At 46.3% G+C, this 56641-nt stretch overlaps 2 protein-coding genes and 1 pseudogene across 4 annotated transcripts; 1 reads left to right on the plus strand and 2 right to left on the minus strand.

Moving 5' to 3' along the window:
• Nucleotides 1-5789: 5789 nt before the first annotated feature.
• SCPEP1 (serine carboxypeptidase 1) lies at nucleotides 5790-33115 on the minus strand. Its single transcript, XM_036340482.1, has 13 exons — nucleotides 32978-33115; nucleotides 31245-31393; nucleotides 27609-27698; nucleotides 24342-24497; nucleotides 23914-23988; nucleotides 22430-22502; nucleotides 18055-18092; nucleotides 16976-17104; nucleotides 16508-16601; nucleotides 15279-15392; nucleotides 13069-13206; nucleotides 10726-10889; nucleotides 5790-6374 (listed from the first exon to the last, which is right to left on the minus strand). The coding sequence occupies exons 1-13, from the start codon at nucleotides 33042-33044 to the stop codon at nucleotides 6261-6263; spliced, it is 1401 nt and encodes a 466-aa protein (XP_036196375.1). The 5' UTR covers nucleotides 33045-33115; the 3' UTR covers nucleotides 5790-6260.
• Nucleotides 33116-34110: 995 nt separating this feature from the next.
• On the minus strand, nucleotides 34111-35682 carry LOC118671452 (annotated as a pseudogene).
• On the plus strand, nucleotides 35675-55460 carry COIL (coilin). 3 transcript variants are annotated; one of them, XM_036341438.1, is made up of 7 exons: nucleotides 35675-35935; nucleotides 43145-44240; nucleotides 44368-44454; nucleotides 44897-44944; nucleotides 47039-47108; nucleotides 50825-50919; nucleotides 54510-55460. In XM_036341438.1, the coding sequence occupies exons 1-7, from the start codon at nucleotides 35691-35693 to the stop codon at nucleotides 54594-54596; spliced, it is 1728 nt and encodes a 575-aa protein (XP_036197331.1). In that variant the 5' UTR covers nucleotides 35675-35690; the 3' UTR covers nucleotides 54597-55460. The 3 variants fall into 3 exon arrangements, with proteins under 3 accessions (XP_036197331.1, XP_036197333.1, XP_036197332.1); XM_036341440.1 differs by lacking the exons at nucleotides 47039-47108; nucleotides 54510-55460; XM_036341439.1 differs by lacking the exons at nucleotides 47039-47108; nucleotides 50825-50919; nucleotides 54510-55460 and adding an exon at nucleotides 46027-47027.
• Nucleotides 55461-56641: the final 1181 nt, after the last annotated feature.

Here is a 56641-nt window from a genome sequence, read left to right on the forward strand (position 1 = left end):
TTAAAACCTCCCTTTCAATCCTTTCAACGTCCAGTCTTATTGGTCCTCTTTTCTAAAGATTTCCACCCTGCTGGGATCAGTTCCTTGGCCCTCCCGCTTCCCTCTTCTCATTCTCTTGTTAATTAATCTCATGTTTTATTAGAATCTGTAAAACCCATGAGGGGAAGCTGAGACAGCAATTTCAATATGCTTCTGGGATTATTGCTGATTTTGCAGCATTAAGATTACATTGGGTACCCATGAAAAAGGGGTCACCTTAACCACAGCATTTACCATGACCCAAGTAACAGGCATATTCAGCAGGTGAATATCCCGGTCATCATAAAGCCAGTCCCACACAGCTTATGTACAGAGCATATCAGCTGCTTCATGTGAGGTGTTTACCAGGCACTTACAGGGCGAGTCACACAGTCCCCTTTGCAGAGTAAACAGACCTTACAGTGGCTTTCATCCAGTCCACCAGGCTGGCTGTTTCCTCGGGAATAACATGCATTGTGTCTGGGTCTTATACAGCTATTAAAGAAATAATTCAACTGAATACATTTAAAGATCTGATTGGCTTTATTGAACGATCCATGAATCTCAAGTAGCATCCATGTAGCAAGTAGAGAGAGACGCACTCTAGAGCAGCGGTTCTCAACCTGTGGGTCGCGACCCTCCTCCTCTCACTCCTCTCCCCCTCCTCCTCTCACTTCTCCCCCTCCTCTCTCTTTTCTTCTCTCTTCTCTCTCTCTCTCTCTCCCTCTCTCTCTCTCTGACCCTTCAGTCCGCAGGCCAACACTCTATCCACTGAGCCAAACCAATCTGCGCTCTTCTCTCCTCTTTTTCTCTAGAAGGAAAGGAGAAAGGCAGAGGGTTTGGAATCCGTACCAAAAGGAGGTATAAAGAACTCTACTTGTGACATAGCACAAAAGAGAACACATTGGAAGGAATACACAGCAGATTAGGGGAAGCTGAGGATCTAAAACCTGTAAGGAACTCATACAACTTAGCAAAAGGAAGGCAAACAATCCTAAGAAAAAGTGGGCAAGGGACCTAAATAGACACATCTCCAAAGTGGACATACAGATGGCCAAGAGTCATAGGAAAAAATGCTCTAAGTCACTGTTCATCGGAGACATGCAAATTAAAATGACAGTGAGGTATTGCCTCATATCTGTCAGAATGGCCACCCTCAATAAAGCAACAAATGACAAGTGCTGGCAAGGATGTGGAGATACCTAGGTCTTTTATGCTTCACAGACATTGTATTCAACCCTGAATTGTTGTTAATAAGCTCAGGGTTCACACATTATCTTGCTGTTCTATGAGCATGTTTGACACTGCTGGTGGGAATGCAGACTGGTGCAGCCATTATGGAAAACAGTATGGAGTTTCCTCAAAAAATTAAATATGAAATTGCCATTTGACCCAGTGATCCACTTTTAGGAATATATTCTAAGAAACCCAAAACACCAATCAGAAAGAATGTATGCACCCCTATGTTCATAGAAGCACAATTTATAATAGCTAAGATGTGGAAATAGCCAGAGTGTCCATCAGTAGATGAGTGGATGAAAAAGCTGTGGTACATTTATACCATAGTATACTATGCAGCAGTAAATAAAAGAAACTCTTACCCTTTGAGACAGCATGGAGGAACCTGTAGAGTGTCATGCTACGTGAAATAAGTCAGTCAGAGAAAGACATGTATCACATAATTGCACTCAAAATGTGGAATCTAAGTAAAAAAATAAACTGATGATGAGTGGGTCCAGAGACATGGAAAAAAAAAAAAGAAAAAAAAAAGAACTCTACTTGGACACACAGAGCAGTTCAAGTAAGACCCCAGAGGCTTGAAATAGTGTACAACTTGGGGAATTATGATGTGTTCCAACCATAAAGTGAAAGAAAGGATGGAAGGAGATGAGGTTGGAGAAAGGGCTCCCAGGCTGTCCTCACATGGAAGTCATTACAAGGCCTCTTTCCCACACTCCCTCTTCACTCCCTTTCTCCCTTTCACCAGGTTCACCTATTTGCTTTAAAATAACCCCTCAATTGAAAATTGAAAACAATTCAGGCCTTAGTCAGGATTTTCACCTTTATCCTGAGAACAATAGGAAACCATTTGGCAGACTTAATTAAATGAGTGGTCAGAGCAGGTTTTCTTTTTAAGTTTATTTTCGTTGCTGCATTGAGAATGGTCCGAGAAGGAATGGACAAGAAAGATTTGGACAGAGCAGTCAGGTGGTGATAGGTAAGAGAGATCACGGTGAACTGAAGTGGTGGTAGCAATAAGATAGAAGGAGTATTGGACAGGTGTGGAAAGTATTTCTAAGGTAGAATTGATAGGTCTTGCTGATGGGTTGAACGATCTTTTATCCGCTCTGCATCCACCCCCTTGGTCATTTAATTTTGAAGTGTCCTCTGCCTCTGTCTCTGGACTTGACCCTGTGCCTGGCTTTGGGTAATAGAATGAAGCAGAAGTGCAAGTATGGTGCTTCTAAGTCTACAACTCGAGAGGCCTTGCTTTTTCTTGTGTTCTGTCATCTCCATGAGGACCTTCCTGAGGTAGCCTACTGGCATGGAACAGACACGTGGCAGAGACTTGAAGTGCCCAGTCAGCCCAGTTGAGACTCGATAGGGGAATGCAGGGATCTTATCAGGCAGATTACCTCAGCTTCCTTTAGGGAAAGTTACAGGCTGACCACTAAGATTACTATCCTGAAGAAGGTGGAATCTGCAATTAGGTAATCATTGAGTTTAGGGTCAGTGTCATGGGCTTCAGCACAAGTGACTCCATTTGGGGCCTGTGGTTTTCTCTTTAACAGCCATCTGTGATTGTCCAATAGTGAGTTGTGGGTCCTACATCAACCCAACTATGCCCTTCCACTCTGTAGCACCCAAAACCAAAGACACTGCCCCTACGTTAGTCACTTTCACAATCCATTTTAGTAAAGGGCTCATCCCTTTACTAAGTTAGATGATAAAAGGATGAGGTTAAATTGTTGGTTAATATTTATTAAAATACATTCATATCAAAGTAAGAAAGAAATGCTTGTAATTATTGCAGTCTTCCTTTCTACAACTGGTCTCAAGGTCACACCTAGCATGTATAACTAACATTATCCACTACTTTTTCCGTATTTCTTTTGCCCTCAGCAAGCACCTCAGTGGGTTATAGTTCTTTGCAACGTAGAATGACCCAAACCTTTTGTGAAGTGTCTGGGAAATTAGCAGTTTAAGTTGGAGTGTCATTTTCTATTGACCTTAATCAGCGGATATGGGAGTACTAAAGTGGTGCCCCAAAGGATCTCTTGCATTTGCCCTCCTTACCCCAATTGAGTAGTAGCAACCCAATTTTTCCTTGATAGTCAGGCTCAATCACCCAGCCAGTGCTTTGTTGATTCAATGCCCAGAGGCCAGATGGCAGCTTCAAGTTCCAATTCAAGGCAATCTTTGCTGTCTCCCCTGGTGAAAGCATTTCTCCCTTTGTAACTAAGACCTCTAGACCAGCAGAGGCTGAAGCTGCAGGGATGGGAAGCAAACATTTGACTACTGGATCCCTAGGGTTAATAGGGAGAGAAATTACTTTGTTATCCCTTGATTCCTGGACTCCCAAATCCAGGCTTTAGGAGAAACATGATGCTGATTTAGAGCATGTACCCACGCCCTGGAGGACACTGCCCAGCCCTGCAAGGTGTCACTGCCTAGCTGGCACTGCGACTGAATCTTCAGAAAATCATTCCATCATCTGTCAAGGCAGTTGCTTCATGATTATGGGGAACGCAGTAAGACCAGGGAGCTCCAAGAGCATGAGCCCATGGCTGTATCTCATTGGCTATGCATACCATGATGGTGGATGAGCCATTCTGTAAGGCCACAGATGGTTGTTTTAGCAGAAGCGTTGAGGGCAGGGAAGACAAATCCCTGCCCAGAGCAAGTGCCAATTCCAGTAAGAACTTGCTGCCCCTCCCATAATGAAAGTGGTCCAATGTAATCAACCTAACGCCAGGTAGCTGGCGGAGCCCTTCGGGCAATGGTGCCATATTAGGGGCTCAGTGTTGTCTCTCCTGTTGGCAGATGGGGCACTTGACAGTAGTTTCAGCCAGGTCAGTCTTGGTGAGCACGAGTCCATGTTGCTGAGTCCATGCATAACCCCCATCACTGTCACCCTGGCCACTTTGTACATGAGTCCAGAGGAGCTGCGGGGAAGGAGACTGCCTGATGGCTACAGAGGGGGTCATCTTCCTCTGCCCTTTGGTGAGCGTTCAAATAGAACACAAGTATCTTCAGACTCTGCCATTCAGAAAGGTGTTTTCTTTTTTTTTTTTCTTTTTTTAAATATATTTTATTGATTTTTTACAGAGAGGAAGGGAGAGGGATAGAGAGTCAGAAACATCGATGAGAGAGAAACATCAATCAGCTGCCTCCTGCACATCTCCTACTGGGGATGTGCCCGCAACCCAGGTACATGCCCTTGACCGGAATCGAACCTGGGACCTTTCAGTCCACAAGCCGACGCTCTATCCACTGAGCCAAACCGGTTTCGGCCAGAAAGGTGTTTTCTTATACCCCTTCCTTATACCTTTTGACTTTCCAGTCGTGTTCTTTCCCAGTCCAGCTACCTAGCTGAACCATGATTTGGTGCAGACTCTTTCTTCTGGCCATCTCTCCTCTCAGGCAAATGAACAAACAGGTGCATTGCTCCAAGTTCTGTCCACTGGGAGGATTTCCCCTCACCGCCAGCATTCAAGGCTGTCCCAGAGAGCTTCTTTAGTGCTATAGCTGTCCACTTGCAGATGCTGCATGCTGCTCATGCGGAACTCTCTGTAAACCAAGCCCAAGGCTCTTCTTCCTCAGTTAGCTGATCATAGGGAATTCCTATGAAGCCACGGGTGTGAGTTGAGAGGATGCAATGTAGCAGGAAGAGGGGCCTTGGGCAAGTCTGGGAATTGGTTACAGGATCTTAGGGCAAGAGATTAACCTTCTCAGGAAGGGATGGAAGGGCTGCCTCTTGGGGAAAGGAAGTTTGAGGTCCCTTGCTCCATTGGGATGTGCCCCTAAGACCCATCCTAATGTTCAAATTTGCATTCCTTCCCAACCAATACCCTACCTACTAACAAAAGAGCCCCTTGGAGGTTGGGAACTCCATTTGTGTCGCAAATCAATACCAGAAGGACTCACAAGACTCAGTAACTAGTTATACTCATAGCCAACGTGGTTTCCGGCAAAAGATACCCAGCAGCAGCAGCATGGGTGAGTCCGCGGGATCCAACCCAAGCCTCTCATGCTCTTCTTGTCCAAGGGCACACAGGATGCTCTCTCCCACAGTGAACCATAGGGCAAGTGTCCTGCGCCTCTGCCCCAGGGAGCCTGTTTTAGTCTCAGATCTGAAGGGGCGGCTCAAGGAGGTATAAGTTGCTTCCCCCACGTTCTATAGGAACAACGTGGTTTGGTTTTCAAAATCTCAGCCCCACAACTATAGGAGGCAGTGTTCCTTCCAGGGCATCATAGAAATTATTAGATTCCTTATGCAGACCTCAAGCCACAAATGAAAACTTCAAAGTCCCAAAGGCATTGCCTTAACTTTAAAGAAATGCTGGGATCCTTTGACTAAACAATTATGCTTTTAGGGATTTACCGTAAGAACATAGTAAGGATGTGCATAAAAATGTAACTGTCGGGGTGAATCACCAGAAGCACTCTTTATAATAGCAACAACCTAAAAACTGCTTATAGGAAACAACTGGGCATTTGGTACAGAAATTACGGTACATCCATAGAATGGAATTCTCAGCAGCCATTAAAAATGTTAGAGAATAACATTTATTGACATGAAAAGACATTTATGACATTCTGATTTGTGAACCAAGTAGACAGTAAACTAATGATTCAATTTTTGCGAAAAAATATATGTATATATAGCAAAAAAAATACTTCAAGGATATACACTAGAGTGTGTATCCCAAGGAAGAGAGTATATGGGTGTTCATTTTGTTCTTTGTTTGCCTGAATTCCCCACTCTACTTTTTAAAAATATAAATTGCACAGCTTGCTTTTATAAGAAGCAAAAGTTAACATAGTTTAACACCTTCATTTTGATTAAAACAAATCCATTTAAAAAATCTTAAGGTTTTTTTCAGAAGCAGAAATGACTTCCAAGCTGCCACAGAGGCAGTGAGTTTGTTCTCTGCAGAAGTTGGCAGGAACCTTCACAATCACAGCCCAAGTCAGAGTCGAGGGGACAATGGTGCTCCCACACCTTTGGGGTGCTCGCTTCAGCTCCTGTGCCCCAAGGCCAAGCAGCTCACCTGCAGCCCAGTCCATCCTACTCTTTGCCCAGTCACCAGCTTCATCATCTTCAGAGCTGTGTCCCCTTGGTCAGAAGGCACCTAGAACCAAGCAGTATCAGAGTTAGCGCACCGGTTCTATTTTTGGGGCCGGGTTTTGGGGTGACATCCTGAGACCCAGCTCCTGGAGGAGCGCCTGCTCTGTGACAGCAACCTGGGAGGATGGCTGCACCTGGGTGCACCCCTTAACAAGAGGGTCGTTTCTGTGAAAGGACCACTGTGCCTGACGAAAGCTCTTCTGGGCCCCAGTCTGTTAGGTGGCAGGTGCCCGAAGTCTGTGCGTTTAGGAAAGAACTTTCTCCATGTGAGACTGAGCTGCTGACTGGGAATAGAGTAGAAACATGGCCCCAGAGGGAAGCGAAAAGCAAAACCGATACAAACAAGCAAACGAGACCCTTTGTGTGGGTGGTATACCCGTTTTTATATGATATTCAACTTTGTTTTGTTTTTCCCTTAGAGTTTTTAATAATTCCTGTAAAAAAAAATTCTCCTTCCCGTCCTGGCCAGTATGACTCGGTTGGGCATCATCCCGTGCACTGGAAGGTTGCCAGTTTGATTCCTAGTCAGGGCGCATACCCAGGTTTCTGGCTTGATCCCTGGTAGGGAGCGTGTAGGAGGCAGGTAGGAGGCAGCTGATAGATGTTTCACTCTCATATTGATGTTTCTCTCTCTACCAATCTCCCTCTCTAAAAATCAATTAAAAAAATTTTTTTTTAAATCTCCTTCCCATACACTATCAAAAGGGGGAGGGGGAAGGGAGGGGGTAGAGAATAAATGGCTCCACAATTCTCTATGTCACATCACTGTCCCCGACAATCCTGCCAAGCAAGGCCATACTGGCAGAGCAGGGCTTACCAAAATGACATTTAATTCAACTAAAGGGGAAGTGGTTGGGGGACGACTTAATAACAGTCTCCAAGAGCTATTTTAAGGCTGCCCCCAACTGATCTCTCATTCTTTTTGTTCCAAACCAAGAGGAAATGGGTCTGAGCTCCAGCTCAGAGCAAGCCTGTGGTTAGCTCCCACCCCCCCCCTCCCACCTGCCTCTGTGGGGACCCCTCTCTTAATAGCGTTGTTCTCTAAGACACAATGTGTGCTCAACACTGAAGGTACGCAGGTCCTCAGGGCCATTAACAAAATACCCTCTTAACCCTGCCCAGCTGCCTAAATTCTCGCTTCAGATGGTTTCTTCCTTCTGGTTTCTTAAGGAAGTTGTTGTCTCTTTCCCTCGCTGCTCAGTCGTTTGTTCCAACCTCTCCCTGCTGGCTTTAGAGCCTGCCATTCACTACAAAGGATTACACACATCAGTACACCCAAACCATTCCTTACATGTCAGTCCTTTACCCGAGTTCCCCGCAGCATTAGACATCACTGGCTCCTCTCTGCTTTGAGGATGCCACATGTCCCTGGTCTCCCTCCTACTTTTCTGGCTGCTTCTTTCTCAAGTCTCATTTGTGGCTCCTTCTTTTGCCTCCTATCTCTTTTTCTTTTTAATTTTTTAAAAACTTATTTTTTAATTTGAGAGAGAGAGAGAGACATTGATTTCTTGTCCCACTTATTTATACATTCATTGGTTGATTCTTGCATGTGCCCTGACCGGGGATCGAACCCACAACCTTGATGTATCGGGATGATGCTGTTACCAACTGAGCTGAGCTACCTGGCCAGGGCCTTGCCTCCTATCTCTGAAGTACTGGTGCACCCAGGGCCCTGCCCCTCACCTTTTCCATATTTGATCCCCAAATCTCTGTCTTCAAGGACAAACACTTGACTCCAGATGCACATGTATATGGTTTATATATTCAGTTGCCTTATGGGCACCCCACCTGGCTGTTCTACAGGCAGTTACCAAGTCCTGTCCATTCTCCCTTAAATTCCTCCATGTCTCTCCCTTCTGGGTGACCAGAAAAGCCTCCTAGAGTGGTGAGCTTCCCCAGTCTTGTCGCATGCCCTCTGCTGCTGGGATGATATTTTGTAGACAAACCTAGTAATTTCACGCCTTTGCTTAGAACCCCTCGATGGCATCCCATCGCTTTCAGGTAAGGCCTGAGGTCCTTGCCGGAGTGCGCAGTCTCCCTCCCCTGTCTCATCTCTGCCCAGTGTCCCTCCTGAGGCCTCGGCTGTCTGAAGGCTCCTCTGGACACGCTGCTCTCCTTGCTCCCACATTCTCCTTTGCCTAGCTAACTCCTGCCCATTGTTTAGGGACCAGTCTCCCAGGACCCCCAAGCCTGGGCTGGGCCCCCTTCCCTGGGCCAACCCCCGTCTTAGCATTTCACCCCATGTCATGAGGGTCTCTGCCTGCCGGACCCGCATGCCCGTGAGCTCCATGAGCGCGGAGATGGTGCGCCATCCATGTTCCAGTGCCTGGCACAGTGACACGCCGGTGTTTGTTCAGTGAATAGAGGAAACCAAAGAGAAACTTTAGTTTCTCTGAGAACGTTCAGCATTTTCACTTCTGGGAAGTTCTTGAGAGGAAACTAAAGGTCAGAGAGGTTAAGAATACGTTGTCTGTGCAAACACCATATAATTCACTTATGTGTGGAAAATAAAGAACAAAATAAACAAACAAAACGGAAACAGACTCAGAGACAGAGAGCAGATTGGTAGTTGCCAGAGGGGAGGGGGTCAGGAGACGGGGGGAAGAGGTGAAGGGACTAAGAAGTAAAAATGGGTAGTTACAGAATAGTCATGGGGATGTGAAGTACAGCACAGGGAATGTAGCCAATAATATCGTAATAACTGCATGGAGCCAGGTGAGGTCTGGAAATTTCGGGGTGGGGTGGGGTATAGTTTATGAAGTCTGTGATTGTCTAACCACTATGCTAAACACCTGAAACCAATACAAAATAAAATTGAAAGTAAACTGTAATTGGAAAAAAGAAAAAAGACTACGGCGTCTGTGGTCAATTGTGTAAATAATTACAGTATTGTGAGACCGAGTGTACCAGATACCCCAGTTCCCCTTCCTCCGTATCAGGCTTTCTCAACCTTGACACCACTGACACTGGGCTGCACAGGGGTGTCCTGTGCATGGTGGGATGTTGACCAGGGTCCTGACTTCTACCCACCAGGTACCAGCAGCACCCTCCCCCTAACTGTGCCAACCAAAAATGTCTCCAGTCACTGCCAAAGTCTCTGGGGACAAAACGGACCCCAGGCGAGGGCCAGTAATGTCCTTAAGGAGTAGTTTGTGGGAAGGGGTCTTTGTCCCCCCACCCCACCCCAATCTCTTAACACCTCTTCAGCAATCCAGGTAAACATACTATGTGCTTGCTGTGCCAACACAAGACCAGTCCCCTCGGCCCATTTTCCAGACACTTCTCTATGGAGGTTCTGTCCTGAGCACAATGGAGCCAAGAGGGGAGGGCAGGCCAGAGGGCACCTGAATGTCCCTCTCAACCAACACCTGACAGGAAACCACCATCCTGGGAAGAAGAGAGACTCTGTGTTTACGTGGCCAGACCAAAGCACAGCGTGAGGGAAGCCCCTGGCCTTCTGCCTCCTGGGATTCCTCCCTTTGGCTCCTTGGCCGGGGTGTGCATGCCTGTGCACGTGTGCATGTGTATGTAGTGGATTCGGCCCTCCACCATCTCCTTCAGCCCACAGAAAGCCACTCTACCAACTTACAACCCGAGGGAAGATAGCAGGCTCGGTTTGCAAATGCAGAAGTGTGATAGCCCCCCTGCCCATCTCAGCAGGCAAGGCCTCTTCCAAACTGAGATCCTGGAGCCCCTGGAGCCAAAGCTGCTGGCAGACACTCCCCTACTGTGCACCACGCACTGACTGGCACCCAGCTTTACCACTTCCTGAAAATGTCAAGGAAAGACAATGTCTCCCTTCTTCCTCTAGGACAAGTTGTTCCTTCAGGACATACTGTTAAGAGGAAAGTAGCATAGATTCATTTAAACTAAAGAGTAAGGGACAGCCCAGCCAGCATGGCTCAGTGGTTGAGCATCGACCTATGAACCAGGAGGTCACAGTTCGATTCCTGGTGAGGGTACGCGCCTAGGTTTCTGGCTCAATCCCCAGTAGGGGGCATGCAGAAGGCAACCGATCAGTGATTCTCTCTCATCATTGATGTTTCTCTCTCTCTCTCCCTCTCCCTTCCTCTCTGAAATCAATAAAAATATATATATATTTTTAAAAAGAGTAAGGCACAGAGAGCCCAGTTTAACTCTCTCAGGAAGATCTGCTCTTTTAAATGAAAATTTCTAGGCTTCAATGAATGAAGCGCTTAAGGCAGAATTTTGTTACAGACCTTGAAACACTTTCAAGCCCAAAGTGCTTCGTGTAAGACCAACGCGTGTAGGCAGTGCACCCAGGCATAATCAGCTGCCCATGGCGTCCCTCTCAGAAGGATTTAGATCGGGAACAAAAGCAGCCTCTCTCTCACCATGTGTCCGGCTTTGAGAATCCAGTAGAAAGCCAGGTTCTTGTGGCTCTTGACAAAAGCAGACGTCTCGGAAGATGTAGGGTCATTGTACAGGGGCTTCCACTTCAGCTGATTGAACTTGGACAGCTCCGTCCACTTCAGTTTCCTTACCCAGGCCTCCTGACCTGATGAGAGGGACAGAGAAGGGCCTGGCATTAACTGTGGGGCAGAGTAGAAAGAAATCTAGGTCCTAGTCCCACCCCAGCCTGCATTGTCAACTTCCCAATTCCTGTAATCTCTACCTCCCCCTGTAATCTAGTCCTACCCTATATAAGCAGCTGGCTTATGGGGGGCTGCAGGTCATTTTGTGAATGACCTGCAGCTCTCCCATACTGCCGGAAGTATGGGAATAAACCCTCATATATAATTAAAAACAAACAACCTAGTTCGTGTAACTTGGCTTTTCCCAAAGCATAATAATGTGCATGAAACTCACCCTTGTAAAATGCAAATCAGAACCACAAGGAGCCTGGCTGGCGTGGCTCAGTGGTTGAATGTCCACCTATGGACCAGGAGATCACGGTTGGATTCCCAGTCAGGGCACATGCCCGGACTGCAGGCTCAATCCCCAGTGTGGGGCATGCAGGAGGCAGCCGATTGATGGTTCTGTCTTGTCATTGATCTTTCTCTCTCTCTCCCTCTCCCTTCCTCTCTGAAATCAATAAAAATATATTTTAAAAAAACACACACAATGAAATACCATGTCACAGCTGTTAGAATGGATAGAATCAAAAAGACAAGTAATAACAGGTGTTGGAGAGGTTGTGGAGAAAAAGGAACCCGCATTCATTGCTGGTGGTGATGTAAACTGGTACAGCCACCATGGGGAACCATATGAAAGGCTCTCAAAAAATCAAGAATAGAGCTACCATATCACCCAGCAACCCCTCTTCTGGGCATCTACCTGAAAAGTTTGAAAACATTTATTCATAAAGATATATGCACCCCCATGTGCATTGCAGCATTATTGACGATGGCCAAGACAGGGGAACAACCTAAGCATACTTTAGTAGAGGACTGAATAAAGAAGATGTGGTACAGATATACAACGGAATACTCAGCCATAACAAAAGAGGAAATACTGTCATTTGTGACAACATGGATGGATCTTGAGAATATCGTGCTAATGAAAATAAGTCAGATGGGAAAAGTCAAGAACCATATGATTTCACTCATATACGGGACATAAAACTAAAAGCAACAAACAAACAAAAATTCATAGACACAGACCACAGTATGGTGATTATCAGAAGGAAAGGGGGTGGGGAAAGGTAGAAAAGGGTGAAGAGGGGGATAAATGGTAACAGAAGCAGACTTGACTTTGGGTGGTGAACATACCATGAAATAGACAGAGGGTGTATTATAGAAGTGTACACTTGAAATCTATATAATCCTATTAAGCAATGTCATCCCAATAAATTTAATAAATTGTTTTTAAAAGGGGAAAAAACCCTTCCCCTTGTAAAAATGCAAGTTCTGACTCAGTAGGTCTGGGTGGGGCCTGAGAGTCTGCATTTTTAGCAAGCTCCCGTGATACCCAGGCCTACGGGGAAACCCAGCAGCTGGGGAGCCCGACCAGTTTCCGCCTCTCGCTCTCCCACTGCCGTATGCTCTGGAGGGAGGCCATCTGGGACTGGGAGGTCGCAGCTGTCAGGGGGACTGAGAAGTCTCGGGTTAGACAGAAATGTGGGAAGAATTGCAGAACCTCTTCATGTTGTCCTTAGCGCCCTTGGCTTACAAGTCACAGAAAGATTCAGTCCTGCTGACGCTAAGAAACACACCACACCCAGCAGACCCCACGTCTGGCTGGCCTGCTGGTTCGGAGCACCTGCCCCCGTGTTTCTCCTGGCCCTGCTGACCCCAGAAGTGGGCATGCGCTGACAGCCAGTGCGACAGTGGCTCTGCAAAGACCACTTCCCCCGGGTCCTCGTTTTACAGAGTCCTTAGGGTTCAGTCTTAAATCACCCTGCAAGGTTTTCCCTCAATGAAATAGTCCGTCTGTCCAGTGGTCAGAAAAATGCCTTCTTTTTTATTTTTGTGGTGGGGGTAGGTGTTGTTTTTTTCGTTAACTACACCAAAGGGCCTCAACAGTTGGATGGACCTACACTTCTCTGAGGGATCACAGCCTCAGGTGGCTCCCCCCTCTTCCAAGAATCAAGGTCGGGGGTGGATGGGTAAACGGGAAATGGCCTTCTTCCTAGCACCTCAATGTCACCAGCCCCAAGACGGATGTGCCTGAGGCCAGTTCCCTTCCAGCTCAACCCCAGACACCGCCTCCACGTGCCACTTGGAGTGGGCTCTTACCCATGGTGTCCACGATGAGATCGAGCTGTCCGTTATACACCGTCACGTTGACCCCGGCTTCCAGCAACTCGTCCACCACGCTGATGGCTGGCTTCATGAAGTCCTCCTCCATGTTCAGGAAGACGTTGTTAGCCTGGCCTGCACATGAGGAAGGAGAAAGAGGGAGCAGCTTGGAATCCACCAGAATAAGAGGTACCTTCCAGCCCAGAGCATTCTGGGCCCTGGCACCCAAATGTAAGCCTGGTGTAGCACCCAAAAGACTGAACACACAGATGCTTCACCCACAGGGACCAACCGGCCTGGGTCTCCATGCCCTGAGCTGGTTGTGCAGAAGGCAAGCATAAACAGCACATGCTCTGCTCTCTCAAGTGTGGTGATGACAGTGATGGCATTTTTGTTTGTTTGTTTATTAATCCTCAACTCAAGGATATTTATTCCATTGATTTTCAGAGAGAGTGGGAGGGAGGGGGAAAGACAGAGAGAGAGACACACTGATTGGTTGCCTCCTGCATGGGTCCTGACCAGCGCCGGGGATGCAGCCTGCAATCGAGGTACATGCCCTTGACTGGAATCGACCCTGGGACCCTTCAGTCCATGGACTGACGCTCTAACCACTGAGAAAACCGATTAGGGCCAAGTTCTAAGTTTTGAACAAGTAAGGCTACCCTAGTGATAAACCAGATCAGACCCAGACCAATTTAGAGTTCGCCCTCAGTAAGCCTGTGGAGGCATAGTCCCAGGCAAGAGGAGAAGGTGACCACGTGGAGGGCGAGTCCCCGGCAGGAGGAGCTGGTCAGTACAGACTCCCAGTGGACTCCTGACCACCACCAACTCCACCATCATCATAATACCAAACAATAGCAATAGCGTATGCATTTATTTTTATTTGCTAGTCGCTGTACTTTATAAGCAACATCTCATTTCCTCTTCATCACTACCCTGGGAGGTAAGGTCTCTTAACTTGTACAAAGGTTAAAGAAAATGAGGCTCAGAGAGGCTACAACACATGTCCGAGTCAAAACAGCTGGTCAACAGCAAACTGGGATAGGAAAACAAGCCTGGCTGACTCCAGAGCATGTAGGCTTAACCACAAACTGGAACTCAAGACACTGGGGGTATTGGCCAAGGTCACTCTGTCCTTTCCAAACCTACGTAGACACACCCGGAGCCAAAGAGAGTTTGGCTGAAAAAAAGTAGTCACTAGGCCCGTCCACCCAACCCACCCTTCCACCAGAGAAGCAGGGGCTGGAAAACACCGCCATAAATGAAGATAAAATGAAGGGCTTGGGCTGCACACATGTGCTCACAGGAGCCTGAGCTGGACCTGGCCCTGTGGCTGCTCATGTTTTCTTCTCGGCGCCACGACAGCTCCCCACAGCTGTCCTCATCCCTTGTAGTACTGAAACCACATTCTTTTTATTTGATCACATTAACTTTTTTTCTTCATTTCTAGAAAACTCTGAGGAGAAGATGAGGACACCAGGTCTAGGATGAGCCTTCAGCTCTCTGCAGGTGGGGAGGATGGCCCATGTCCCCAGAGTCTCAGCAGCTGTCACAGTAAGTCTAGGCCGCCCTAGAAAACCTCCAGACCATCACTTTGGGGGATCAACGAAACTCTCCCCAGCATGGAATGTTTCCCCTCCAGGAGCCTGGGTGTTCCACTGGCTCCTGGCCTTTCCACAGGACTAACCGGGTCCTTATCCAAGATTTCCACCTGGCCTGGTCTCTGAGGACCCCAACATTTCCTCACTATGGCCTTCAGGCCAGAAGGCGGTAAACGCTTGGACCACATCCCGCACCAGGAGGAGCCCGGCCAGAGAACTGGTCAAACCTGTCCAAAAGGACCTTTGTCTAGAAGTCACACCTGTAACCAACTGTGGCCTCAGGCATGGCTTTTCTATATCTCAGCCTGCTATTATGGAAAACTTCAAACTGATAGCGTACTCACACCTGGCTTCAACAATCACCTCATAACCAACCACGGCATTAATCTCCCAACCCACCTCTGACTTTGAACCAAATCTGGCATGTCACTTACTGTCTTTTTTTTGCTCCTCTACAAAATGTGGACAATAACACTGTTCTACCTGCAACATACGATCGTCACCACCAACAAAACCCATTCTACCAATTAAGGCCTTTGAATTTGCACCTTTCTTCACCTCCTCCCCAACTCCACAAGTGGCACTTAATTAGGTCGCAAGAGTTACCTCCCCAGGAGCAATCCTTGGGAATAATTTTGAGCTTCGTTCTGATGGGCCCGTTCATGAGCTGGTTTAAGTCGTCCCGATTCAGGTGTCTCACGTGACGTTGGTAAAGCTGAACTGAAACAGACGTACACAGTGAGTCAAAGGAGTGAAAATGAGACCAAGAGGACTTTTCCAAGCTGCTGTGCGAGGAGGGAGGCTTTCGGCGGGGAAATGAAAAGTGTCACCTGGATTCACCCCAGATGGAGGAAGAAAACAGAAACACATTGAAACTGGAGAGGATTTATCAGTGTTGGTTGCATTTCAAGTACTTTGGGGCCGCGGAGAGTAGCCAGCATGGCCAAAAGAAACCAGCGAGCAGTGGCATCTAGAGGACCCCTGCGGCCTTGATCCGCCTCTAAAGGAGGAGGATGCCATATGCGGCACCCACCGTGACGCTGGGGCAGCTGAAAGACAGCTCAACCCAGCCTGCAGGAGGTCTGCCATCGTCATCCAGGGTGCAGAAGCTGGTTTCCAAACTTCAAACATACTACGTGAAAGAAGCCAGATGTTCCACAGATGACCTATTGCATGAAGCCATTTCTACAAGATGCCCTGAAAAGGCAAGTCTAGACGAACAGAGAGTGGAGGAGTGGCTGCCTGGTGCTGAATCAGCGGCACACAGACATGTGGGATCTTTCTGGGAAACGGTCTGGAACTGGATTGTGGTGAGGATTGCACAACTCTGTGAGTGCACTAAAAGCCACAGCATATAGACTCAAAAGGGGTGAATTTTATGGCATGTGAACTATATACTAATGAAGCTTTATAGTCCGGTGACAGATGGTTACTAGACTTACTGTGGTGATCACTTTCTAAGGTGTAAAGATGTTGAATCACTGTGTTGTACACCTGAAACTAATATAACAGTGTAGGCCAACTATCATTTAAAATAAATAAATGAATAAATAAGTAAATGGTTGGGAAGGGATCAACCAAAGAACTTGTATGCATATATGCATAACCCACGGACACAGATAATAGGGTGGTGGAGGCCTGGGGTGAGGGGTGGGGGTTGAGGGCGGGCTAGAAGAGGTCAATAGGGGGAAAAAGGGGACATATATGATACCTTCAAAAATAAAAATTTAAAAAATAAAAATAAAATAAATGAATAAAATAAAGCTTTGAAAAGAAATTGGTTTCATCTCGCACAGAGGATGAGACAGGGTCCAGCAACTTCCAGGTTCACTCACCTAGGTGGCTCTGGGTGAATTCTAGGCTTGACCTCGTGGTGAACATGGGAGCAGTTTTAGTTAGGATGTTATAGAAGTTCACCCCGTCCGTGTTCTGAAATATACAAGTATATTTGGCTGTTTGCTGTTTTTATTTCTCCATTATCAATGTTGCAGAACAGAAAGGCACCTGGCCCTCCACCGTATCCAAGGCCAGATTTCTCTTTGTAAATCTGCCAGAAAGAAATGCAGCTCTCGGCAGGCTCAGTCAGCCCAGCCTGGGGGGGGGTTGGTGGGGTGGGGGGTGAGGGGGGAGCAGCTCATAGGAGCCAAGCAAAGATGCCGCAGGAGAAAAACACGAGACGTGTGTTAGTGTACAGGCAGCAGGAGCTGACTTTTGGAGCGGCTCAGGATAGACCTCCCAATCCTCCCACACCAACCAAGGGCCCTTCAGTCATGGGAAAGAAACCCCCGACCATGTGCCGTTACCTGTTCAACGACCATTTCTGCTTTTCCCCACAGCTGGGTGGCCTCCTTGTAGAGCCCCTTATTCACGGCATCCAGGACTTGCTCTGCCACCTGAGACACCTCTGCCAGGCCTTGGTCATCGAGAAGAGACTGCAAGGCAAAGGAACGGCACAGGGGCCCACTTTGCTTAGAAACACAGACCGGGCTTTGCTACAGTTAGGGCTGGGTAACAGAAAGAGTGGGAAGGAGGAAGGGGAGTTTACATCCGAAAGTGTCCAAGTCACATCTTTTTTTATGGAAAAAATACAACAAAATGTTAACAGAGTCTAGATCAGGGGTGGGCAAACTTTTTGACTCGAGGGCCACAATGGGTTCTTAAACTGGACCGGAGGGCCGGAACAAAAGCATGGATGGAGTGTTTGTGTGAACTAATATAAATTCAAAGTAAACATCATTACATAAAAGGGTACGGTCTTTTTTTTTTTTTTTTTTAGTTTTATTCATTTCAAACGGGCCGGATCCGGCCCACGGGCCGTAGTTTGCCCACGGCTGGTCTAGATGGTGGGTATATGGGTGTTCATAGTGATCTTTTCACTTTCCTGCATATTTGAACATATAAAAAATATGTCTTTATTGATTTCAGAGAGGAAAAGAGAGGGAGAGATAGAAAACATCAATGATGAGAGAGAATCATTGATCCGCTGCCTCCTGCATGCCCCCTACTGGGAATCGAGCCCAAAACCTGAGCTCGTGCCCTTGACTGGAATGGAACCATGGACCCTTCAGTCCGCAGGTCGAGGCTCTATCCACTGAGCCAAACCAGGTAGGGCTGAACCTTTTTATAATAAAGAGCTGAGGGGATTTAAAAAGCTGTGTTTCTTGTCCCTGAAGAAATGGGATAACTGTGCTGATGTTTCTTTAAATTTGTCCCCAAGGCTAGCGATAGCTTAAGGTCTCCAATTTGATATGAACCGGAAGTCCCTAAGGAGCAGTGTCGACAAAGCACTCAGCTAGCTTTGTCCTTCCTGAGGACAGAACCAGAAGAGGTCTGCTGGGCTGCTGACGACGGAGGGTGCAGAGGTGAGGCCCCACCTACTTACCATGCTGTACAGGTAAGGTCCCCAGGAGAGCACCGAATCTAAAGGAAACCACACGTAACAAAGTAAGTCGGTCATGGCTCCATCCTTCCCAAGAAAAACCTAACCAGCCTCCTTTCCAAAGCTGAAGGAGCCAGAAGAAGGGAACCAGTGGCTTTCCATCCCAGGGCCCCTTCGCGCACCAGGGCCCATGCAGGAGAGGAGCTATGTCTCCGTGGCTGGGAGGAGGGTGGAGGGTGTGGGGGCCTGTGTTGACTCGGCGCTAATGGCTCATTCATTTGGCCTGATACTGGGCCCAGTGAGTGAGTCAGCCAGAGATGGCACCCCCACAGGCAGGCTGTTTATGCAGCGGAGGCTCTTATCTGCAGACTTCAAAGCCATTTGACAGCTTAAAATATTTCCCCCCGCCCTCACATTTCTGCTCTGCTTCCTGCTTGCTCCTCCAATTTGGGGACACTAGCTTCTGCCAAGTTGCTAATTAAGGAAGAAGACTAATGATTTCATAATTCCAGTGTCTGTGGCTATACTGCCAATCAATTCATCTCCGTCCCACAAATATATGGAGAGCTGACAAAGGGCCTCAAGCCAGTAAGGAGCTTTATAAGATATAAATATAAGTAAGACTTCAAAGAGAACAGGGGGCCTTGATTTAGACAAGTTCACTATTACCATGATGCTAGGTTAGGCCAGTGCCATTGAAACATGTGCCAGCCAACGAAGTATCAAGGATCACACATTTTAAAGTACATTTAAATATGTCACTCCTTTGCTTGAAAGCCTTCTGTGGTACCTTAAGGCCAAGCATCTCATCTCAAAGTATGTTTCAAATAACCTCAGTTCTACAGAATTTTAATCTAGGTATTAAAAGAAAACATTCTTTGGTGAAATAGCTTTAGGGTTATGCAAAATACAACACATTTCTTTAATGTACGACTTCACGAGCCTTTGATGTGCTTGTGAAACTGAAGGAGGCGGAGCCCGTGTTTAACACTTCCAAAACTTATTTGACCACAGAGTCCTTTGTATAGCACCTCATCGGACTGGTATTCTTGAGTACACACACCCTGAGAAATGCAGGCATACCGGGCCCTCCTGAACCTACCTACCCAATGACCTCTCCAGTCAACCTTTAAGCTAGTGCCCTAGTTTCCTGAAATGCAAAATTGTCTGTAGTTTTCCAATGCATCACACGCCCTGCTTAATCTAGACCAAAATTGACAAATTTTTTCTCTAAAAGTACAAATAGTAAATATTCGTAGCTTTGCAGGTCGCTGTTGCAATTACTCAACTTTGTTGTTGCAGCCTCCAAACAGTATGTAAATAAATGGGCATGACTGTCCCAATAAAAAACTTATCCACCAAAGCAGGGTGGCAAGGCAGACTTGACTTGTAGGTCATAGTCTGCTGACCTCTGGTGCAGACCTGAGATGTCCAAGAGGATTTTCTGCAATGATGGAAATGCTCTGTGTCTGGGTGGTGCAATACAATAGTCACCAGCCACACGTGACTACTGGGCACTGGAAATGTATATAGTGCAACTGAACAATTAAGAATTTTATTGTAGCCCCGCTGGTATGGCGCAGTGGTTGAGCATTGACCTATGAACCAGGAGATCACGGTTTGATTCTCGGTCAGGGCACATGCAGGAGGCAGCCGACCGATCATTCTCTCTCATCACTGATGTTTCTATCTCTCTCTCCCTCTCCCTTCATCTCTGAAATCAATAAAAAAAAGAAAAAGAATTTCATTGTATTTTAATTAATTTAAATTTAAATAGTCACAAATAGTTCTATGGCTCCAATACTGAACTGAGGACATGGAACACATCTGTATGTCTTTCCCAGCACCTGACACAATACCTACTTCCCAGCAGGCCAGTAGTAATTGTTCATGAAATTAACAGGACTTCTCCCTCAAAAGGGCAGTACTTCTGGGATGAAGGGGTGATACTTAAAGTGGTCTGGAAGGAGGGACTAAGATCTGGACAGGAAGAGTCAAAGGGGGGGTCATGGCAAGGTGAAAAGATTTTGGACAAGATGAAAAGCACTTGTAAGGCCATGAGGTTCAACTTATAGGTCTACTGGAGGAAACGTAGTATAATGGTTAAGTGCATGGATTCCAGTGGCTGCTGCCTGGATTTGAGTCCTGGCTTTAGCTGTGTGACTCTAGAAAAATTGCTTAACCTCTCTGAGTTTCATCATCTCTAAAATCAGGATAATAACAGCATGGATCCCATGGAGCTGTTGTAAGGATTAAAGGAAGTTAACACATGCAAAGTGCTTCGTGTTGTGAAACTGATGAGACCCCAGGAGGAAGTGTGGGAGCCAGTGCTGTAATTTTGAGTGAGGCATCTGGCAAGAACCCTGCTAGACTCTTGTGCTTCTGATCAAGGCATCCGCTGCTTCCTGTTGTCCTAGGAGGTCCACCCAGGAAGGACAAACAAGTAGCAGCCCTCCTCTCAATGATGACTCGGATCTCGGTTATGCCATTATTCCCTGGAGATGCCAAGAATGAGGGAAGAAATAACCATTCCAAGTCCTGAATCCATTAGGGACATGGCTCTGTAAACGCATTTACTCCCATGTAACGACCACCTCAGTCAAGAGATGGAGCACAAACAGCCTAGAAAGGTCCCTCATGTCCCTGTCTAGCTTATTCCCCTCCCTCCTCCACGGGCAACTCTCTCCTGATTCCTAACTTTATAATTTGGTTTTGCCTCTGAAAAGTCAGCTTTTGTTAGGTTAGAGCGGTAGTTCTCAACCAGGGGTAATTCTGTCCCCCTGGGGACATTTGATAATGTCTGGAAATATTTTTGATTGTCATACTGGAGTGGAAACACCGGCATCCAAAGGGCAGAGATGGTCCTACACTGCACAGCACCACTCCCCACAAAGAATTCTATGACCCAACTGTCAACAGGGCTGATTCTGAATCCTATGTTAGAGTGAACCCACTCAGGTAACTATTTTAAATATGTTTTTATTGATTTCAGAGAGAGGGAGGGAGAAGGAGAGAGAGAGAGAAACATCAATGATGAGAGAGACTCACTGAGCAGCTGCCTCCTGCATGCCCCCTACTAGGGGAGCGAGCCCACAGCCTGGGCATGTGCCCTGACCGGGAATCAAACCATGACCTGGTTTATTGTTCGACACTCAAACACAGAGCCACACCGGCCAGGCAAGGTGACTATTTTAGATGTCTGAAGTCACACCCCGGAAGTCTGCAACATAAATAACTTTTATCTGTACTCCCAATGAGGATGCTGATGCTCAAGTTACGAAACTATGCACCTGAGTTGCAGCACCTGATGCTAACCTTGTCTCATCAACATGAGCAACAGAGGAGGTGTTCACCGCAATGCTCATGCTCACATCAGGGGACAAGATGACAAGACTTGGGTTTGACTCCTGACCTTGCCATTCTGTGTGTCAGAGAGCAAATCCCATTACCCCTCGGGGCCTTTAGAACAAACATGTCAAACTCAAAGGCTGACACGGGCCAAATAAACAAGGTTTAAGTTTATGTGGGCCACAAAAAACCAAAAGCTTCAATTTTCATAGAAACATAGGTTTATTTTGAAAAGTATAGTATAAAAAAAAAGAACAAGAGCCCTAACCAGTTTGGCTCAGTGGATAGAGCGTCGGCCTGCGGACTGAAGGGTCCCAGGTTCGATTCCTGTCCAGGGCATGTACCTGGGTTGCGGGCATATCCCCAGTACGGGGTGTGCAGGAGGCAGCTGATCGATGTTTCTCTCTCATCGATGTTTCTAACTCTCTATCCCTCTCCCTTCCTCTCTGTAAAAAACCAATAAATATATTTTTTTAAAAAAAGAACAAGAGCAATGATAAAAATTAAAGTTTTCTTCTTGACACTTGGCATCTCTTCTCTGCTACTATCTTTCCTACTTTGGAGGAAATCTTGTTCGCAGTGATTGCTTTCAAAACTGACCCAAGGTGAGTGCCAGTAATTCTGGGTCTGACAGGAGACTCATTTCCTTTCATAACTGTAAATAACTGCTCACACCGTTATATTGGCTGGGCCACAAAAATATTCGTTATGGGCCGCATGTGGCCCGCGGGCCGCGGGTTTGACATGCTTGCTTTAGAATGTCTCCAACTGTAAAATTTGATTCTTTTGTTATAAGAATCAAATAAGAGGATGAAGTTCAGCCCATAGCAGCCCACGGTAGATGCTGTGTAAATGCGTTCTCCCCCCCAAATTTCTTGGATGGCCCGGGGGCACACACATTCTGTGTTCACTTCTCCAAGGACTCAGAAAAATTCCATTGCCTTGTTCTTTTTTCTGGATAACACAGCCCCAAGGTCCAGGGAAGGGTGGGGACAGGAAGTAAGGAAATGTCTACAAATTCCATACTTACCTACAGGGGAGATCCAGGAGTCGCCCAAAGCAACCCCAGAAAAGTTGCACTTGATGGTCCCTTGCTGAATGGCCTGAAAGAGAAGGAGCCAAGAAACATCCTTGCCAAAGGGACTCAACAGGAGGGAGCCCCGTCTTCACACACTGCCTTCCGAGCCCAGAAAACTTCTGCCCACCCTTTCCAGGAGTCCCCAGGTCTCCGAAGACCTGATACCCTCGAGAGAACCAGAGTGACTCCTTCCTGACACCTTTTGCAAAATGAGTGGGAACTGTTGAGTTTCTCTCTACTCACAAGGGTGTGGGCAGGGTGTGTGTGGGGTCTGGCGCATCCCCTATATTTTTAGGAGGGACACTGCCCCAAGGCCCGATTTCTCAGAGGGCTCCTTGGGAACAGTCCTCACTGCCCACGCTGCAGTCACTGAAGGGCTGGGAGGCCTCCTCAGGGGGTCCCCAAGGGTGGGAGGAGGCCTTAGGACTAGGAGCTCATACTCCTCTTCCCTACCCTCCTTTTTTCATTTAACAGTAATACAGTAGCAGGAAATTGGAAACAATCTGCATATCATAGGATAGGCTAAATGAATTATGACTATTTCCATGGTACATGATGCAATTTAAAAAACAACAACAAAGCCCTGGCCGGTGCTCAGTGGTTAGAGCATTGGCCCGAGGACCAGAGGGTCTCGGGTTCAATTCCCAGTCAAAGGCATGTACTTAGGTTGCAGGTTCCCCAGCCCTGGTTGGGGCAAATGCAGGAGGCAACTAATCAATGTTTCTCTCTCACATCAATGTTTCTCTCTCTCTGTCTCTCTCTCCCCCTCCTCCCTCCCTTCCACTCTCTCTAGAAATCAATGGGAAAAATATCCTCGGGTGAGGATAAAAACAAACAAACAAAACAAAAAATGAGGAGTTCTTTATAAACTGATATGAAAACATCTCTAAGCTATATTGTTGAATTAAAAAGAGACATAGTATAGTGTATAGTAAGTACTATAATTTGAATAAAAACAAGAAAAAAAAATCTGTGAATTAGCTTTTATAGGCATGACATACTTCTGGAAAGGTATAGAAGAAACAGAGGTTGCCTTAGAGGCGGGGGACAGAGGCAAGGGAGAGAATTGTTACGTTATCCCTTGTATAGTTTTGGAATTTTGAATTATATGACTGCACAAGCTATTCAGATATCTAAAATAAGAAAACAATGAATAGCCTGACTTTGAACATTGGTCATGAAAGTGAAGGAATTAGGCATTTTTCTGGCTTTTCCAGAAGGAACTTATTTCAAGTTACCTAACTAGTCCCTGATGATGAGGGCAAGTTCCACTTCCTGGAGAAATAGAAGCTAATAGAAGTGAACAGAACAACAGGAGAAAAACATCATTTGGAAACTCCTAGGGAAATTATTGACCTACGTGAGAATTAAAAATGGACATTAAAACAGCCCGTTTCTGGGTGAAACCAAGACGACAAAGTCATCTTCCTCGTTACCTTATGAAGTTCTAGAGCAATGCCAGCAGCCATTTTTCCTCCGTAGGACTCTGAGAAAATGTAGAACGGGATCGTCTGGCAAGAAAAGGAATCGACAAAGAACTAAACATCCTGAATATCTTCTTATTCACACGAATTCATTTCACATTTCTACTGCACGTCATGGCCTGACAAGTCCGCTTTGCGTAGTCTCTCTCCCTCCCCATATCTGGTTCCTACGTTTGCTCAGAATACTGGCCCAGGGTCGCTCCTTCAAGCTCAAAACCGCCTTGAGCGAGGACAGAAACAAAAGCCCACAACCCCACCTGGGGCGTAGAAAGGTTTCCCTGGAATCAGCCGGGCGCTGCGCTCTCGGGGAAGGGGATTCTGGTGGACGCAGTGTCCCTACTGCTAGCCCCTTGCTCAGCTGTTCCTGAGGCTTTGCTCACCTGGAACTCCGGGCGGCAACTGAAGAAGGACTCCAGGAGAACCATCATATCCGATGCCACCATGGCCAGGTCTTTGGCATACATGCCGTCCTTGTCCACATAACTGAACCCAGTGCCCACGGGGTTGTCCACAAACAGGAGACTGGCAGACTGCAGCTGCATGCCACAGAGGAAAAGCAAATGTTCCAGTCAGGCAGGCAGTCACCAATTATCTTTTTTGTTGTTGTTAATCCTCACCCGAGGATATTTTTCCATTGGAAGGGAGGGGGAGAGACAGAAACATGGATGTGAGAGAGACACATGGATTGGTTGCCTCCTGCATGCACCCCAACCAGGGCTGGGGATGGAGTCTGCAACTGAGGTACCTGCCCCTGACCAGAATCAAACCTGGGACCCTTCAGTCTGAGGGATGATGCTCTATCCACTGAGCCAAATTGGCTAGGGCACCGATTATCTTTTGATCATCTTGTATGAGCTCATCAAAAACACGAGCGAGGATATGAGTGTGCTTCTGATGCTGTTGCTAAAAGGGATTTTTAAAAATAAGGGACAGGAACATAGACTACTGTGGCAAAGCAAAGGAGAGGCAAGAAGGAAAGATTAGCATATACCTGGGATCAGAGCATCTAAGCCAGGGGTTCTCAACCTGTGGGTCGCGACCCCTTTGGGGGTCGAACGACCCTTTCACAGGGGTCACTTAAGACCATCAGAAAACACATATAATTACATATTATTTTTGTGATTAATCACTATGCTTTATGTTCAATTTGTAACAATGAAATTGGGGGTCACCACAACATGAGGAACTGTATTAAAGGGTCGCAGCATTAAGAAGGTTGAGAACCACTGATCTAAGCTGTCACTTTTCACACGATACAAACGTTCTAAACGTAATACATTAGTGCAGGGGGAATCGAGCAGTGAGTCTGAGCAGTAGCTGACAATACATCCAAGGTCTGAAGACCACACATCCGTTTTCTTCAAGACAGAGCCAACTTCCACATTGGCCTGGAACTACAAGCAGAGAGCTTATTCTAATGTCCGCTCTAAAGAGGCTTAGAGAGCCCTGGCCGATTTGGCAGAGTGCATAGAGCGTCAGCCTGCAGACTGAAGGGTCCCAGGTTCGATTCCGGTCAAGGGCATGTACCTTGGTTGCGGGTATATCCCCAGTAGGGGGTGTGCAGGAGGCAGCTGATCGATGTTTCTCTTTCATTGATGTTTCTAACTCTGTCCCTCTCCCTTCCTCTCTGCAAAAAATCAATAAAATATATTTAAAAAATAAAATACAATAAAAAATAAAGAGGCTTAGAGATACAGAATTTTACATCCAGAAGGATCCTTAGTGATGACACAGTCCAGCCATGTCCTTTACTCATCAGCTACCCTCTTAGTTCTGGGAGGCTTGGGGAGGACAAGCCAGTGAGGCCCTCTGCTACTGCAAGTGGAAGTGGAATTTTAGCTGGAAGTGAGTACAGGATGTTCCAGGCTGTGGGAACAGCATGTGCAAAGACCCTAAGGCAAGAGTAAGTAAAAGGAAGGCCAGTGTGGAGACAAACAAGAGAGTCAAAGGACTCAGAGGGAATATTAAGGAAGAGGGGATCCTGCATTGAGTCTTAAAGAATAGTAGATGTGAATGGGTGGCCACAGGACTGAAGTCCAAGCCAAGGAAACTGCCCATGCAGGGGCCTGAAGGTAGAGTACATGTGGACAGATGCGGGGAGATGCGGCTGGAGGTAAGCAGAAGCCAGCTTATGCCTCCCAAGTCAGTGTCTATAGCTCAGAACTTTTGCCCCTGAACTATTTTGCCTCTTGCCTCTTAGATGTCTCCATGTGGCTGCCCCTCATACATATTCAACCTTCTATGTGACATTAGAGGATGGGGCTGCTGAAGAACACACAGAAGAGAGAGTAACCAAGGACAGTGTGCTGGGAGATCGCAACACCTAAGAATGGCACCTGCAACAGTGCTGCAAAGGAGTCCAATGAAGACGAATGGCAAGAAGGACCTAGTGGCCTTGGAACTGGGAAGCCAGCACACCCTGGGGGACAACAGCTATCGCGGAGTGAGGGGGACACACTGCCGGGGGTTAGGGCAGTGCTTCCCAACCTTGTCGTGGCCACAGGGGAAATAATACAGGCACCACATCCGAGCGTCAACATGCTGGGCTCCCTAGGACCCACGCTTCCCGCCTCAGCCCCCAGCTCTGAGGGTCAGTCAGCATTGCAGCATCTGGGTGGTAAGCTCTGGGTAAAGAACAGCAAAGACAATTCTTGTAAGAAAGGAGGGTAGCTGGTGGGACTTGTGGGGTCAGGAGAATTTGTATTTTGGCCGGGAAAGACCTCCAGTTTGGAAGACAGACTAGCGAGCACATGAAGAAATAGAAAGATGCTAAGTGAGCTCAGAAAGGGCGAGCCAAACTCGTTGTGCTGAGATGGGCAGGAGGAGAGTCAGAGGGGCAGGAAGGTAAGTACACTCATTGGCCAGGACAGGAAGTAGCTGGTTATGTGTGATGGCCTCTGTTTTCCTGGGGAGGCAGAGAGGCAGGTTGGCTCCCGATGAGGGAGAATGGCTGGAGCAGGAGCCCCGAGGAAGTGGGGAACATGGGCAGCCAGTGGTATCGGGAAAGAAGCCCAGCAGAAGCCCAGAGCAGGGCGTGGCCGGGCCCTGAGCTAAGCCCACAACTGGCAGCAGCCCCACCCTGACAACAGTGTGGCTTTGCCCTCCAGTTTTTGGCAGCCTGGGGGCAGGGGCCGAGGGTAGGAGCTGAGCAGGGAGACAGTGGGACTGACCCAAGGTTGGGTGTGGAGAGATTGCAGAGGAAGAAGGATAAGGGAGCCAGGGGGTGGGGGTGGGGTGCTGACCTGAGAGGGGTTAGGGGAGGAAGTGCAGCCGGGAATGAAGATAAGTGTGTGTGGGGGGGGGGGGGGGCGCGGTCACAGAGACCAGAAAGACATCAAAGGGCAGAGGACAGGGGCCTTGAAGTCAAGAGGCAGGAGTGGAGGAGAGGAGACGGGAAAAAGGATGGGAGCTTGTGGCCAGAGGGTGGGACCCCGAGTCAGATTGCAGAGACAGCCAAAGTGTGGGTAGTGACAGGGTCCAGGTGTCCGCTGGAGTGGCTTCTGTGGGCAAGTGGAGAGAAAGGTCACGAAGGCAAGAGAGATGGAAGGTGAGAGTGGGGGTGGGGGTGGAGGGGCAGTACTGCTAAACTTGTGACCCCGCCCAGCACGAGGTGAGCCCGGGGTGAGGCCAGGCCACGCTCACAGTACCCAGGTAGTTTTTCGTGGTTTGAGATCAGAGTCAAGGGGCCCGATTTCCTCAAAGTTTCCAAATCCAGTGCTGGATCCGCCCGGACCACCCTGTGGGAGAGAAAAGAAACCAACGTTAATCCTGAGGAAATGTTAGTAAAATCGTAATCATTACAATGATGACCACACTCACTATGAACGATTTATGATTTAGCGATGGCTGCGCCAACCCTGCACAAAGGCACAATTTACCTGGCGAACCAGGGACTCCTGCACTAACTGGGCCCCGAGGAACAGCTGACATCTTTCTGAAAGGGGCACACCCTGGGCGTGCAGCAGGCAGCCGGTCAATGATTCTCTCTCATCATTCGTGTTCCCATCTCTCTCCCTCTCCCTTCCTCTCTGAAATCAATAAAAATCTATTTTAAAAGGTACAGACCTGGGCCAAGAGCCCCCACAAGGAACTTTCCTACCTCTGATTCCCCAAACTTGAATCCTGGCCAGCCATGGACTCACTGACTTTCAGGCACCGTATCTGGCTGACCCCTCAAAGATGAGCAATAAGGCCCAGGAAGGGGACATGGAAATTAGGGGCTCTACCAGGACTGGACTCCGGGACTTGTGTCCCTTGAATAAAATAGTCCTGCCCACCCCCACCCTCCCACGCTGTTTTTTTAAAAATATATTTTATTGATTTTTTACAGAGAGGAAGGGAGAGGGATAGAGAGTTAGAAACATCAATGAGAGAGAAACACCGATCAGCTACCTCTTGCACACCCTACTGGGGATGTGCCCACAACCAAGGTACATGCCCTTGACCGGAATCGAACCTGGGACCTTTCAGTCCGCAGGCCGACGCTCCATCCACTGAGCCAAACCGGTCAGGGCTCCCACGCTGCTTTTGATGCTCTTCGTGGCTGCAGGAGATGACCTCCCCGGCCAAGGACAGCGGGAAGCTGGCTGGAGGACACTTCTGCTCTATTTGAGAACATCTGACTACCAAATCTTTGTCTGCAACTTTGGGGTGGGGCGCTGTGGTGGCCAGGGACACTCCAGAGGCTCTGAAATACGGTAAATGTGTCAGTGAGCCAAGTGACATGCGGAACGGAACAGCTCACTGCTCCACTCAGACGACGTGACCTGGATTCTCAAAGACCTGCCCAGAGCAGTCAGCACACATTGCCTCAGCAGGTGGCCAAAATAGATCTTTTCATCTGAATTAGTAATTATTTGTTCTTTAATCATAATCTTTTTCCTCTCCCTTGGGCCTCTGAGGAAATGAAGAGAAGATTAGTTAGCCAGTTGACATCCCTCCAATAGCATCTCAGTTCCCGAGGTCATTCTAACCAAAGGTCATGAGAGGAGTTAGCTTGAAATGCAGGCAAATAGGGTAGGGGTCCAGTGGGAAACAAAGGCAGGTAGAACACAGACAGGGGCAGACACGGCAGTTCAAGCAAGCCCAGTAACAGAAACCAACCATGCTGGAAAATAGAATGAAATGCTTTTGAATACAGAGCGGAAGTCATGGGAAACCAAGGGAGGGCCTGCAATAAACAAGGTATATGTACACCTAGAAACAGAGAAAGTTCAGGTTCGTTGCTGGGCAAGAACAACGAGGAAATCAATCAAGTAGTGACATAACAGACATGAAGCAGGCTTGTAGCACCCATATACTCCTAGAATGACTTGCTTCACTGGCAACCCATTCTTTGGGCCCCCTCCACATTGGGAAGACTGAATCTGCTTGTAACAAATTTTCCACACTTTTATTTAAATCTTCTGGTCCGAGTAGCTCATTCTTCGGCGTAGCAAGACATGACACAGGGAAAACACCTCGGCTCGCCGTTCCGGTTACCAGTCACAAACTGGGCCATGGACCGTGAAGAGAAATCAGGTGCCAGCGAGGGGTCCCTCCGCCAGGAGGGCCTGCCCGGTCTGAAAGGGGACCACTGACACTCCACTTGGGACAGGGAGTTCAGCCCCGAGCCGCCACAACTCCTGATTTCTACATGCTGGCAGGTTAATCACATAAAACAAGGACCCTGCTCTCCAATCAACCACAAGGAAGGTTTGCACCTTCTTCACTCGGGTGTTTTTCAAATCGCACTCAAGAAACCCCAGAAAGTGCCGGAGGGCAGCGCGTGACCAAGGGGAGGTCCAGTGGGTGGGGCTCAGCCCCGGATCCACCCCAGCCTCAGCACTTCTGCTTTTGCTCCCATGTAAGCTTTCACTCGGGGATGGAAAAGCTCTGCTAATTAATGGAAAGTTGTAACAAAATACCCGATTAGACAGCAAAGCCCAGAAAAGGGAAGTGCCTTGCCTGCCATAGCTCTAAGCGGCATGAAGGCATCGGGTACCCAGGTCCCAGGAATGGCAGGCCTGGGCTTGTCCGCTGCTGGGCTCTCCCCAACGACCTGCCACCCGGGGTGGGCAGAAGTTCCGGGCTACACGTATGGGTGCGTCTGCGGCATTTTCATATCTGCACCCTTGGCTGAGCCTCCCCTCCAGCTCATCAAAGGAACTGCTTTGATAATCCTGAGGGAATGGCCCCACCTGGCATTCTATCTTTGTTCTATCTCACCAGAAGGCCCGCATGGACCCGCAGCACTGGGAGGCTGCTTATGATCACTGACATTTTTGCAAGAAGTGACATTTGCATCCTACGCAAGTGAGTACCAGGGTGCCCTCTTTAGTGGTGAGCGACCTGGAGCCTCAGCTGGGCCAGGCCTACAGTTTCCAGAGCCTGAGCGAGACCATGCTCCTCAACGCCTCCCTGGAGATGGGTCTTCCAGGTGAGTGTGGACCATCTCTGGACAGATATTTTAGGAATGCAAGGAAGAATCCTCTGCCTGCCCGCAGCACTGGGAGGCTGCTTATGATCACTGACATTTTTGCAAGAAGTGACATTTGCATCCTACGCAAGTGAGTACCAGGGTGCCCTCTTTAGTGGTGAGCGACCTGGAGCCTCAGCTGGGCCAGGCCTACAGTTTCCAGAGCCTGAGCAAGACCATGCTCCTCAACGCCTCCCTGGAGATGGGTCTTCCAGGTGGGTGTGGACCATCTCTGGACAGATATTTTAGGAATGCAAGGAAGAATCCTCTGCCTGCCCCCAAATGCCTCTTCACCAGTTCCAGGCCTTCCACCCTGCAGGCAAAGCTCAAGATCAGAACGCAGACACATCTAGGGAGAAGGAGAAGGCCCAACGTTTAATACTACGATACAAGAGGCGAAGCGCTTTCAAAAGATGAGTTTTTCTGGGGGTAAGAAGTTAGGGGCTGGGAAAGGATTGGGAAACAGAGATGGGAAGAGCCGGTCAGAGTACCTCAGCCTTTGCTTTGGAATTGTTCAAAAACACTTTCTATCAGTATATAGTCAAATTTGTCTTCCGAAGCTTCTGGTAAAGGTTTCTGCCACTGCCTGGGCTCAAACAAACAAACATGGTAATAGAACCCCTCACTCTCTGATTTACCCTCCTTGGTATACCACTGCCTTGGCCTACGTCAGAAGGATGCTGAATCCCCAAGCCTAGGGGACACCTGGCTGGCTGCTGGACCAGGCCTTGATCACTGGCTGAGCTGTTAGCCTTTAAGAGCAAGCAACATGGTAAGTGGGGGAAACTTGGCCTCAAACCTGGCCAGGCAGCGAAGCCACTTTTACCTGAAGCCACATAACCAGGGGCAGTTCGGTGAAGTTCTTGCAGGGGTTGGTGGCATAATAGAGCCACCAGAACATGTGGGCATCCTTCCGGACAGTCACATAATCCCATACTTCTTTGCCTTCGTCTGGGGGCAGGTCGACGATGGCTCCTGAAACAGAAGCACAATTTGATTTTCCTGAAGGATGTCTAACGTCTGGATAAATTCCAAGTCCAGTAAAGGTGGCCATGCCAGACTAGAGATAGCTTGGTTTATATTTTAGGCAATGTACTCACTCCAATATATTATGAAAATAAGGGGAAAAAACATCAGTTATGAAAAAAACACATCAAGTCCTAGCCAGGTAATTCAGTTGGTTAGATAATTCAGTTGTTGTCACCCAAAAATACATCACTGTTGCAGGTTCAATCCCTGGTCAGGGCACATAACAAGAATCAACCAATGGCCGTAACCGGTTTGGCTCAGTGGATAGAGCATCGGCCTGCAGACTGAGGGGTCCCAGGTTCGATTCCGGTCAAGGGCATGCACCTTGGTTGCGGGCACATCCCCAGTAGGGAATGTGCAGGAGGCAGCTGGTCAATGTTTCTCTCTCATCGATGTTTCTAACTCTCTATCCCTCTCCCTTCCTCACTGTAAAAAATCAATAAAATATATAATAATAATAATAATAAAAGAATCAACCAATGAATGCATATATAAGGAGAAAAAGGCTGACTTAGGGATTACCCTTGGGGACTAGAATTTTCTACCTTTCACTTCTTCCTTTCTTAAATTTCAAGTCTCTGCAGCAAGTAAAAGAACAAAAAACTAGTCTTGAGAAGAGAAAGGAATAGATGAGGAGACAATGCTGTTTGTAACTGATAAAGCTAGAGATTAAGAAAACCAAAAAGTGTCTTGAGGAGAAAAACAGAACTGCTAGATATGGCTATAAGAGTCTGTATACAAATAACACAAGAATGCGGTCTCCTTGAAAATGATAGATAAGGCTCTGGTCCCTTTTGACCTATGCCCTGATACTCCTCTCTACCCTGAGAGTTACCACTGTTAAAATTTGGGGCTCAACATACTTGACATTTCCCAGACACAAACTGAAGGACATATGATCCCCATTTTACAAAAAAGGAAAAACAGTTGTTAAGCAACTTGCCTAAGGTCACAAGGCAAGTTTGTGTGGCCAGTAGAATTCTGTTGATTCAGACCAGGAAATATTTTGCTGGGGGGGATGGGGGAGGAGGAGACTGAAAATCTATTTGCAAGTCACCCTTTAAACACGAATTTGTTTTTGCCAAAAAGGACCCTGATGAGGGGAGACATTATTTTGTCCGTTCTGATCAAGTAAAGGGGGAAAAGGCCTTCTCTCAACGAAACGGCCCATTCGGGGTAGGATTTTTCAGTCTTTTTAAACAGCCAGTGACGGCAGGAGGACGGGGATGGCGTTAAGATTGTGGAAACCTCACTGATCTCCAAATCATACATTTTCCACAACTGTTTCTACCTAGGGAAGAAGGGAGTACCAGACCACTCAGAGCCAAAAAGAAAAAAAAAAGGGGGGCGGGGGGGAGGGCGCTAGAAAAGCACTTTCAATTAGAAAACAAACCGACAGAAAGTCGACAGAGGTTCAAAGGCACAGGGGAAAAGAGATTTGCTTTAAAAAGCACAAACGTACTAGCAGACTCTCATCCCTGGAGAGAAAAGAAGGCACCGGTCACTGATACATCTTTTGCCCGAACCTACCAGTACTCGGGCCCAGAAGCAGCAGCAGTGGCAGGAACAGGACACAGATCCGCGGTGCCAGCTCCATGATGAATACCGCGCTGCAGCATCAGCAATAGGCTGGACCTGGTGCCCCACCACGTGACGGCGGCAGGCGGAGCCTGGACTGGACCGGGGAGGGGCGGGGCTTAGGGGGGCGGGGCCTGGGCGGGTCTGGGGGCGGGGCGGGGCCTGAGCGATGAGGCGACTGGCAGTGTTCGGGGCGCCCTCTGCCGGACGGGACAACCCCTGCCACGGTTCTGGGTGGCATGTTCTGTTGGCCCCTCACATGGTTCTTTGCGGTTTTGAGGGACAGAGCGGAGGGGAAGAGGCGTTTAATGCATTTGGCTTCAGTTGTGCGGCAGGACTGAGACGCTACAGAAAAATACCCATGAAGACCGTCCTTCCCGCCCTGCCCATCTCTTCTTTCCCCAACAAAAGTCCTGGCATTTCAAAAACTGCTGCGTCTGTCCCAAATCAGATGAAGCTTCGACCCGCTGGTCCTTGAAAACTGTGGGATTCCATTTTCAGAGATTTTTAGAAATTATTTTTCTTATGAAGTTACGTATATTATGGACATTTTGGAAAGTTGAGAAAAAAATGTTAGATCCTACATAACCATTGTTGACATCTGGGATTTTTTTTTTTTCTCTAGTCTTTTATGTCACCTTTTAAAAAACAATAATAAAAAGTTATTTATTTTCTCTTGATCATTTGTCATCAGCATTATTCTGTGTTGTTAACATCATCTTCACAACAGTTAATTTATTTATTTTAGAACAAATAAGATTTAGTGCAGTATATTCTGCTAACCCAGAAGCACTGTTGACGTGGCTTTGGGTAGAGAAGCACATGTAAAACTGCTTACATTGAATTTCAAAACAAACAAAACAAAACTTATCTGTTTTGGTTGAGAACAATAGGAGTCCAAAAAGATGTTTGATTCCTGGAGCTTCAAATTGAAGAAAGGGCTGGATGCTGTTCTTCAGCTACTTCATCATCCAAGTTGCTTCCATTTGAAGAACTCAGAAAACACTGCATTCCATATTGTATCCTTTTTGAGAATTCTATGAAACTTAGGTTTGACATCATAACATAAGTGTATATAGAGTAGTCTATAGAGTAGCTAAAACCCGTAAAAGGGAGACCACCGCTACACAAAACCTGTGTCCAGTGCCCAAGGTGAGGGCTTCAAAGGGTATCATTTCCTTTCCCGTTGCTTGGTTCGCTCCAGCAATTACTGTACTTCTCAGGATTCCAGCAGCAATTGGTCCCACGATGCTCATCAACAGGAAGTTTACAGACATGAACCTACCATATTTGTGATGCGCAGGGGTGAAGAGGGCCAGTAATCCAGCGGGGAATATGAAAGAAGAGAGAGGATACCAGTGCCCATGGTACCACCATAGCGCATCTCTGGGGAAGGAGCAGAAAGAAGTTGAGTTGGGGCACAGTGTTCCTTTGCCGATGGAGCTGGAGCTTCAGGCTGAGGATCTGCTGCAGGAACCCAGCTGGCCCCCACTGCTGCTGCCCGCCCCCTGTGTTCTGCCCTGCTTCACAGCAGTCATTTTAAAGAGGGTACTGGGGGTTTCGGAAGGGGAAAAGAGAAAAAGAGTGTTAGAGATGTTTTCATGTGTGTGTCTAATGGTCATGTTTATCTTAGGGTGTACTGAACAAGGGGCTGTATGATGGTCAGGTTACACTTCTAAATACTGGTTCAAAAGTGCACGATGAAAAACACAAAACAGAAAAACAAAGTACATGTGATAAGGCCTCTCCCTGTCCTGTTCCCCTCCCTGTCCTTCCCCTCTGCCCCTCATAAATGGACAGATGTTTTTATCTGAAGCTCTGTGAAGTGGCAGAGTCCTGCCGGTGAAGGGAGAGGGCACTGACTGAGCTTTAGGCCAGAGAAAAGAAATAGGGAACCATCTTAACATGGGTAGTCCTTTACTGGTCCAGGACCTTGGGGAAGGTACTTAATCTTTCTGAACTGTTAATCTTCAAAATGAGAATAATAATAATAATTCATATCTTTGTCATGAAAACTAAAGGAGTTAATATGTAGGAGAATGGAATGGAATCGGATGATGTAAAATTTCTGATTACAGGTTAATAAGAGGGCTTATTTTTATGTTTTAATGTGGATGGTGGTAGGAATTAAACTGCTAAGGTATTTAAATTCCACTTTTTTATATTTTTATTGATTTCAGAGAGGAAGGGAAGAGAGATAGAAACATCAGTGATGAGCGAATAATTGATCAGCTGCCTCCTGTACGCGAGAGTGATTAATTTTTTAATGTTAATATTTACAATAGATTAGGAACGACATCTATGATGAAGTTTGTCAACTAAATGTATTTGGGAGTTTTAAAAAATTCTTTGCGTAGACTAGCTAAGATCTTAGAAGACAACTGCTGAGAATTGCTTTATCAGAGTTTACACGGAACGTGACCTAAATTCACACTCTACATAGTACTCGGTAGGAAAGGATAAGGGGATTTTATTAATTGGTCCTCTTAGCCTCGTCTGAACTGAATTCAATCAACCCCACTCGGCATTGCCATTCACGAAGACTGTAATAGCCACCTGCCACCCATAGGTGGCGCACGGCGAGCGGCTCCAGGGGGCGGGCCGCCCGGGCCCGCCTCCCGGGAGCGCTGTGGCGTGTCTCGGCTTCCGTAGAGCATCGAGCAAGATGGCAGCCTCCGAGACTGTTAGGCTACGGCTTCGGTTTGATTACCCGCCGCCAGCCACCCCGCTCTGCATGGACTTCTGGCTTCTGGTCGACTTGAACAGATGCCGGGTAGTCACGGATCTCATTAGTCTCATCCGCCAGCGCTTCGGCTTCAGTTCCGGGGCCCTCCTCAGCCTCTACTTGGAGGGGGGGCTCTTACCCCACGGCGAGAGCGCGCGCCTGGTCCGAGACAACGATTGCCTCAGGTGCGCGCGCACGGGCGTGGGGGGCGTGGGGGCCGCGGGGCGGGCGGGTCGCCAGGGGCGCGCCTGTGCAGGTCCAGGGGTGCCGCAAGCTTCTGCAGACGTCGCGTGGATGGGGCTGAGGGGTGGGCATGGGGATGGGGATGGGGATGGGGATGGGGAAGGGGATGGGGATGGGGATGGGGATGGGGATGGGGATGGGGAAGGGGATGGGGATGGGGATGGGGAAGGGGATGGGGATGGGGAAGGGGATGGGGATGGGGATGGGGATGGGGATGGGGATGGGAAGGGGATGGGGAAGGGGATGGGGATGGGAAGGGGATGGGGAAGGGGATGGGGATGGGGATGGGGAAGGGGATGGGGATGGGGATGGGGATGGGGAAGGGGATGGGGTGAGACCCTGAAACTGCGCGCTCACGACTCGCAGAGCTTCCGATTCGTCGGGGAGGAGGTTGGGGAATGCGCCTGGTAACGGGCATCCTTCCCGACGCGCCGGATGCGGGTGGTTAGTGCCGCAAGCTGGGGAGAGCCCTGATGGCACGGCCAGGGCCCGAGGTCCTTTCCGCCGGGCTCTCGCTGGCGCCCTTCTGTTCAGCCGGGCACCGCGTTCCGTGCGCCTGGTGCGGACCTGCCGAGGCCGCCATCCCCGGGCGGCTCAGGTGCGGGAGAGCCGAACAGAGGGGGGGACAGCCACGTTCTCTCCTCCCGCGCAGCCTGTCCGGACGCAGTGCCCCTGCGATGGCCCCCCGAGACTCCCGATGGGGGTCGTTCTGGGTGTCGCCGGGCGTTTTGTGGCTCACTTACCTAGGTGTGTGGGACCTTCTGGGGTGTGAATTGGGAAACAGACGTTTTAAGTAGGCCTTTGGAAATTTAAAAAAGAAAAGATACTGAGTATGGAGGAGCCATTGTTGGGCTGTGAGCCGCCCACGTGCGGTTGATTGGTCTCGATAAAACGGTAAGGCATCGTCATTTCAATTCGGATTCCTGCCTTGGACTAATTTGTTCAGGGCTTCTTTAAAAAAATATATGTTTCTATTGATTTTGAGAGAGAGAGGAAGGGAGAAGGAGAGAGAAATAGAAACATCATCGATGGGCTGCCTCCTGCATGCCCCCTACTGGGGAGGAAGCCTGCAGCCTGGGCATGTGCCCTGACCGGGAGTCAAAGGTGACCTCACTGTTCGTGGGTCGCTGCTCAACCACCGAGCCACACCCCCCGGGCTGTTTAGCTCTTTCTAATGACAATTTGAAATAGTCCAAATTAAAAAAAAAGAAAAGTCCATTTTCCTTTTTATTCACTGCGGAATAGATTTCCATTTTCTTTGTCTTCAGGGACTATTTAAATAGTATTAGAATTGAGAGGACTGCATCCTCTCCTATTACGTTTTTTTCTGAGGCCCTGCTCGTTGGCTTGCAGATGTCTCCCTTGTGCTTTCACATTCCCTCTCTGTGTACAGACATGTCTCTTTCCTTAAAAAAAAAAAAAAAAAAAATTGAGAGAGAAGAGTGAGGAAGAGAAAGACAGAGATGGATTGCTGTTCCACTTATTTATGCATTCATTGGCTGAGTCTTGTATGTGCCCTGACCGGGGATCAAACTGCAACCCAGGCACACTGGGATGACACTCTAACCAACTGAGCCACCCGGCCAGGGTCTGCACATCATTCTTTTTAAATGCCACCTGGTGTTCCTTTGTGTGACCATATCAATCTACCAAACCGGCCCTTAGTAATGGACATTTTAGGTTGTTCTCTTAGTTTGGGCTGCTATAATGAAAATACCATAATCTGGGTAGCTTATAAACAGAAATTTATTTCTTACAATTCTAGAGGCCGGAAGTCCAAGGTCAAGGTGCCAACAGATTTGATGTCTGGTGAAGGCTTGCTTTCCGGTTCATAGATGGCACCTTCTCCCAGTGTCCTCATTTGGTAGAAGCGGACAAGGGGGCTCTGTGGGCTCTTTTTTTAAGGGCACTAATCATATTCATGAGGGCTCCACCCTCATACCTTAGCATCTCCCTGAAGCCCCACCTCCTAATGTCATCATAGCAGGGGTTAGGATTTCAATATATGAATTTTGGGGGGACAAACATTCAGACCATAGTAGGTTTCTGTTTTTCACTGTTATATGCTGCTGTGAATATTCTTGTGTGTCTCTGTGTACTTGGGCAATAATTCAGTAGGATACATTCCTGGAAGAGGTCCTCTTTGATCAAATTGGCCTCTGGAAAAGTTGTACAGGTCTATATGTATGCCAATAATACATGAGTTGCTTTTGTTCAATACTGTGTGAAAGGTAAAAGAGCAGAGTGACAAAGAGCTCAGGGCCTGGATTCAGAACCCTGCATTCGAATCTTAGCTCTCCAACTCCTTCACTGTGTGCCCTTGGTCAAGTAGCTCTCTGGCAGTGATAATGCAGGCCACTCAGGCAGCAGCCAGACAGGAAGGAGGCTTCGGGGAACAGCTGGGACCCAAAGAGGGTGCAGGTCTATCCTTTCACCCTCATTGAATTTCACCTCCTTTTGATAGGACATGGCATTAAAAACCCACCAACTCCTGTTCTCAGAGGGCTGAAACTTTCATTGTATTAATAAAAATTAGAGCAAACACTGAGCCCAGCACTGCTCTAGATACATATCTATTATTGAGTACTATAATTATTATCACTATCTCCATTTTTACAGATGAAAAAGGTTGAGGTGATATTTTATTTTTTATTTATTTTTTTATTTTATTTTTTTAAATATATTTTTTATTGACTTTTTACAGAGAGGAAGGGGGAGGGATAGAGAGTTAGAAACATCGATGAGAGAGAAACATCGATCAGCTGCCTCCTGTACGCCCCCTACTGGGGATCGAGCCTGCAACCAAGGTACATGCCCTCGACTGGAATCGAACCCAGGATCTTTCAGTCCATGGCCTGAAGCTCTATCCACTGAGCCAAACCAATCAGGGCTCAACTTCTTTCTTTCTTTCTTTTTTTTTTTTTTTTAAATATATTTTATTGATTTTTTACAGAGAGGAAGGTAGAGGGATAGAGAGTTAGAAACATCGATGAGAGAGAAACATCGATCAGCTGCCTCCTGCACACTCCCCACTGGGGATGTGCCCGCAACCAAGGTACATGCCCTTGACTGGAATCAAACCTGGGACCCTTGAGTCTACAGGCTGATGCTCTATCCACTGAGCCAAGCCGGTTAGGGCGAGGTGATATTTTAAAACAATGTAGCAGAAGGATTTCGACTAGACAATCACTTTGGCCTTGGCAGGGAGTGAGTGGAAGTGTTATATTTCATATATATGTCTTATTTTATTTGTTTAAATATATTTTATTGATTTTTCACAGAGAGGAATGGAGAGGGATAGAGAATTAGAAACATCGATGAGAGAGAAACATCGATCAGCTGCCTCCTACACACTCCCCACTGGGTATGTGCCCTTAACCAAGGTACATGCCCTTGACCGGAATCGAACCTGGGACCCTTGAGTCCACAGGCCGACGCTCTATCCACTGAGCCAAACCAGTTAGGGCCATATATATTTTTTAAATGTTTTTATTTCAGGGAGAGGGATGAGAGGGAGAGAGAGAGAGAGAGAGAGAAACATTGATGATGAGAGAAACATGGATTGGCTGCCTCCTTCAAGTCTCCTACTGGGGACTGAACCTGCAACCTGGACATGTGCATGGGATGACATTCAACCAACTGAGCCCAACAAAGGCTGGGCTATATTTTTTTATGAGAGAATCCTAGAAATGAAATTGCAGATTTAAAGGGAATACCTTGCATTTTGATAATACTACCCAGTTTGCCCTGCAAAGAGCTTGAATGAACAGTGGAGGTTCTGTTTTAAAAATTTCTTGGACTCAAATCTCAAATCTCTTCCATTGCTAACTACACAGGTAATTCACTTCTTTTTGTAAAAGGACAGCTACATTTGTTGTCTGATCCAGGTGGAGAAACGAAGGACATTGCCAGGGAAAGTCTACACCCTAAAGGAATGGTAACAGACCCAGGTGAACCATTTCTTATTCTCTGGATAGCATTACGTCTCGCAGTTTGATTATGTCCCATACTGAAATTACTCTCTTCAGAAATAGCAGGTAGTGAGGCTGCAGCAATCACAGTCATACCTTCATGCCACATGTGCGCAGATCCATTGTCTTTAGAGCAGGTGCGATGATGCCAAGGGCTGCTTTTGAAAGCACCAGAAAGTTGCAAGCTCCTCTGAAAGGCAGGGGTCCTGCATATACTAGATGCAGCCCCTGCTGTGTTCCAGTGATTTTAAGAAATCACCAGCACAAAAAGTCTTACAGCCATTTTCAACATTGATGGAAAATTTGGTTTTAGTTGGTTGTCCTAGAACTGAAACTTGAATCAAAGCAAATTGATCAAGAATAACAAGGAACTGCCCTGCCCAGTTTGGCTCAGTGGATAGAGCGTTGGCCTGCGGACTGAAAGGTCCCAGGTTTGATTCTGGTCAAGGGCATGTACCTTGGTTGCAGGCACATCCCCAGTAGGAGTTGTGCAGGAGGCAGCTGATTGAGGTTTCTCTATCTTCAAGGTTTCTAAATCTCTATCCCTCTTCCTTCCACACTGCAAAAAAATCATTAAGAAAAAAGAACAAAAAAAGAATAGCAAGGAACAATCTGATATTCCAGAAGTTCGCCAGTAGTTTTTAAAGTCACAGGTTGCCAAGCTAGCTTTTGCCACATTGAGGAATACTTCCTTGCTGCTTCATGCTGATGTCCACAGCTGGGAACAGAGGGTAAAGTGTTTTTGTAATTCAAATCCCTGACCTTTCAGAGTTTTATTTCTCTCTTTATTTTATTCCTGATATCAGTAGATTTTATTTTACCTTGACTTGTATGTGTCTATGTATTCGGTTATACTGAAGAAATTAAGGATTTTTTTCAACTACCACATTGAATGATAAATCCACAGGATTACTATATCTTAAAAAATTTAAAGAGCATTTATAATATGTCTTCTTATTCACCCAATGTACTTTATTTTTTTTTATATATAGTTTTTATTTCTTGAAGTATTACAAAGAGTATTACATATGTCTCCTTTTTTCCCCCCCTTGACACTCCCCCGGCCCCTACCCCCTAGTGTCTTGTGTCCATTGGTTATTCTTATATGCATGCATATAAGTCCTTCGGTTGATCTCTTAATCCCCCCCCCAAACCCTCCCCAGGCTTCCCACTGTAGTTTGACAGTCTGTTCAATGTTGCTCTGCCTCTGCATCTACCCCTGTTCATCAGTCTATACTGGTCCCCATTATCTGTCCCAAGCTCACTGGAGCAGTCCCAACCTCACCGGTGCCGTCTCGGCCTCACCGGGGCTATTTCAACCTCACTGGGGCCGTCCCGACCTCACCGGGGCCGTTTCAACCTCACCGGGGCCGTCCCGGCCTCAGCGGGGCCGTCCCAACCTCACCAGGGCTGTCCCTACCTCACCGGGGTCGTTTCAACCTCACCGGGGCCGTTTCAACCTCACTGGGGCCATCCCTACCTCACCGGGGCGTTTCAACCTCGCCGGGGCCGTTTCAACCTCACCGGGGCCGTCCCGACCTCACTGGGGCCGTCTCAACCTCACCGGGGCCGTTTCAACCTCACCGGTCACCAAATGTACTTTATGTTCAAATATGATTGTTACCATCTTTCCCTGGTTACTAAAACAAATAAATAAATAAAATGAAATATATAGCTAGATGTAAATGTATTGAAAGTATGTGTGGTTTTTTTTAAAAAATATATATTTTATTGATTTTTTTACAGAGAGGAAGGGAGAGGGATAGAGTGAGAAACATCAGTGAGAGAGAAACATCGATCAGCTGCTTCCTGCACAACCCCCCTGGGGATGTGCCCGCAACCAAGGTACATGCCCTTGACTGGAATCGAACCTGGGACCTTTCAGTCCGCAGGCCGACGCTTTATCCACTGAGCCAAACCAGTTAGGGCAAAAGTATGTGTGTTTTTAGCAGGCATTTTTGAGTACCCGCTATGTGCTTGACATTGGGGACACTCAGTTTTCCATCATTGGGCACAGATATTAGAATTAGCTGTTTCCAGTTTAATGGAGGAACAGAATTCCTTTCCTATAGTGAAATAATTTTAGATGACATGTGTATTAAGGTTCTCCAGAGAAATAGAAACAATAGGAGATGATACAGACATGGATACATAGATATAGATATGAGATTTAGTATAAGGAATTGGCTTGTGAGATTATGGAGGCTGAGTGGTCCCAAGATCTGAAGTCGGCAAGCTGGAGACCTAGGAAAACTAATGATATCTCGGTCAAGTTCAAAGGCTTGAGAACCAGGAGAGTTAGTGGTTAGTGTAAGTTCTAGTCCTAATTGGAGTCCTAAGGCAGGAGAAGACCCATGTTCCAGCTCAAAGATGCTTAGGCGCAGAGAGCGAATTCTCCCTTGCTCAGCCTCTTATTCTATTCAGGCCTTCAGTGGATTGGGTGAGGCCCACTCATTTTTGGGAAAGGCAATCTGCTTTACTCAGTCTCCTGATTCAAATGTTAATCTCATCCGGAAACATCCTCACAGATACACCCAGAACATTGTTAACCACATATTTGGGCACCCCATGGCCCAGTCAAGTTGACACATACAATTAGTAATCACAAAATGTCATGGAATTTTATGATGACTGTCACTAGCCAAGAGAACAAATTGTTCAGTATTTTCCTAAATTTAAGTAAAATATAAATATATGATTTTTTTTTTTTTTTTTAAAAAGCAGCCCACATTTAAAAACTAAATTGGACATTTGGCATTATCACTGTTTGGGATTGGCAACATAGTAGAGTGGGAAAATTGTGAAGTTAAGACAAACCAAGGTTTGAATCCCATTTCTGTTGCTTATTAGCTTTGGTTCTTGGGCAAGTTACTTGTCAGAACTGTAATTTTGTGATTTGTTTGAAAATCAAAGAAACCTACTTCATGGTGGTGTTTAGAAAAAATGTATATAAAATGTTTGGGACACAGTAAATAGTCAATAAATAAAAGTAGTCGTTTGAAAGTTGATCATAAGTGATGCCATATAAACCATTTTGTCAAAAAGAGTCTTTGTCCTTTAGCGATTTGATGATTTTTCATTAACTGATGGCGGTGACAGTTTGCAGTCATCTCAGTATGTATAACAGCGTCCTGGAGACATAGTTACTCACTAGTTTTCTCTCTCTTGTTCTTTTGATAGAGTTAAATTAGAAGAACGAGAAGTCACTGAGAATCCTGTAGTAGTCAGTAATGGTGATAGTACTCATTTCTTACCTAGAAAAGCAAAGAAGCGGTCATTTAAGTTGGAGGAGGATGAAGAAACTGATTACAGAAATTCAAAGAAGCATTGGAAGAGGCGAGAGAACAACAACGACAACACTTCGGATCCAGAACCAGAAGCTGTCACAGATCAGAGTGGGAGGGGAAAAAACAAGAGGAAACACAAAGCCACACTTGATGTAGTAGATGAGGATGACAAAGAGACCAAAAGAAAATCGCCAAAGAAGAAGGAGAAACGTGCATATAGAAAACAGACGAAGAATCCCAAGTCTTCTAGAGCACAGGCAGTGAAAGAGTGGACTGTCCAGAAGTGTAGTCCTCCCAAAGGTTCTGCTCGGAACAGCCTTGTTAAAGCCAAGAGGAAAGGTGGCGTGAATGTCCCTGCAAAAGATAGTCCCAGTTCCTCCTCAGAGTCTGAGTCTTGTCATGATTCAGCCAGCGAACATTTGAGCAATGTCATCTTGGAGGTCAGAAAGTCCTCAGAGAAAGTGTCAACTGCATTATCAAAGGAAGGGCCCTCTATAAACACAACTGCAAACAAAGTAGCTACAAAAATTGCCTTTAACTCTGCCCCCATTGAGGACAAGACAACCAGAACCTCAGACTCCAGTTCAGACTCCAGTTCAGATTCAGATGACCAAAGCGAGGCGTCAAAGAGTTCCCTGGAGAAGACTGCGGGGCCCTTAAAGCCAGTAGGCCTGTTTGCAGGCAGAGGTCGTCCAGGTCTGGGGCCTTCATCACAGACTCTAAATGCTACTGGATGGAGGAACTCTGACTCAAATGGTGGCAGGCAGACTCCTCCTGGTCCTCCCAACGTGACTCTCCCTACCAGTTTGGGAAGAGGTTGGGGTAGAGGAGAGGACCTTCTTTCTTGGAAGGGAGTTAGGGGTCGGGGCACGCGGGGGAGAGGTCGAGGACGAGGACTTGCTGTTCCCCTTGTTTTAAATAGAGACGCTGAATATGAGAAGCAGCAGCATTTAAATGAAACAGTAACAAACTCATCTACTATTATCCAGGCAAGTAGTCTTTATTGTGAGTTTACCACTTCCCCTTCCCCCACAGAGTGTGTCTGGAGTTGATGTCATCGGTTCACATTTTCTCACCAGTAACAGAGTCACATAACTAATAAGTACTGTTTTTCAGAATCCAGTACGGACACCCAAGAAGGACTACAGTCTGTTACCACTGTTAGCAGCTGCCCCCCAAATTGGAGAAAAGATTGCATTTAAGGTATGTTTTAAAACAACAATTACAACAAAAAGGTTATTCTCCCTCGAAGAAAAATTACTTATTAGAGTATATACGTAAATAAACAGACATCTATATACATACGCATACGTATGTGTACATATGTATGTATGTGTGTGTATATATGTATTCGCACATGCACACACACACACACACCCTTCCTGCCCAGATCACATCTTTCATGTTCTCATGCCTAGTGTGTAATAGGTGCCAGTAATTGTTTTCTAAATGCATAAAAATGGCTTAGGCTAGAATATAGCAAGTGCTCAATAAAAGAAAGCTACACATATTACCCCTTTCCCCAAACCACTGGGACCCCTGTTTTGCTACAGATTTGTGGTCAGGCTGTGTGATTTCTCAGAGATAGGGACCACAGGACTTATGTACTAGTATTTGTGGACTTTTCCTTTCTTTCTTTTTTTAGCTTTTGGAACTAACACCTGATTATTCTCCTGATGTCTCTGACTACAAGGTAAGACTTTTTATTTAAAAACTAGAGGCCCAGTGCACGAATTCGTGCACCAGTGGGGTCCCTCAGCCTGGCCTGTGGGATCAGGCCGAAACCAGCTCTCTGACATCCCCCGAGGGGTCCCGGATTGCAAGAGGGTGCAGGCTAGGCTGAGGGACCCCACCGGTGCACCATTGGGGCCGGGGAGGGACTGTGGGAGGGTTCCAGGGCATGTCTGGCCCATCTCACTCAGTCCCGATCAGCTAGACCTCAGCAGCAAGCTAACCTACCAGTCGGAGCGTCTGTCCCCTGGTGGTCAGTGCACATCATAGCGAGCGGTTGAGCCGCCCTAGCATATCATTAGCATATTATGCTTTGGTTAAATGGACGACCGGACACTTAGCATATTATGCTTTTATTATATAGGATAATTGTCAATATATTAAAGAAGCTGAAGTCATATTTAATATTGCTGGTATGGATAATGCAGATTTTTTTGAGTAAACAGTGCCGTAAAGTAAAAAATAAAAACATTACTGAACTGTAAACTTTTTAATAACATCACTGTGAAGTCTCCTAGTGTTGTTTTCCTTACACTTGGGAAGAATATAGAATGAGAATAATGAATTTAATTATTTTTATTCAATTTTTAAAAATTAGCTTAGACACACAGACTTATTTGAGTACTCTTCCCTCATATCCTAAACTTTGAAAGAAAATAATAAATAGCTCTCAGCCAGAAAATTGTGTTGTTTTCATCATAGGAATATATTTTACATATTTGTGAATTACTGGAAGGAAATGTAAACAGACCTGTCTTGGGCAAATCAAAATGTTTTGTCACCCTACATAAGTAACTAATTTAATTCTGTGATATATGAGGAAATGGGAATAAATATAGAATCGATACATTTCATAACTCTACACACTGTGATTCTATATGTTATTAAAATTCACATTAAGTGGATGTTAGTCATCATCATAGTTATTACCTTGGAAAGCTATTTACTTACTTTATTTCCTAGTAGTTTTAGAACTTTTTTGAAATTGCTTTCAAAACCATTTGAGGCAGAAAATTAGTCCCACTTTTTTGCATTGACCACAAGTTCTGTTACCTGCTTGATCGCCGGCTTCCTGCACGTTCCCTGACCGGCTGGGGATGGAACCTATAACCGAGGTACTGCCCTTGACTAGGAATTGAACCCGAGACCCTTCAGTTCGCCAGCTGATGCTCCAGCCACTGAGCCAAACCGACCAAGGCAGATCGCTGGCTTATTTATTAAGCTTGCCTTCAAAACTCAAATCTCCCTGCTACTTTATTTTTTTTTATATATTTTTTAATTCTCACTGGAGAATATTTTTGAGAGAGAGAGAGAGTGAAAGGGAGGGGGGACTGAGAGAGAGAGAAACTTCAGTATGAGAGAGACACATCAACTGGTTGCTTCCTGCACGTTCCCTGACTGGCTGGGGATGGAACCTGTAACCGAGGTACTGCCCTTGACTGGGAATTTATTAAGCTTGCCTTCAAAACTCAAATCTCCCTGCCGCATTTGTACCCATGGGATTTGAATTTATGGAGGTGGCTGAGTGAGCCAATGCTATTGAAAGAGGAACCTATTACTTACATTTCCCAAGAGGAAGGGCAATGCCACACCCTGCCGTGACACAGAGGAAATCACCTGGGTGTAGTCAGGAGGCAGAAGCAGGAGTGAGGAGAGAGCCTTTACTGGGGTCTCCTGGGGATAGACAGGCAGGGTGCAGGAAACAATCTAGGATTGGCTCATTTCAATAAGGAGCAGGCTTTGGTCTGTAGGGACTATTCCTCGTGTGGTACCTGACCCTGGGGTGATTAAGATTAGGGAAAATAGTGGCTTGGTGTGAGGGAGTATCATTTACCCTACATGGTGATTTAACAAATTTTTTTTTTATTGAGATAAAATTCACATAACATAAAATCCACAGTTTAAACCAGTGGTCCGCAGACCACTGGTGGTCTGTGAGGTCCGAAAGGTTGGCAACTGCTGGTTTGAACCATTTTAAAGTGTACAATTCAGTGGTTCTAATATATTCGTAATGCTTTGTGTATTGATTTTTGACTTCAACTTTTATTTTTGAAAGGAAGGAAAAATATTGAGCCACAATCCAGAGACCCAGCAAGTAGATATAGAAATCCTTTCATCCACACCTGGTGAGTCTAGAAAAGAATTTGAAAATGTAGGCTTTTCATATCTCATTGGTTTCTAAGTAGCTGTGCACACGGGAGCTGCTGTCTTCATTGGCCCCATGATTAACTGGCGCTCTCCACCACCTCTGTCAGCACAGAACAGCCCAGGCCTGAGCCCCACTGGTGGAGTAGAGTGTCCGCTAAGAGTTATTGGATTTTTTTCCCCAAAGCTTTTAGGCAAGTTGTTCTTATTACTGTCATTTATGTAATTTCATAAAAATTACATAAACCGATGAAAATTGATTTCAGAAAGAATCTACACTAATAAAAGAGAAAGATGCAAATTGACCATACCTTCATGACGCCCACCAGCCAATCAAGAGTGCGTATGCAAATTAACCCAACAAAGATGGCAGGTTAATTTGCATACGCAGGCACAGAGCGGCCGGGGGAGGGACGGGACACGTACGTCGTCGCTATGGCGACAACACAGGCATTCCGCCCTACCCCAGCCACTCGGGGCCTCTGGGCAGCATAGGAAGGCTGAAAGGCGGCTCCAGGCCGAAGCGAAGGTGGTGCCAGCAGCCAGGGGAAGGAAGGCCCGTTCTTGCACGAATCTTCGTGCATTGGACCTCTAGTTCTATTTTTATAAAACCTAAGTTGAATGCTGACATAGAAGTGTGGCTAAAAAACTTGCCATTAAGTTTTGTGTGGGTGGGTAAGCTTTATAAGAGATTGGGAGGAATTTAAAAATCTGGGAAGCTTTTGCACTTAAATTGCCTTGCTAGTTTTTTGCATTCTTGCTTCACTTTAAAAAAACCCCAAACTGGAAATTATGTAAATTTCAGGCATACATTAAGGATATGATTTATAAAAGAAAGCTCTAGTTGGTGGGCTCATAAGATCTGTTCAGCTCTATTTCAGAAGATTGGCAAATGAACACATTTGTGTTGTTAAATCAAAATAAAGTATCTAAAATATTTGTGTATACACAGTCCACACATTATTCTGCCTTATCCCTGATTCACCCTGTTCATTATTGGTTCTGAAATCCTGGAATGAGAGGGCTTTTACTGTATATGGCTTAACTTGTGTTATGTTGTAGGGCCCCTGGCCAGAGACCAGGGGAGATCCCCTTTTCTTTAGCAGACCCTAAAGCAATTAGTTTCTGTTTGTGTTTAAAGAAGGTAGTAATGTAATCAAAACTCCAGTACACAGAAGTTAGTCAAAAGGGTTTTGTTAATCCTCACCCGAGGACATTTTTTCCATTGCTTTTCAGAGAGAGTGGGAGGGAAGGGTGGAGGGAGGGGGAGAAAGAGAGAGGAGAGAGAGAAAGAGAGTAAGATCTGTGTGAGAGAGACACATTGATTCGTTGCTTCCTGCATGCTCCCTGACTGGGGCCGGGGATCAAACCTGCAACCCAGCCCTGCCGGTGTTTCTCAGTGGTTGAGCGTCGACCTATGAACCAGGAGGTCATAGTTCGATTCCTGGTTAGGGCACATGCCCAGGTTGTGGGTTCAGTCCCCAGTAGGGGACATGCAAGGAGGCAGCCAATCAATGATTCTCTCTCATCATTGATGTTTCTGTCTGTCTCTCTCTCTCCCTTTCTCTCTGAAATCAATAATAAAAACAAGCAAAAAAACACCCTGTAACCCAGGTATGTGTCCTGGACTGGGCATTGAACCTATGACCCTTAGGTGCGCAGGCTGACAGTCTATCCACTGAGCAACACCAGCCAGAGCCAAAAAGGGTTTTTCAACAAAGTCTCTTCAGGCTATTAAGTAAATGATTAGATGTAACCTGGTTTCCCAGCTTTATTCTGATAAGGTTTCATTTGAAGAAATCCCCCTTCTTAGGAATGGTGGACAAAGAAATTTGTCCATGGTCAAATTCCATGGGCAAGGCTGGATCACTGCTCGTCAGGTGATTGACAGTGATAACATCTAATTAGAACTTTTTTTCTGGGCAACAAGGAATGGCTTTATCTGTTTTCCAATAGAAATACTCATAGTCCTTGTTTTGCATGGTTCTGAGATCCATGCACTTCAGTTAACACCACCAGTCCCTCAGTGACATTGAGTATATTAATGAGAATAATTGCATAAGGTGCTGCCAGCTCTTTAGTCCAGAAGTCACTACATAATAACAGATGCCCATCATGACCGGTGACCAACCACTTCTTTTCAGTCTTGGTTATCGGTCACTGTGCTTCTGTTACTCATTTTCCATAGACACAGCAAGGTGTGTGCCTTTGCTGCTCCCTTGTCCCTCAGTGATAAACCCACATGACACTTACAAAATGGGTAGTTGAAATGGGGAGTTGGTCAACAAAGATGAAAGCATAACAAAGAAGCAAACAGTGACATCCAAATCAAGTTTAAGTGAGATTATAGAAGAAATAGCTAACCATAGGAATGGTGATGCTGCGGTTTATATGAACTTCTTGACATAAGTGAGGAGGGTATTGGTGATGAAAGAGATGAAGGTGTCCCAGAAGTGATATTGGCCAAAAATTTCCCAAGCTCTCAGAGCTATTTCATGACATTAAAAGCTCAAGGAATAAAGTATTGAAAGCTGATCCAAACTTAGAAGTGAGTATGACAGTTCTGCAAGTAATAGAAAAGATTCTATCATTGTTGCCTGACAAGAAGGTAAGTACTCTTCAAACTACCCTTGGTAAGAGTCTTACAGAGAAGCTGTGTGCTTCAATTCTCAGTGTTTCTAGTGTTTTAAATTATAATATGCTCCATAAATATTAGTATTACTTCTTTTCATTTCCTTATATAGTAAAGATTTTAATGTTTTGACAGAATTTTTTAAAGATTGTGAAACAATCATCATTTTCCCTGTGAAAGTCCACGGCCAGCATGGCTTTCCGGGTTCAAAGGCTTGGAGGTAGAGCAGAGGTACAAATGACACACAAGACGAAATATTAATTTTGATACCAGGGAAAACCAGAGGAAAGCTCGACCATAGCAGTCAAGTTCTCACTGAGTCTCCGTTCCCAGCTGCTTTTATTTACTAGAATACACAATTGCCTTTTAGGAATGCAAACGGACATGTCAATGGTAATATTTAGTAAACAGTAAGATTGTCAGGTTTTGGGGGAGTTTGCTTTAGGCCATTGAGTCAGCAGCAAGTAATAAAATGTAAATATTCACCCTATGAATATCAAAAGGAGTACCAGCTAGCCTTCTGCCAGACTCCTCACATTTATATTAATTACTGTTGATCTTGGTTTCCAGCATTTCCCCATTGATTATTTTATTGTTTTTCGTGATTTCAGCCTACACAGTCATTTTTAGGGTACCACACTACCATGCAAAGTGAGGACTGCTATATTACTAAGTAGTAAGCATGTGTAATTTCTGAGGACATAGCAAGATAGAAGTATTTAGCAGAATTCAGATTACCTTCCCTTGTTGAAACATATCAGTTACCTTTTGGGATTATCTTGTGGTTGTACATTCTTTTCTGGGAGTATGAGCGATAGGGTGTCAAGCTCATTTCTTTTTGATGAAGGAAATATCGTCCCTGAAGAAAGGCCAAGAAGCTCCCGTCTGCTGGTGCAGGCTTTTCTCAGGGTCTCCTGTCACGGAGCACTCCAGCTCACATGTGCATAGCCAGCCTCCACATCAATGCAGTTTGTTTGTGATGGCTTTTCTAATGATGTAAATTGCCTGTTGAAGAACGTTTTCACTACTGGGAAGTGACTTATTGTCTCTCTCCCTACCATCTAGTTTCACCCATAAAAGAACCTGGGAAATTTGATTTAGTTTATCACAACGAAAATGGATCTGAGGTTGTGGAGTACGCTGTGACACAGGAGAGAAAGGTAGGCATGCTTCTCTTCTTGGGATTGCTGAGTTATCCATTCTGTCTTGACTGATTACTGGTGGTCTGTCTGGAAGACTTTGCAGCTTGCCGAACTGCCTATATTAAAATCACGAAGGAGCCCGGCTAGTGTGGCTCAGCGGCTGAGCATGGACCAGGAAGTCAGAGTTTGATTCCCAGTCAGGCCACATGCTCAGGTTGCAGGCTTGATCCCCAGTGTGGGGCGTGCAGAAGGCAGCCAATCGATGATTCTCATAATTAATGTTTCTATCTCTCTCCTCCCTTCCTCTCTCTGAAATCAATGAAAACATTTTTAAAAATTAAAAAAATAAAATCATAAAGGATCTGGGTCTTGAGGATGTCTGTCCTGCCTACAAGGTGGCATATCAATGCCAAGTGTCCAGTTAGGGCATCATCTTGGACCTTAAAGAGCCTCTATGACAAGATACACAGAGTCTAGATTTGCATAGTCATCTCTATGTATGAAAGCCTAAGCAACTTAACAACTGGAATGATCGGTTGACCAGTCACTATGACACGCACTGACCACCAGGGAGCAGACGCTCAATGCAGGAGCTGCCCCCTGGTGGTCAGTGTGCTCCCACAGCCAACCTCTCCCTCCCCCGCCTGCCAACCTCCCACGGTCCCTCCCCCTTGCCAGACGGCCCCCCTGATAGGCCTTGATCACCAGCCAGGCTGAGTGACCTTACCCATGCACGAATTCGTGCACTGGGCCTCTAGTAGTATGTAAGGTTATATAAGGATTTCAATACAAAAGACTAGCATATCATAAAAGTCTCTTATAGGTTCAGAAAAGTGCATATAAATATAGCTGGAATGATTTTCACACATGAACATACTCATGTAACCGGCACCAAGATCAAGAACATTAGCAGTCCCCTCTGGAAATCTCCATCAAGTCTCCTTGGAGTCACTGCTACCTTTCAGACATTGCCTAAAAACAGCAAGTTTGGTTTTGAAGAATGACATAAAATGATGGTTCTGTCTTTTGACTTTGTTTAAACCCTTAAATTGCCATTTTAGGAAGTATATGTTTTTAGAACTTTTTAGGCAGTCAGACTAGTTGCTGGCAATGGATGGTTCATTAGGTTTTGCTAGCATTAAAGGAAATAGAATTTATATATAAGATGTTTATATTTTAAACTAGAGGCTTGATGCATGAAAATTTGTGCAAGAATAGGCCTTCCTTCCCCTGGCTGCCGGCACCGGCTTCCCTTCCCCAGCCTCGGCAGACACCCTGGACCTGGGCTTCCCTCCCTCCGGCCAGCCGCAGGTACCTGGGACAGTGGGCGGCTTCTCCCAGCCCGGGCCTGGCTTTGCCAGGAAGGACGTCCGGAAGACATCCAATCTATCCAGTCAAATTAGCATATTACTCTTTTATTAGTATAGACTAGAGACCTGGTGCACAAAAATTTGTGCACTTGGGGGGGGTCCGTCAGCCCGGCCTGTGCCCTCTCGCAGTCTGGGACCCCTCAGGGGATGACCACCTGCTGGCTTAGGCCCGCTCCCCAGGGGATTGGGCCTAAGCTGGCAGTCAGACATCCCTCTGGCAGCCCTAGAGCTCTCAGGGGATGTCCACTTGCCAGCGGGGAGCAGGCCTAAGCTGCAGTTGGACATCAGCGCCGCTGAGGAGGCGGGAGAGGCTCCCACCACCACCGCTGTACTGGCAGCCGTCAGCCTGGCTTGTGGCTGAGCAGAGCTCCCCTTGTGGGAGCGCACTGACCACCAGGGGGAAGCTCCTGCATTGAGCGTCTGCCCCCTGGTCATCAGTGTGTGTCATAGTGACTAGTTATTCCCAGTCGTTCTGCTGTTAGGGTCAATTTGCATGTTACCCTTTTATTATATAGGATAGAGGCCTGGTGCATGGGTGGGGGCTGGCTGGTTTGCCCTGAATGGTGTCCCGGATCAGGGTGGGGGTCCCGCTGGGGTGCCTGGCCAGCCAGGGTGAGGGGCTGAGGGCCGTTTTCAGACTGGCCACACCCCCTTCAGAGTGGGGGTCCCCGCTGGAGTGCCTGGCCAGCCTGGGTGAGGGGCTGAGGGCCATTTTCAGGCTGGCCACACCCCCTTCAGGGAGAGGGGTCCAGCTGGGGTGCCTGTCCAGCTTGGGTGAGTGGCTAATGGCTGTTTACAGGCTGGCCACACCCCCTGCAGGGTGGGGGTCCCCGCTGGAGTGCCTGGCCAAACTGGGTGAGGGGCTGATGGCTGTTTGAAGGCTGGCCAGGGCCCCCAGCCACCCAAGCTCCCAGTGGAGGCTGTCTGCAAGCAGGTATCTGGGATTTATTTATCTTCTATATTTGCAACTTTGTTGCCTTGAGCCGAGGCTTCAGCCTGCCAGGGGAGGCGGGAAGCTTGGCTTCCTCCATCGCCAGGGCAACCAAGCCTCCTGCTTGCTCCAGCTCCATGGCTGCCAGCCGCCATCTTGGTTGGGTTAATTTGCATATAGTTGCTCTGATTGGCTGGTGGGTGTGGCTTGGGGCATAGCAGAGTTGCAGTCTATTTGCATGTTTCTCTTTTAGCAGATTAGATGTTACAGATATTGCCCTATAAGTTTCAGTATTATAAACTATTTATCTGACACATAGAAACTCTAGCCAGACTATGCTTTGATTTGTCTCTGAGATAGATGATACTCTTAGAGATTTATTCCAAAAACACATTTTTGGGGTCTGTGGTAGGATCATCAGATTTGGCCCAGTCTTCTGTACTTCCTTATTTGCAATATCCTTAGCCCCATTTTTTTGGGTTGAAATGTATTCTTGGAAACTGTGTCGGAAAGTTAAGCCTTTGCAGTGGTTCTCAACCTCCCTGATGCAGCGACCCTTTAATACAGTTCCTCATGTTGTGGTGACCCCCAATTTCATTGTTACAAATTGAACATAATTAAAGCATAGTGATTAATCACAAAAACAATATGTAATTATATATGTGTTTTCCGATGGTCTTAGGCGACCCCTGTGAAAGGGTCGTTCGACCCCCCCAAAGGGGTCGCGACCCACGGGTTGAGAACCGCTGCTTTAGAGACTTGCTTCTCCATGCCTTTTCAGAGGTCTAAAGCAGAGCCAGTAATTACCTTTTTTGGACACTAGATGGCTCTCATCATTCATTCACATGGCCAAGTGCTCCAATTTGCTTTCTCTTAAATGAAATACCTACTATTTTTGGCAGCATAGCAGAACTACAGAGCTGCACAAAACAGCATCAGCAGTCTATTGATAACTCTTTTGAGTCACATCTGCTTCCCAAGAGGTCTGTGGCTGCCTGTCCCCAGAACCTTTAGGGCAAATCCTCGTGACCCTTTGTAACCAGCTACCCCTCACTCCGTGCCATCCCCCACAATCCCTGCTCTAAATCAAAGAAGAATGAAATGTGCTTAATGTGAAATTTAGCTGCATTTGAGGTAAACAACTTTTTATGCACTAATTAAACTCAGTTTATCAGGACTCAAATTATTCCAGGACTTCAACCATTCTGCACAAATGGAAATTTACTTGCCTGATGTTTTTAGCTGACTAGAACCTATATGACCTCATAATGAAATCTCTAAACTGAATATTTTGTATTTTCCTTCAGATCACTGTTTTTTGGAGACAGTTGATTGATCCAAGACTGATTGTTGAATCTTCGAGTAACAACACATCAAGCACAGAGCTTGCCTAAGACCTCTCCACCTTGTAGTGTATAAATGTCTTGTTTGTGAAAGTGACTATAACCTGAACTTTTAAAAAAAAGATTTGAAATTTGTATGCAGTTTTCTGCATAGGACAGAATATCTACCTCATCATTGAAAATAACATGAGTGTGTTGCTTTCTAGTCTTTTTTTTTTTTTTTCAGGTTTAATTTTAGTAACAAATTTTTAAAAAATGACATTCCCTGTAGGCATTGTTACATACCAGTATGTATTGTTTCTTCTCTTTTTTATTTTATTTTTTGACCATCAAGTAGCCATTGTCAGAAGCAGTTTATAATATCAAGTACAAGAAAGTGCTGCACATCTTGTCTCAGTAAGTTTTATTAAGTAACATTTTAAAACATGAACGCATGTTACTTGACCTAATTTTTTACATTTGAGTTGTTCTATTAAATGTGGAACCTCTTACAAATTTCAAGTATTTTATCCTTGTAATTGTCAAGAATTAACAAGTAGTTGGGTTTGTTGCAAGCAGTGAGTTAAGAAATCCTTTCACATTTTTCTCAACTTTAAAGTGGAGGGTTCCTAGAGCCCCATCTAGAGCAGGAAAATAAGACCTGCTGTCTGTGCCTGGAGAAGAGCTCCTATGTCAGCTGGGTGAGAGGATTTACTCTGGGATCAGACCAGGAACGTGTTATCTTGCTGCAAGATCCCGGCACCTGGCTGCATGTGCTGGAGTGAGGATCTTGAACAGAAACTTCCTTTCCTATTGCTGTTCCACACAAAGCTAAAAATGACTAAATATATACTGTGAAAATTGCTTTCTTTTCATGAAAGATCAGATCCCTCCTTCAGCTTTGCAGATTTTTAAATAAAACCATAATGAACTAAATGTCCATGCTGAGTCATCACATCTAGTTGGGTATTGCAAATCTCGCCTTGTTTGTTTTTTACAACAATGCAAGAGGTTAACTTTAACCTGGAACAGGAAGGGTTGCCTTGAGTGAAGAGTCCGGTGTTGCAAAGTTTGGTCAAACAGAGTCTGCTCTGTCTGGGAGCTATCGGACCAGTGAAGCTGCTGTCCAATTTTAATATGTATGGCATTGATGTGCATCAAAATGTGGTTACTGATTTGTGAAAAGTGTTACTCCAGAATGATGGGATCTTGGCACTGGGGTTCTTGTGTAGCATACTTTCCAGAGTTTGGGAAACAAGATTACTAGTAAACGCCAAAAGGTACATGAACAAATGCCCTGGTTGCGGGCTCGATCCCCAGTGTGGCGTGTGCAGGAGACAGCCAATCGATGATTCTCTCTCATTGATGTTTCTCTGTCTCCCTCTTCCTCCCTCTCTGAAATCAATAAAAACATATTTAATAATAATGCATGTGAAGCATTTAGCACAGGACCTGGCATGTAGTAAGTGCTTGATGAGATCTTATCATTTATTTATCTTCCTATTATGTGACTTGCCCAACATCCTACTCCAAATTTTCAGCAGAACTTGCATCCCCTTAATTTATTTTCATCTGTTAAAAATTACTAATGTCATATTTTGTATTAGAGCTGCTGTGTTTAGACTTTTTTAAATTGTACTTATTTTTTTAAATTCTTTACTATTTAAAGTATTACATATAGTATTACATGTCTCCTTTTTCCCTCATTGACCTCTCCCTGCCTCCCCCCCTCGCCACGCCCCCCCCCCCCCAGACTTTCTTTAATTGTATCTTTAGGTAGGAAGAAGTCAGCTCCTAATTCTCATTAGTCATGCTTTTATTCTAGAAGGCTTGAAGGTTCAGTATAGTTTTTACCCCAGGGCTCTGGCCATGACCCCCACTTTGAAAGAGGTTAGATTAAGATAGTGACTCAGGTGTTTTGTTTTTCAATTAACAGGAGGGAAAAATCATTCCAAAATGAACTGATAAGGGAGTAAAGGAAAATAAATACAATGAAATCCCAGAGAAAAGCATGTGGGGTGTAATGGGATTGGTGATTGGCCCTGTCCTCTGAAGGACACTCTACAGACAGACACTTTGTTAACTTTGCAGTGATGCAACCCCACTTGTTAAATGAC

This window comes from Myotis myotis, unplaced genomic scaffold, assembly GCF_014108235.1.
Source record: "Myotis myotis isolate mMyoMyo1 unplaced genomic scaffold, mMyoMyo1.p scaffold_m19_p_17, whole genome shotgun sequence".
Taxonomy (NCBI): domain Eukaryota; kingdom Metazoa; phylum Chordata; class Mammalia; order Chiroptera; family Vespertilionidae; genus Myotis; species Myotis myotis.

What these genes read in the sequence shown, in the direction of transcription:
- SCPEP1 (XM_036340482.1), bottom strand. Translation starts at nt 33,044, where the DNA reads ATGGAGCTGGCACCGCGGATCTGTGTCCTGTTCCTGCCACTGCTGCTG. An exon ending in CCCTGGTTATGTGGCTTCAG is followed by an intron (nt 27,699 to 31,244) that starts GTAAAAGTGGCT and finishes TCTCTCCCACAG; the next exon opens with GGTGGTCCGGGCGGATCCAG. An exon ending in TCTCATCGTGGACACCATGG is followed by an intron (nt 10,890 to 13,068) that starts GTAAGAGCCCAC and finishes CCCTCTCATCAG; the next exon opens with GTCAGGAGGCCTGGGTAAGG.
- COIL (XM_036341438.1), top strand. Translation starts at nt 35,691, where the DNA reads ATGGCAGCCTCCGAGACTGTTAGGCTACGGCTTCGGTTTGATTACCCG. An exon ending in CGAGACAACGATTGCCTCAG is followed by an intron (nt 35,936 to 43,144) that starts GTGCGCGCGCAC and finishes TTCTTTTGATAG; the next exon opens with AGTTAAATTAGAAGAACGAG. An exon ending in GAGAAAAGATTGCATTTAAG is followed by an intron (nt 44,455 to 44,896) that starts GTATGTTTTAAA and finishes TTCTTTTTTTAG; the next exon opens with CTTTTGGAACTAACACCTGA.